Source organism: Taudactylus pleione, unplaced genomic scaffold (genome assembly GCF_031769625.1).
Source record: "Taudactylus pleione unplaced genomic scaffold, aTauple2 ptg000184l, whole genome shotgun sequence".
NCBI lineage: Eukaryota > Metazoa > Chordata > Amphibia > Anura > Myobatrachidae > Taudactylus > Taudactylus pleione.
The window spans coordinates 6149990-6222078 of record NW_028284586.1 but is presented as its reverse complement, the minus strand read 5'-3'; the positions used below and the strand labels follow the sequence as shown (position 1 = coordinate 6222078).

Sequence of the window (72089 nt, the reverse complement as noted above, 5' to 3'; positions counted from 1 at the left end):
TCACAGCATTTAAACTAACTGAACAAACTTAAATCTTATACCTTAAAGCTTATTAAACCTTTTATGTGAATATGTAATGTGTAAGTATGCGGGGTGTGATGTAAAGACGCTAGTTAACTTGGGGCAGATGCGTGCGCATGAAGCTAATAAACAGCGTTTTCATACAGGATCTTATTCATTCGCTAATATGTGATTAGTTACCAGCGCAATTGTGCGTATTAATGTGTGTATGAGAAATGGTGCACATAAATTTCACTTAAACTAAGTGAACACCTAGCAGTGTGGAATGCTGAGCCTTATAGTTCCACACGCCTCCCTCTCTCAGCAGTCCCCACCCTTCCCAGGCTCAAAAGTACAGTCCTTTGTTCTCCCAGGTTCTTGTGTAAATGCAAATTAGCACAGGTATTTTATTGTAGGAAGCCTGCTAATGTAAGGTGTGTATTCGAGCAGGGCCACCTGGAATGAGAGCAGACGTTATATCCAGGAAGCTTGTCTACACAGGCTAGTTGGCACGTGGCCATTTGCTCTGTTGTTGCTAATGCAATCCAATTTTGAAAATATATCCTTTAGGGGAATTATAATAATATACACTTTATCCAGAGCACCCAAACTACGTAAAGTCATGAAATGGGCTTTTGGTGAATCACCGTAACTTATGGCGATGGTCACAGATGCAATTGCATGATGCTAATAGTAATATCGCCACATGTACTAAAGTGTGAGTTTATCTAAAATGGCGCTTAGGCGGCCATTCGCAAAATGGCGTCTTGCGATCTCATTTCCAAGATGGCGGCTTGCGGCCAGTCGTAAGATGGTGTCGCTGCGATTCAATTTTAAACTGATCTTGTCTCAGCCAATAATCCAGCTTCGACAGTAGGTAAGTGTATCTGTGTCAGTAAGCGCTATCTGTGTCAGTAAGCAGTCTTTATTCAAACACAAAGAGAAAAGTAAGGCTCTTTGTTGGGGCACACTTAGAAGAATTGTTCAAAGGTATTACATTTTAAAAATTAACTTTTCTTCTAAGTGTGCCCCAACAAAGAGCCTTACTTTTCTCTTTGTGTTTGAATATATACTGTTTTAGGCTGTGGGAGCACCACCAACATTGAGTTATAATGATTTCTATCTATAAATGTAATATGGTTGGTTATAATATTTTCTAGTATTTTCTAAAAAAAATTTTTTGCTTCTGTGCGGAATCTCTCCCCTTTTCCTCAGTAAGCAGTCTGCCAGTAAGTGTGTTTGTGTCAGTAAGAGGTGTCTGTGTAGGTGTGTCTTAGAAAGTGGTGTCTTTGTCAGTAAGGTGTGTCAGTAAGTGTATCATTGTCAGTCAGGGGTCTGTGTCAGAAAGCGGTATCTGTCAGTAAGTGGTGTCCGTGTGTGTGTAAGGCAGTGTGTGTGCATGCGTGCAGCTACTGTATGGGGGCAGTGTGTGTGTCTATGAGGGCCGTGTGTGTGTTCGTTCATTGGGGCACTGTGTGTGCGTGTGTGTCTATGAGGGCCGTGTGTGTGTGTTCAGTCATTGGGGAACTGTGTGTGTGTGCAGCTATGGGGGCAGTGTGTATCTGTGTGTCTAAAATAGCATGCAGTTGAGGGGCCCATGAGGTCTAAATCCGGCTCTGCCTCTAGTACATGGCTGAGTCTAGGGTTTAGGCGTAGTTTACCATTTCCTGGGAGAAGCGGTCACAGGCACAGCCTTGGCAGATGTTGATTTACCAGAACTTTGTATCTTTTATAAGAAGTTATAAACATAGCTTAGATGGTTGATCAGAAAGTGACACCATTGATATTTTTTCTATATATTAGTATCAAATCCAAAAGTTACAAACCAGGGAATGGCAATAGTTTGTGGACTTTTACACATGAAAATAGCATAATTACTATACCGTATTGTACACTTACCAAACCTAAAAAAAAAGGATTATATTGGGTGGAGCTATACCGTAAACAAAAGGAACTAATACTGACAGAACACACAGATATTTGAGGTTGTGACAAGAATGTAATTCTCAGAATTGGGGAATATTTTGCTGATACACAAGTCTATACATCAATTGCTGCACTGATGTAATAACCTGTACATTACCAAGGGCTTGAGGTATTGTTTTCACAAAGTCTGCTGCTTCAGTTTTTATGATGGCAATTTGCATATACTCCAGAAGGTCATGAAGAGTGATCAGATGAATTGCAAAGTCCCTCTTTGCCATGACAATGAACAGAGGGTCTCATTCAGAGCCACTCGTAAGCGGCCGTTCGCTCGTTCTGAGCGATGTTCGCACATCTGCGCATGCGTACGGTTTGTAATACGCATGCGCGAACCAGTCAGTGCGGGCGAAAATCGTTTGTTCGCTATATAGCGAATGCCTGCTATTTTGAGTGACAGGAGGAGGCGGATGTGGGTGGTAACAGGGGAAGGTGCTTGAAAGCGGGGAGTGGAATTCAGAACGCAGGCGTGCTTAAAGGTCAAAACGGGCGTTTTATGGGTGTGCATAATTAATACAGCAGCGTCATTGACCACGTCACTTGGTTGTTTTATAGTCAGAACTGCTCACAATATAGCGGTAGGAAAAACCAACCACAAGATGTTCATACGCTGTTCGATGTACTCGATTAATCTATTAAATAGCGGACATGACGTATGATGCGAGCGGCCAGGGGGCATTTTTTTCAAAAAAACGACCGCATGTTTTGTTCGCTCATTCAGACATAGAGGCGGCAACAGACCGCAAAGAGCGAACGGTTCATTTGAATAGCCACCCCCTTTTTCTGAACGAGCGAGCGCTAATAGCGTCCGGCTCTGAATAAGGGCCTTAATCCCAAAAACAACATTTCCACTGCATTTCAGCCCTGCCACAAAAGGACCAGCTGACATCATGTCAGTGATTCTCTCATTAACACAGGTGAGAGTGTTGACAAAAACAAGGCTGGAGATCACTCTGTCATGCTGATTGAGTTAGAATGACACACTGGAAGCTTTAAAAGGAGGGTGGTGCTTGAAATCATTGTTCTTCCTCTGTTAACCATGGTTACCTGCAAGGAAACACGTGCAGTCATCATTGCTTTGCACAAAAAGGGCTTCACAGGCAAGGGTATTGCTGCTAGTAAGATTGCACCTAAATCAACCATTTATCGGATCATCAAGAACTTCAAGGAGAGAGGTTCAATAGTTGTGAAGAAGGCTTCAGGGTGCCCACGAACGTCCAGCAAGCACCAGGACCGTCTCCTAAAGTTGATTCAGCTGCTGGATCGGGGCACCACCAGTGCAGAGCTTGCTCAGGAATGGCAGCAGGCCGGTGTGAGTGCATCATCATGCACAGTGAGCCGCAGACTTTTGGAGGATGGCCTGGTGCCAAGAAGGGCATCAAAGAAGCCACTTCGCTCCAGGAAAAACATCAGGGACAGACTGATATTCCGCAAAAGATACAAGGATGGGACTTCTGAGGACTGGGGTAAAGTTATTTTCTCTGATGAATCCCCTTTCAGATTGTTTAGGGCATCTGGAAAAACGCTTGTCCAGAGAAGGAAAGGTGAGCGCTACCATCAGTCCTGTGTCATGTCAACAGTAAAGCATCCTGAGACCATTCATGTGTGGGGTTGCTTCTCATCCAAGGGAGTGGGCTCACTCACAATTTTGTCTAAGAACTCAGCCATGAATAAAGAATGGTACCAAAACATCCTCCAAGAGCAACTTCTCTCAACCATCCAAGAAAAGTATGGTGACGAACAATGCCTTTTCCAGCATGATGGAGCACCTTGCCATAAGGTAAAAGTGATAACTAAGTGGCTCGGGGAACAAAACATCAAAATTTTGGGTCCATGGCCAGGAAACTCCCCAGTCCTTAATCCTATTGAGAACTTGTGGTCAATCCTCAAGAGGCGGGTGGACAAACAAAAACCCACAAATTCTGACAAACTCCAAGCATTGATTAGGCAAGAATGGGCGGCCATCAGTCAGTATGTGGCCCAGAAGTTGATTGACAGCATGTCAGGGTGAATTGCAGAGGTCTTGAAAGAGAAGGGTCAACACTGCAAATATTGACTCTTTGCATAAACTTAAAGTAATTGTCAATAAAAGCCTTTGACACTGATGAAATGCTTGTAATTTTACTTCAGTATACCACAGTAACAGCTGACAAAAATGTCTATAAACACTGAAGCAGCAAACTTTGGGCCTGATTCAGTCGATGGTGGCCCACTGCGCGTGCGCGAGCCCCAGAGAGAGCGCAAAAAGCGCTTGCTCCGGGACTCACTACAAAAGGGGTGGCTGTCGATGTTGATCGACAGCTCGCCCGGTTTTGTAGGCGTGGCGGGGGGATGGCTTCACAAACGGAGGCATTCCCATGCGAACGCCTGCCGTTTGTGGGCGGCCCCACTGACATCACGAGTGATGTCAACGAGAGCTTCCGGCTCTCTGGGGCTTGCGGCCACGAGACCCTACCACAAGGGTCTCGTCGCAAGCCCGATGGTCGCGATGGTCACATCATGGCCACTCGCAATAGCTGTGGGTGGTAACCCACAGCTATGCGAGTGGCCAAGAGGCCGCAACTAAAAAAACCTGCGCCCGCCCTGATTTAGAGCGAGCGTTCGCTTTTTGCGAGCGCCTCTGAATCAGGCCCTCTGTGAAAACCAGTACTTGTGTAATACTCAAAACTTTTGGCCATGGCTGTAGTTTGTAATATAGAACACTGTGAATAGGAATTATGATGACCAGTATATACTGCAGCTCCCCAACTGATGAGTATTATATAATGATGCGTCTCATCTTAATGCTTGTATCCCATGTAGACTGTCATACTGATAGCCAGTATATAATACAAAGCCCTATCTGGAGACCATTGCTTATCTGTACTGAGCGCTGTACGAATGGTTCCCAAAATGACAGCCATTCTTCGCACCAATATGCTGAGTTTCATTGAGAAGTAAAGCCACTTACCCATTCTAACAGTGAAGCCATCATCTGCAAAAAGGCAGGGGAGCAGCACCAGAATTTGTGTGTTCCATTGCAGGGTTCAAAGCAAGAAGGAAGCCAGCTGTGATACATAAGTATGGAAGCAGCATAAATCCTAGTAATCAATTGATCTTTTTTTTTGTGTGAAAATCAGTGGCGGTTCTAGGGGTGGGCAAGCAGTGCTATTGCATGGGGTGGCTGCTGCCTGAGGTCGCGGGCGCAGTCTTCCCACAGGCGCAGTCTAGTTAGTCTGTCTGCTCTTGCCCGTTTGAGTGACTAATACGGCGGTCCCATGATGGCCACCTGTTCCCTCCCACTTTCTCATGGTTGCGCCTGGCATTCTGGGACTGTGAGCGGCCACAGGGGAGAGAAGACAGACACGGAGGAGCAGCCTGAGCCTGGAGAGTGACAGGAGGAGGTGAGTGACTGGGGTGGGAGAGGTGATGCATTACAGTGTGTCATAAAGTGTAAAGGGCATTACAGTGTGGCATGTGTAAGGGGCAGTACTCTGTGGCAAAATGTATAAGGGGCATTACTGTGTGTGGCATAATGTGTTATAAAGCCGGCATTACTGTTTGTGGCATAATGTGTAAGGGGCATTAATGTGTGTGGCATAATGGGTAAGAGACATTACTGCGTGGCATGTGTACTGTGTCACGAGTCTGACTAATTTTTCCCACATTCTCCTATGTTTTACCTCTGCTGTGTTTGTTCCAGCTAGCGCTGAGGTCTGCTCACGCTGTGACCGTACACCACTCCCGAATAACGCAGAGATCCGCCTGCATTGCACATCGCATCCAGCTGGCTATGAGGTCTGGGCCTGATTCAGACCCGGACGCAAGTGGCCGTTCGCTCGTTTGGCGTACGAGCGAAAAAATTTTAATTCAAGCGCTCGCTCGTATGTTCGTTTACAGCTAATCTTCCGCCCCATAGTCTCCCAACCCCTCCTCTAGCTAGCGAACGTTCTAAATAGCGACCGTCCGTCTCCTCTTTGGTTGCAGGGAACGCTCGCACAAGTCAATTCCGGAAGTGGCCCTGTCAATTTTCGATTGCCTGCTATTTCATTCAGCAAACATACTTGAATCGATTAACGGCAATCACTATATTAATTACCTTAATTGGTATTCACATGTTTGCAATCCTTTTTTTTTTTTTCAATGTCAATAAACTTTATTATTGTTAGTGTGTGTCATTGATTCCGCAGAATACGTACGGTTGGACCAAGGGGATGGTTGTTCAAAATTAAAAGTTTGTTTGAATGCTACTATTGTTTTGCCTTTTTTTATATGCAGATTTTTCATCTTTTTTATTATTATTTAAATTAGCTTACGCATGTCACTACATCAAGCCTATCATAACTCACATTATATTTGTGAGGGTGTAGGTCACATGACTCATACAATAACCAATAGAATGCTTTCTGTTAATTTACAAAGTACATTAGCCAATCAAATTTTTTCTAGGACCTTTATTAAAACTGCTTTGTGTATAAAAAATCATTGCCATCATGAGAGCCGCAGCTTTTTGTCGCCGTGAACTCCTGGTCCTCACTGATGTGATGGACCGGAGAATAACAAATTCCACGGGCCCCATCACTAACCTCCGCACGCGGCTTGCATATCGGACAACTGGAAAGAAGGTGGTCCGATCAGTGGCGCCGATCCCCATGCCTGTTGGCCAATTTGCGTCAGCAAATCCTGGAAAGTAAGTGTTTTTTTTTTTTTATTTAAAATGTAAGCATACCTGCGTGTGCATGTTTCCCATATAGCCCTGTTTCTTTATTTAGAACATACCTGCGTGTGCATGTTTACCGTATAGCCCTGTTTTTTTTTTTTTTGGTGTGTAAATTTTGGAATCAAAATATTAAATATGTAATAATATAAATTTTTCGACATCATTTAGGGGCTGAGCGCAGACTACGACGTCTCCAGCGTCACCGACGTCGGGCCCGTCCCCTATCCCCCACTCCCACCCAAACATCCTCTCCCCATTCTTCCCCAAATTCCCCCTCAACCCCAGACCTGGCAGACCGTGAGGTCCCTCCCTCTCCTCACATTCCCATCCCTCCAACTACACCCTCCACTCCACCCCCCCTCTCTTTTCCTCACCCTCCCCTCCATCCCCCTCTCTTCCTCACCCTCAACTTCTTCCCAAATCACCCCTCCTCCATCCGTGCAGCACTGGCCCACCTCTGAGGAGGATAATTTCGGGGCTCCTGGCCCAGTCAGCATTATGCCCGGTATGTTTCCCTTTTAATCTATGGTTGCTTTTGCATTTTTTTGTTTTTTGGTGATGTTGTCCTTTTGCCTGTGCAGTTCAAAATTGTAAAGTAGTTCTAATGTTTTGGATATATATCTTTGTGAAACAATGTCTAGGATGTTGTCCCCTTACACATATGACACATTTCCAAACACTCATACTTGTGTCTTTCTTGTTTACGGTACCAACAAATGTAGTATTTTTGCGTAGTTGTCCCTATTTTTTGTTGAATTTTGATGTACATTTTTTTTTTTTTTTTACAACAATCTTTGCGTTTGGCATTACTTTTGTTTTGTAGATGTTTTATTTCTCGTTTTTTTTTATAGTCTGATTTTTAAGTTTGGTAACATAAATTAAGGTGTCATTTTAGTAATCCCCACATTTTTTAAACCCACAGAGGACCAGAGGCGTAACGAACAAATGTATGCAGGCTTGCAGAGCTTGAGGGGCCATGTAGTTGGCATGCTAGTGGTCTTGGATCATCTGTTGGCGCTCCTGCGCCACTAATTTTTGTTTTTACACTCAAAAAATGTTTAAAAAAATAAAAGATATTTTGATTTATTTAAGTCTCATTCCTTGTCTGTAAATCTTAGATTGTTGAACCTTACATAAGTCTACTATTTTACCATGAGGTTTTAAGTAATGTAAATTGGATTGTAGAAAGCTCAAGTAAGTATGTAAGCTGGCACATTAAACACCTAACAATACCAATAGGTTTGTAGAATTAACGGCAACAATAGTTTGTTCTTTTTTGGGGGTAACGTAAAAATTAAACCAAACCTGCTTAGGCCTACATTGGCAAACAGACTGATTCACCATAATACCTTTGGTGTTTGTTTTTAGCCACAAAGCAGGGTCAAAAAGATTACAATTTAACACATTACAGGATTAGCCATTAAGCAAGTTTGCCTTTTTAGGACCAGGCTACACTTGCTTGTAATTTACCCAGGAAATGTTTGTTTAACGGTAAAAAAAACTTTAATCCACACAAATAATATACACCAAGTGATTTGTCACAATCAATTCACACAATGAAAAAAACACAAAAAGCCAAAACACACCCAAAACAACAAAAGTAAAACAACAATCAGGAACTGTTTGAAGAAGTAGCATGCCAACATGATTCCACAAATGAGGCGAAGAAATCATTGTTCCCGAAGTTATATCCAATGTGTCCACATGAAGTAATTTTTTGGGATCAGGTAGTAGGCATCGTTTTTTATTGTAATTTTATGGAATAAAAGAAAAAAAAAGAAATAAAATTGTACATTAAAATCTTACATGTCTACATTGTGTCAATTAACTTAATTTTGGAAAATAATTACCTAAAATATCTGGCCACAATGTCATCGCATATGGCCGCCCCACATACTGACCTCCGACCAACCTCGGGGGGGCCATCCTCAGGCAAGGCATCCTCTGGCTGCATTGGGACATCACTCCTTATGGCGATGTTGTGAAATATCCCACACAGGACCACAATTTTCGAAACCATAGCTGGCAAATACATGAGCTCGCCACCAGAGCGGTGGAGGCATCTGAATCGACCTTTTAAAAGGCTGATACAGCACTCCACCACCTGCCTGGTGGCTGTAAGTGCGGAATTATACTCACTTTGTGGCCCTGGTGTGAGAACCAAATAAGGAGTGAGCAGCCAGGGCGTGCAAGGGTAACCACTGTCTCCTGTGAAAATATAAAAACAAACATCAGAACCATTGTGTAACAAGCTTTGCATTGGTTTCAACAGAAGGTTTCAACTTACCCAGAAGCCACGCATCACTAGCTTGTAGGTTGTTTAATTTGTGCCAAATCCGTAATTGCCGGATGACGAAGGAATCATGTGCACTGCTGGGGAATTTGGCATTCAGGGACAGGATCTGCAGGGAGGCATCACATACCACCATTACATTCAGTGAATGAAAGTGCTTTCGGGTTCCTAAAAATTGCCTCCAGCCTTGCTGGAGGCTGAAGTGGTATGTGAGTGCCACCCACAACCCCTATGATGTGTGGGAAGCCAGCTATTTGGTAAAAAGACACCTTCACCACATTAAGGGTACCCATATCCAATGGCATTTTAATAAAATGATGGAGGTGTTTGAAAAGGGCCTCCATCACTGCCCTCAGGATCCTTGAAAAGGAGGATTGGGATATTCCCACAACTATTCCCACAGTGGTTTGAAAGGCTCCTGAGGCACAAAAATGTAACACTGACATTAATTGAGTAAGTGGTATTGCTGTAGGACTGTCAATTTGCCGTTCAAGATCACTCTCTATTAATGAGAGAGTGTCTATGATGATTTGTGGCGGCAGACGGTATCGCCTTAACACCTCATCTTCTGGCATTCCAAAAAGGGTGACACGTGTTCTATATATCTGGGGCCTTGCACGCCTACGAGGCCTACGCCTGGGACGAAGTTGAGGTTGGTCGGGTTCTGGAACCATGGCCAATATAATACGACCAACATCAACCTGAAATGGTAAGCCAGGTAGTTATTGCTTTAGACAAATGTGTAAAGAAAAATATACTTATCTTTTCTAAGAAATCCAAAGATGCTTACAGGCCTGGGACGTGTCAAGTGCAGAACAACCTACATTTCAAAAGTAGAAAATATGTTTCAGATTAATTAAATAAGATATGATTGGAATCAAATTTTTTTGGTAAAAAAATAGAGAAGGGAGCACACATTAGTTCAGAAAATAGTACGCTACATTTAGTGGTAAGACATGATTTTACACTGACAAATTCTAAAAACATTAGTTCGCAAAATAGTACGCTACTTTTACAGTTAAATCAAGACACATTAGTTCACAAAATAGTACACTACTATTACAGTTAAATATGGGCACATTAGTTCGCAAAATAGTAAGCTACTTTTACAGTTAAATAAGGACACATTAGTTCGCAAAATAGTACGCTACTTTTACAGTTAAATAAGGACACATTAGTTCGCAAAATAGTACGCTACTTTTACAGTTAAATAAGGACACATTAGTTCGCAAAATAGTACGCTACTTTTACAGTTAAATAAGGACACATTAGTTTGCAAAATAGTACGCTACATTTAGTGGTAAGACATGATTGTTCCCAGAAAAAAAACAACATTACTTAGCGAAACATATGCTAAGACCAACATATCGAATTTGTAAATTCATGAAACCAAAAACAGACAAATATCCCAAAGTTCAAAAACGTCACTGGGGCAATGCCAAAAAAACTGTAAAAAAAAAAAAAAAAATATTACAAACATTTGTAAACTATTTACTATTACTTTTTACGGTGGTTATTTAAAATACTCCAAAATTCAAATAAAAATAGCCAAACAATTGAAAAAAAAACGAACGGAAAAGAAAGAAGTTAGAAAAAAAACAAAATATTGCACAAAAAAAGTCCTCCTTCTACTCAATAAGCCAACAATCCACTCCAACGCAAAACCTCCAACAATCAACATGCCACATCGACTCGAGTCACACCAAGCCATAAATAGTCTTTATTTTCCCGCTCAAATTAAGGACGGACAATAGGAGCGCACAGTCAATGATGCGGCCAAATAATGCTGACGCATGTATAAAAACGTCACTGAAAACCCATATCGGTCTGCTGTAGTGAGACCTGAAAGTCCAAAATGACGACAGAGCAGCAAAGCACTGGCCAAGAGGCGCCAGGTAAGTATTTCTCTTTTTTGGGCTAAAGGATTATGTTTAACAATAATTTGGGGAACATTTTACATTATAAATTTTAATCCCATTTAAAAAAAGGTGTTGAGGATGCCATGGAAGAGGCTGCTGGGCCTAGTAGGCCAACTAAACAAAAAAAAAAAAGGCAGCCACAATTCACAAGAAAGGAGATGGAGGTTTTGGTGCAAATGTGCAATGACAACCTGCCACAGGCAGCAAGGAATATGGGTGCAAGCCAGAAATGGAAAATGTGGGATGACATAGCCAGTGGTGTCAATAGGGTGGGTGATTTTGAACGTTCAACCCGGGAGGTCAAACGCCGGTACGTAAAAACTACATTTTAGTAAAAAGTCCAAATACTGCAGGAATAATGCCAACTTTTTACCCCACAGATGGAGCGACTTCAAATATCGTCTTAAGCAAAAACTGGCTGATAGGGCTAGGCATGCAGGGGGGACAGGTGGGGGTCCCACCCCTGTGTCACTGGAGCTCACAGATTTGGAGGAGATGGCCTCTTTACCGAGGCGAAGTAGGAAGCACTACCGATGAGATGTATAAACATCTCATCGGCCGGAGAGGGGGAGCGTTAACTCCCCCCTCCGGCGCTACCCGCTAGAGACAGCAGCGCATCAGCCTAGTGCTGATGCGCTGTGTCTCTCTCCCGGCCGGCTCCACTGAGCATGCGCGGGATCTCACAAGTATCGCAAGATCCCCGCGTGGAGCCGGCAGCCGCCGCAGCAGGGACAGCGCTGCTTTGAGGATAGGCTAACGCCAGGCTGTAGCTGTCGATAACGACAGCTACAGCCGGACAAACGGTCATGCGTTATGACCGTTCGTACATGGCCCTGCTGTCGGCGCTGCTATCTTATAGATAGCAGCGCCGATAATGACAGACCCCCGATCATACATCGGGGAGAAGCGTGCGCTGATGCCGTTTCTGGGCTTCGTACATCTCCCCCATGGTATTCTGGGCCTGATTCAGAGTTGGGAATAGAGAGAGAGATAGCACTTAACTGCGTACCTGGACAAACCATGTTGCAATGCAAGGGGTGTAAATACATATTTTATTTTTTTGCATGTAGGGTAAATACTAGCTGCTTTTACAGGTAGCCCACAAATACTGCACAGCTTTACTACTCTACAATTTAGATGTCAGTTTGGACACCTCCCTCCCAAATCTAAATATCTCTGCACATTTTAAATCTGCCCACCTGCAGTGCAACATGGTTTCACCAAGATGATCAATTGAGAGATACCTCTCTCTGGCCCCGATTCAGACCCGCTCGCGAGCGCTCGCAAGCGGGTCGATGTTGCCCAAGTGCGCATGACGGATGCGGCTGCGTCATGCGCGAGACCCGAATAACGACGGCCAAGCCGTCATTATGGGTCTCGGCCCCACTGACATCACTAGTGATGTCAGTGGGAGTGCTTTTGGCTCTGATAGAGCCAAAAGCACTCCAGGGCTTGCGACAGACGAGACCCTACCACAAGGGTCTCGTCGCAAGCAGGATGGTCGCGATGGTCTTGACCATCGCGACCATCATTTTGGCCGCTCGCTATAGCTGGAGGCCGCTCTTAAAAAAGGATAAGGACGGCCCTGATTCAGAGCGAGCGCTCTGTCAGAGCGTCCGGCTCTGAATCAGGGCCTCTATTCCCAACTCTGAATCAGGGCCTCTGAGCGTTGCAGGAGAGGATGATGCAGCAGCGCATCCATTTTCTGCAGGGCATGCCTTCTAGAGTGATAAACAGGGGGCGTGTCACGAGGTCACACACCCTTTTTTGGTGCAGATAAACGCCCTCATTTATTTATGCATATTTTTTAGGGGGGGGAAAGGGAACTTTCGCCCTTAGTTCCACATGGTCTAAAACCGGCCCTGGTGAAAATAGATTTGTTTAAAAGTTACTAGCAATAAATACTAACATTTTAATATTAATACTCAATCCCCCTGCGCTATTAGTTCCCATGATCGCACTGCAGTATGCGATCGTAGTGCCAGAATGTATTCAAGAGCATCCGCAGGGGACAGGGGCTCCTGTGATGTGCTCGTAGTGAAGAGACCGTCTTTTTCGCTCCTGTGCCGGACTTCTGTGCATGCGCAGTCTACAGACCACGCATGCGCAGGGTCTATTGCCGGGATGGGTTCCGGAGGAACCCTCTCTCCTCTCTGGGTAAATTTTGCGATGTGTAGCCCATAATCTACAGCAGCACAACGCCATTTTAAGATGGTGTAAGCTGCGGGGGACCAAGCTCCGGAATGCGAAGTTAAATCTGACAGCATTGCATCCCCCCGTAGAAACCTATGGGGCTGCTGCTTTAAGGAATGGAGGGGCCACAGCAGCGATCACTCCATATACGTTTAGGGGATACTAAATAGTTGAAGGTATCTTCCAAAAACGGTTGTTTTAGGGGGAATATGTTGCAAATATTTAATGATAAATAGGCCCCTTTAGCCAATCAGTAAATGTATGAGGTGACAACCCCAGGCTTGTGTTGTGTCCCAGAAAGGCTGCTGAGCTGCAGGTTGTCATGTCATCCCCTGCAGCATTACTCAGTGTGGCTGTGGCATGTGCTTATTAGCAGCTCTGTTGCTGCATACGGGTACACAGCTGCAGTGCCGCCTAGCTCCTCCCACATCCGGAAGCGGCTTTATGCCTCCTGTCTCCTGTGCCAGGCAATGGGCGGTCCTTATTGCTGACCCTCAGCCTATTGTTACACCTCCCAATGGGGCGGGTCCCGCAACGGCCGTTGCCAGGCGAAGCCAGTGTGCCGCCAGGGAGCTCATATATGGCGGGGAGGAGGAGAACAGAGAGGGACTGAGCTGTCCCCTATCCCCGGCCTAATAACGGACGGAAGCTCCCGGCGGGGAGATGTCTGTGTGAGAGCTGCCGCTGGCTGTGGGTGAGGTATGTGCCCGTGCTGGTGCCCTTCCCTGTGCCAGCTGTGATGCTCTATGAGAAGGGACCAGGTGTCTTCTGTTTCTCCATCTGAAATGTTTTTGCCAGATTTAGCAGCTAGCGGTGATGTACCTGGCACCGTCACACAGTGATGTACCTGGCATCGTCACACAGTGATGTACCTGGCACCGTCACACTGCTCTCAGGCTGCTTTGTCTGCAATGTGCTGTCACTCCTCATCTCTCCACAATTTCTCTTTGTGTAATTCGTTGGTTTTAAGACCATCTCTGTTTTTTGGATTAAGATGTCTCTCTTTATTGTGTTAGATTGTAAGCTCTTTGTAGCAAACCCTTTCCTGATGATGGGTTTTTAATAATTTGCATCTATTGCCACCTGTCACTGTTGTTGTTCCCTTCTGTACTGTCCTGGTATGTGATGTGCTGGCTAGTGCTTTGTATAGGACATTACATGCTGTATAGATCATTATCTTTGGGATTTCAAATAAAAATAACCTAACGCACAGGGACTGTTGTCTCACATCTGCGTATAGTTCTTCCTAGCTTTCAGATACAGGGCTCACACTGATCACAATTTAATTATTTTCATTATTCACTTTAAGCATTTTGGTTGGACTGAATGAGTGTCATAGGCTCATGTTTTATATTGTTCACTGCATGGTATGTAATCTTTAAGGTTTCTGTGCTGCTCTCTGTATGGTAAAGATGGCCATACTCAGTGAGATTCAAAAGTTGGTCAGATCAGTTGTACGATTTCCCTTGAAAATTCTTCCCTTCAGATACAGGACGATTTGTATTTAAAATGCAACTATTTCACATAAAACCATATGATTTGATCAATCACATCACATAATGTGTGTCAATTCCTACACGATCAGTTGAGATCTCTCTGCAAAACCATCTGATCTGCGATCCAACTAGACGACGGCGGGGACGCGCATCAGGGTCGCAGAAGACTCAAAATACAACTATTTTCAAATGATCGGTCTGTCCAACCTATCGTAACTGGCCATATCGTGTGATCATTCGTCCCGTGTATGGCCAGCATAACTCCCCACAACCCAGCCATAACTGTATTGTGTCAAATTGGTGGTCTGGAGTATTATGTTATTTTATGTGTTAATCTCTTGGCACTTGTGGTGTGTGTGGTGGTGGGTTTTTTTTTTTTTTTTTTTAATTTTGCATAGATATTGGCAACCGATTTACATTTTGTGTTAAAAAAAAAAAATATATATATATATATATATATATATATATATATATATAATATTTTAGTCTAATCCTCTTGTGCTTTGCTCTTTTCTTCTTTTCTTATCATTCCCAGCTGGTGATCTTGTAAAATTAAAAATGTGATCTATAGTCCATGTTATTGGATTTACTGCAGAGATCTATTAGTTGTTTTAAACACTATTTTTAGAGCATATCTTGTTTTTAGTGTGTAATCCATTAGTCCAGTACTATAGACTCACCTGTTTATTATCTTGTCATTGTGATGGATGGTTTTGTATCTGTATCTTCTAAGCGTTCGGCTCTAGGGTATTTGTATTCTGTTGTCAATAGGGACACTTAGGTTGTAAACTACAAGCAGATACACACATTTGTAACCAAATACAGTATAAATGAAACCATATATTAAGCCTAAATTAGGAACCAACAATACTAGGCAGTAAACCATTCTCAACTTGATGATTTAGTCTATTTGATTCCTGAGTTTGTAGCGCACGTAACTGAAGTTGTCATAAAATTATGCGGATTTTCATTACCATTAAATGGTAACGCATTTACTCTTTTAGTCTTGTTTCAGAACAATGGAACCATATGAAGATTTTTGCAAAACACAATTTGCCAGGTTACGAGGCCAGGCGATTCACAGCGACCCAGCCCCGGCAGATCAGCAGAGAGTATCTGTCATTCAGTTTCATGGTGTTGCAGTCCTATCTCCATTGGTAAGTGTCTTCGTTTTATATACTCCTTTGTTGTTAATTAGATTTGTAGTTTTATGTTCTGAAATGGCACCTAGTTCCTTCAGGGATTTTATACACTGGTGTGCAGAACTCCACGGCATCTTTATGAAATGTCCTTTGTAACTATATGAAATCACTTCATGGGTATTCGGACTATGGGATGGGTACGGGATGCCGGCGCTCGGATTCCGGGGGTTAAGCTGCCGACACCTGTCGCTAGATATCCTAACCCTATCCGTCTTTCCCCGGTGCCTGAACCCAACATCCCCCTCCCCGCACTCTAAACCTATCCCTCCCACTAGTGCCTAACCCGAACATTAACCCTTCCCCCAACCCTGCTACTTACCTTCGTGATTCTGGCAGTCAGGATACCGGTACTGGGATTTTGACAAGTGTCGGCATTCTAGCGCTGGCATTCTTAGTGCTGGAATACCCACGGTTGGGATATTGACCACATCCCCCGGACTATGGATAGACAATTAAAAGGTCGACAATGTCTAGATAGACACCAGATGTTAGGCAATAGGTCGACAGGGACAAAAGGTCGACACACAAATGGTCAACACTTTTTTTTTTTTTTTTTTTTTTTTTTTGGGTGTAGGCCCTTACCAGAGGGTTAGGGACTAGAAGGTATGGTTAGGATCAGGCACTAGGAGGGAGAGTTAGGGTGAAGATTAGGGTTAGAAAGAAAAAAAAAGGTGTCTACCTTTTGACCCTGGCGCCCGTTTGTACCCTATCTTCTTCCATGTGGACCTTTAGTGTGTGTTGACCCTTTGTCCCTGTCGACCTATTGCCTGTCTAACATCTGGTGTTAATCTAGACATTGTTGACCTTTTAACTGCCTATCTTTTATAGCACACCCCACTTCACGTAACAGTGTTTTCTGTTTTGTAAATATGGGGAGGTACTATCGCATTCAATTTACTCGTCCTGAATTTTTCTGAAAACGTATGTAATCTATACACTGCGTAGCATTCCTAGCGCTCTAAAGACGACCCTGCTACCAATGCCAAATGTGAGTTTCACCCATTCCTCAAAAAAACAGTATTAAAATAAAAAGTATATGGAATAGCTGGCGCTTGAGTAGTTTAAAATCAGGAAGAGAGTTCTTCTGTATTATAATATAATGAAACTTTCTTCATATGGAGCCTATTGTCATGAACAGTTTTACTATTTCATAGAGAAGCTGCTCTTCTAAAAATCACAGGTACTTGCAGTGTCTTTCCTTTCACCAAGATCTTTCTCTTCCTTCCAAGTGTGATTGTGGATATTTCTTTCCAAGGATATGAATGTATTTTCCTCCTGTTATGTGACAATAATTATCAAGGCTGTGCTCGGATTTGAATCCACGCTGTTCTTGAATGCCTTAGAAGATCAGGGGTTGGTTATGGTAAGGAGATCAAGTCTTTGTTATTGCTCCCTCCATGTAGAGCTCTAGCACAATGTTGTCGTAGCCGGTGATCCGGACTGCATAGGGGAGGCCACCGGGCTGCTGTGTCAGTGAGTGCAGCTGCCACAGGGATCACTGGGCCTGATTCAGAGCCGGACGCTCTGAACGAGCGCCCGCTCTGAATCAGGGCGTTTTTTTTTTTTTTTTAATAGTGCGGCCTCTTGGACGCTCGCATAGCTGTGGGTTACCACCCACAGCTTATGCGAGCGTCCATGATGATGGTCGTGATGGTCAAGACCATTGGGCTTGCGACGAGACCCTTGTGGTAGGGTCTCGTTGCCGCAAGCCCTGCAGTGCTTTTGGCTCTGATAGAGTGATGTCAGTGGGGCCGGCCCCAGACGGTAGGCGTTCCCATGGGAACGCCTCCGTCTGGGCAGCCGCGCCCCAGCACGCCCACTAAAGGGGGCGTTGCTGTCACTCACCATCGACAGCACGCCCCCTTTGTAGCGAGACCCGGAGCGACGGATTGCCCGTCGCTCTCCGGGTCTCGCGCATGCGCACTTGCCCATCATCGACCCGCTTGCGAGCGCTCAGCGCTCGCGAGCGGGTCTGAATCAGGCCCACTGTGCGCTGCTGCGGTAACCTCCCTCTCTGCTGCCTGGCAGTCACGTGAAGGAGTCTGATCATCGCTACGCGGTTTGTCGCCACAAGAACAATGTGGATTCAAACCGGAGCGCAGACTTGTTCATTATCATCACATAACAGGTGGCGAATATATTCATATCCTTGGAAAGAAATCTCCACAAGTACACTTGGAAGGAAGAGAAAAATCTTATTGAAATGAAAGACACTGCAAGTATCTTTTTTTTTTTTTTTTTTTTTTTATAAGAGCAGATTCTCTATGAAATAATAAAACTCCATATAAAGAATGTTTCATTATATTATAATAAAGTAAAACACTACCTAAGCGCCAGATATTCCATACAATTTTTGTTATAAAGGTATATATTCTTTACGTAACTTTTTTTTTATCCCAGAAATTGATTTACAAAGTCTCATGAAGGGCTGTGTTTATTTCTTGTCAGGTTTCAGGTGAAAACTTCAAGCGACACTAACATTAAGTATAAAGCACGCCAGTCTTTACGCTTAATGTTAGTGCCTGTTGAAATTTGCACCAATAAAGCCACAGCTTCATAAATATAGCCTGAAGTTTATCTTTAAGAGCCTTCAGTGTTAATCTAATCTTTTGCAGTGATTTCAGAAATTATTCAATTCACTACTGGGATTACGGTATAGGGGGCAATTTATTTCCACGTGATGACACTTCAGGAGATGTTATGAGGAAGAAACGTCCCTTATTTTTGTGGTGGGAATAAAATAAGAGATGCTTTACTCCTGGTAGTACTTATCAGTGCACAAGGCTCCAGTGGGACCTCTCAGTGGACTGAGGGCCTGAATCAGAGCGCTCGCTCTGAATCAGGGCCGGCCTACCTAAAATTGGAGCGGCCTCTTAGCCGCTCGCATAGCTGTGGGTGACCACCCACAGCTTATGCGAGCGGCCAAAAAGATGGTCGCGATGGTCAAGACCATCGGGCTTGCGACGAGACCCTTGTGGCAGGGTCTCGTCTGCCGCAAGCCCGGAGTGCTTTTGGCTCTATCAGAGCCAAAAAACACTCCCACTGACATCACTAGTGATGTCAGTGGGGCCGGACCCAGACGGTAGGCGTTCCCATGGGAATGCCTCCGTCTGGGCAGGCACGCCCACCAAAGGGGGCGTGCTGTCAATCACCATCGACAGCACGCCCCCTTTGGAGCGAGACCCCGAGTGACGGCTTCCCCGTCGCTCGCTGGGTCTCACGCATACGCACGACGGAGCAGCCTCCGTCATGCGCATTTGGGTAACATCGACCAGCTTGCGAGCGGGTCTGAATGAGACCCTGAGTCTGCTCTATGTGAATGGAACCACTAAGAGAAATGCTGATTATCACAGAGGAAAATCAAATAAGCGCATACTCTATGTGGGCAAATAGAAAATTGAGTAACCATGATAAGCAAAGGCAAATGTTGCTCTGCCTGCCAATCATTGATGAAAATAAAACTCTTTGATATCTCCTTCTGTAATCAATTTCTTTTAGTTTATTCAAAATCTCTCTCGATTATCTTTGAACAGAAGATGAGCTTCTAGTCCACGTCTCTAAATTGTAATTATTGAAAAAAAACGGCTAAAGTGGTGACAATTTAGCACCCTCTGCTTCTGATCGTTGTCCTTGAACCTATCTCCTGAGCAGTCCAGTCAGTTTTACAGCCATTTATCTATAGTGCAAGGGAATATTACACTCCACACCATAATTGCTGGGATTAAGTATTTTATTCTTCAGTACTCCGATTCCTGATAATAAACCATATACAAATGGTTTTTGAAGAGTCTGCAATGTTTCACAAAACTAATGGAGTTGATTATGTTTTTAAATGTACAACATATTACATATAATGGGTGTGAAGTAGCCTATAATGCCAGGCATAGATGTTAGATATTTCTAGCTATGTTTGTGCAGCTGCAAGCTACCATGTATGTTTTAAAATGTATGTATGTATTTATTTTTAATGTTGTTTTTATTGAGTACCAACAATAAACCTACAGCAGATATACATTGGATGAAACAATAACTTTGGTACAGTTTTACTACTCAGGAAAGTTATACGAAACACACAGATGCAACTAAAACATAATGGGCGATTCAATTCAGCGCAATGTGAATAGTGCCGGGAAGGAGTTCCTGGAGACATTCAATTGACCGCGCTGTTAAGTCTGACTAAAACCACTTAAGTCAGAAAATGCAGGTTACTGTACCTAAAGCTGGGTGTTTAGTCGCGCTAACCAGCTTTCTCCGACTATAAAGTGCTGGTCGCGAGGCTGTTAGCGCCGTGCTAACCCGGACAGCAATGAAGTCTGACTTCTGCTTGCACCTCAGGAGGGTGTGAAAAGAAATCCTGTAGTCTGACCCAATTGTTGAGCTCCAGGAACTCCTTCCCAGGGCTATTCAACATTGCGCTGAATTGAAACTCCTCCTTAGAGGCTAAAGCAGCGTAAGTTGCAATAAGAGACCAAGTAAAGTAAGGAAAGGGAAAGGTTAATTGGAACTTGCATAGCTTAGATATTTGTGAGAGTCCTTAAACTCTAGCCAGTAATACATATTTAGAATACCTATGCATTACCGCCAGTGCAATGTAATCATTCCCAGACTGGAGTTTGCATAATTACTTGTAAAGCAATTATGCCAGCGTAATTGCTTTACAAGTATTATACAGGTGCTTTATCAGTGGCTTCTTATGTTTCATTATGTGCATATTAATAAAGCTGAAAAGCCAATGTTTTAAGTAGGAAGGAACATTGCCACCCACAATTCTTCCTTTTTTTTTTTTTTTTTTTTAACAAGTTTATTTGTAGATTTTACAGAAGTCAAATAATACAACAATACATAATCCAATAAAGAGGTATATGAAATATTCAGATCGACAAAACAATATGATATCATGTTAGCACATATATCAACAAACCAATCTAATTAGAATACATCATATAGAGCAATACAAAATATTGGAAAAATATACATGACCCACAATTCTTTTTGATAGCTTAATTAAGTAGTGGTCTTGGAACACTTCCACCATATGTGAGCGGGTGTACCTGGGGAGACATCTGGGGGTTTATTTACGAAGTGTCGGATTGTAAAACCTGATACTTCTGTTCGTGTTTATGCCCGATACTTAAAAGGGCAGTGCTTTCACTAGCAAGACACAGCTAGTAAAAGCACTGCCCTTTTAAATATCGTGCATAAACGTGAACAGAAGTGTCGGGGTTTACAACCTGACTCTTCGCAAATAAACTCCCACATCTCCAACGTGTGTTTAAATAACCAGGAAACATTTTATGAAGTACATCTGACTATCTACACCACAGAGTCAAAAACTTATGATTCATTTCAAGGATGTAAAAACTTACGTAACTCGAATGTGTAAATCTGAGATCTCCTCTGACTGTATTCTTCATCGTTCCTCATGTTGGTTGCAGAACATCCAGGGGGGGATTTCAGGTTAAATACAATGGAAGTCAAGAGGGGAACTGGTATTTAAGCTTTGGCCATTTCTATTAAGATAGATGTAGAACAGTGCATGCGTTCTTAATTAAAATGAATATGTTCATGACCAGTATTAATAATTGAGTAGCTCTGTGCATTAGACATGGATCCTTGTAAGTGCGGTAAATACTGTGGCTAATTGAATCTGGCCCTATAGCTCATCTCTGAATATTTTTCATGTGATTTGAATGAGAACTCAATCTGAGTGCATATGCTATACATGTTTTTTTTTCTCTAAACCTAATGAAGATAAATATATATCTCATTCTTTATATTTGCTAATCATTCCTGCAACACAGAGTCTGTGGTAGTATTTAACTGCATATTGTTAGGAGGTGGTAACGGGCCTATCAATGGAAAAAGTAAAAAAAAAATCCCATCTGTTTTTATTCTTGTACAACCTGGATTATATTCTCACATGCAACCTGTGTGTGTGTGTGTGTGTTGTGAAAGCACAGCATTCTTTCTTGAAAAGCTGACCCAAGTTCTGAACTCTATTTTGCTATATGAATAATTGCTGGTTAGTAGACTGTAGGCTTCTGTACTTTGTTTACAAAGTGATAAAGTATTTTTATGTAGTTGAACCTAACAGTTACCCACATTAACTGTAACGGGATAACCCGCAACTTTTCACATTGAAAGTATAATACAACCCTATCATTAACCTGTAGAGTGTGTATTTGCTCTTAGGAAGGGGCTCTCGAGCCACCTGCTAACCAGGGAATTTATTGCATCTCCTAAGAAAAACTATTTTTTTTTTTCTCTGGGCACACTGGCAGGTGCATAATACCTCTTTTCCACCAAAAACCCAGGTCCGACCTGGATTTTGAGACTTGGTTTCAACCCAGGTCAGACACCGTTTACACAGCACCATTGATCTGGGTTATTTTCAGGTCAGCCCCGTTCACACTAAACCCGGGTCTGCTCTGTTAAACTTGTGAGGTCATAAAAAGTGGGAGGTGACTGCTCCACAACCACCAATCCGCTCAGTTTAGGCATGACTCAGGTCGTATAACCCGTTTACACTGCACCATTACCCAGGTCCATCCTCGGTCTGACCCTGGTAGCTACATGGGTTGGATTGCCCGGTCACTTGACACAGGTTATTTTTCAGGGACCCTTTTACACTGAGCTGCGACCCGTGTAGACCCAGCAAAAACCCAGGTTTTTGCTCTGGTGTAAAAGGTGTATGAGTGTGCTTAGCCCTCATTTACCCAGTACTGGCCCAATCCACCCTGCTTCTCTCATCAAGGGTATCGCATGTCGGTTTTTATAAATGAGCAGTTACTTAGCCAGATGACTAGAGATTTGTTTGTTTGATTCCATGTGAATTAGGTGATACCGAGTAAATATCCTAATTTGCAGGGACTGTTTTAAAGTTTATTGAATGTAGTCATTCCCAGCAGACTAAACATGAGTGAAGCTTTTTATACTGCCTGGCAGTCCTAAGTGCGCTATATTGTGATTGAGTAAGGTGAAGCCTATGGATCAACAATCCCTAGGTCACCATCTGTTTACAAGGGGAAAAAATGAATCACTAGACGGATTGGTGTGAGGCACCACTGCAACTAATTAAAATATATAATACATTGGGGAATGAAAAGCTCATTTAGAGCTAATTGGTGTAAACAAGCCACATGGGCTGTACGTCCCATCTTGACTTTGTTTACCACTTGGTGAATGCAGCTCCGCCTGCTCTTCCAATAGGTTTCATTAAAACTATTTGGATACAAGAGAGGCAATGCGCCTATGTGTACTTACTTACCCTTGTGCATGCATTGCATAAATCGGCACATGCCCACTGTATGAGATTAGATTCCTACATGCAAATTGCACTTAAACCATATATTTCCCAATGATTGGTACATGAGGCTGAGAAAAACTTCTCTTATGACAAGGTCTAGTGTATTAGTTTCCTTCGTTGTCTGGAGCAGAGAGCCGTCCTCAATGAGCTGCTGGTACAGTCCAACAAGCGGCCGGATTGTCAACAACTTGTTTTTCTTGATCAGGTGAAGTGTCCATACATGTACAGTGTTTTCTACCTATACAAACCAAACCGTGCTAGAATTCTGGGTCATTTGACCTTTTTGGCATCAGTCATATAATTTAGTGTAGTATGTCATTATGCAAAAGGTGTTTTAACAAACTAATTGTAATTTCGCTTTCATGTGTTCCCTGAAGCACTGTTTTACTAACACCCTTTAGGCTCACACTCCAATGTATTGCTTACTATGTACCGTACTGAACTGTTCAGGGGATCTTTGGAATGTAGTGTAGCTAAAATTATTTTTTTTATTTATTATAACAGAACAAAAGTGTCAAATTTGGATGTAAGCCAGACCTCATGTAGAAATGGTAGCTCTCCTGCTTAGCAAGCATATAATTGGTTTGGAAATATTTGAAAGAATTCCACTTTGTAAAATGCTCCTACACACTACTCTATTGATGGGCAGTTTGCCCAATACAGACATAACGGGCCACTTATTGCAAAGGTGTATGGGCTTAAAAACTGCAGCCAATGTTTATCGACGCACATTAGATGTCCTTCGGGAGGGATGGTAATATACATGAAATATGGTTTTGGTAATTCATTCTGGTTGACTAGATTTGGTCAAAGAATTTCACATTTAGCAGATCAGCTACTTGCCACTTTTCTTTTCAGATATGCCATATAGCTGTCATATGAGACTGGTGTAAGTCGCACAAGATGGGATAATTATGCCTTTTGCTTTTTAAACAAGCATGTTTTTAGCTACCTGATACCTTCCAGCATTGTAATCCCTGGCAATTGCAAACAAACTGTCAAACATTGTTGTGTAAGAACCAGTAAGGTAGCCTCGTCACCCTGTTGTCTCGTACTACTGGAGTACGCTGCTGGCTGGAGTTGATACCGAGTACTTTTGAGATTTTGGGTTTTGTTTTTGTGGATTTTTTTTTTCGTCTCTTTGCTGAGAATTCCCTGCTTATGTTCCAATTATAATGCAAATAATTCAGATCTCCCTGAGGAATCTCTCCTTTGGTCTTTTAATAGGCAAGTGATTGGAGCAGACTGAGGGGGAATACATAATACACTGCTTTACATACTTCTGTGTTTTACTCCTCTCTGCTTTGTTATCCTGTCATATAGATTTGTGTTTTCTTTGTGTAGGTTTAAAAAAAAAAAAAAAATTAGTTGGTCTCCTTCCATTATTTTTCTACAGTAATCTATACTGTTTGTGTCATTATGAGCTGTTGATAATGAACATATAGCGATGTTCCTAATGAACTGAACGATGTTCCTAATGAACTGAATGTTTATAATATGGTTAAGTCTCTAGCTTTTTGCCATCTTATTCAGTCTATTGCTTAAAATTATAAATAACTATGTAATGTGTAGAAATTGACAATTTATGATTTCTACTATTCTGTGTAAAAAGATGTTAATTTACATGGGTCCGGTTTGACTTGTCGTCACCATAATGTCTACCGGGTCTGAATGTCAACAATCGCTATGTCGACCAACATTTAGGTCGACGTGGTTAAAATCTTGACACGTTCAAAATGTTGACATATGGTTTACTGCTTATTTTAGCCTAACACCTAATCCTTAAAAAAAAAAAAAAAAAAATGAACAGAAAACCAACAAACATATGGTGACATTCTGAGTGACGGCATCTTAGCCATGTCGACATATGAGCACGCCGACATTGGCTGCCAACCTAATGACTGTCAAGTTTCAGAAACTGTCCACATTGTGGTGTCAAGATTCTGACTGTCAACCTTTTGAATGTCGACCATATACCGTTTACACATACTTGTTCCATTTCATGCTCTATCCTTTTATAGAGTCAGTGTGACACTACAAATGTCAATTATGTGCATTGTAGGATTTAGCTTCTCTGCCATATATTTGTGTGGCCATTAAAGCCCATATTTGTGAAGCACTGTTTCTGGTCATAAACCCAAATCATTTGGTTCAAATCTTTTTAATCTCTTTGTAGCTCACCGTAGAAAAAAGACAAGAAATGCAGCAATATCGACAGAAAGCAATTGAATTTAATGACCAGCGACAGAGCAGCAAGAAGAGATCCTTACTGAATCGTGTACAGGAGATTCTGGATACTGTTCAGGTACCTATTCAGGTAACACGGGAGTCTGATTATCCATTATGTTCAATTGAGGAAATTAAATGGTGAAATAATTGACCATTTTACCCTGAGAACAGCTGAGGGAAGCGCACAAGTAACTATCAGGACTGCGATCGCAGTGACTACGCAGACCCATCGCAGAGTGATTGGCAGGAAGTACCATTTGGGGGTGATGAATGGGGGTCTGTGAAACGCGGGCGTGTCAGGGAGTTTGAACGCCGTTACAGGGACGTGCATAAATTGGCCACTGCGATGTCATACGCAGCTTGGGCATTCACTGCGTGCGACGAGGTTGGCAATTTCTGAGTAAGGTCAGACCTTGTGCAAATGTGCGTGAGGCTGCGATGGTACTCTGTTATCGATGGATTCTCATTCTTGCTAAGTATTGTGGATGTGTGTAAGGTAAAGTGGGCGTCCTTATGTTTGGCTGCGATGGCATTGCAATCATTAGCATATTTTTCGCAGAGGGACTGCGTGCGATTACTGAGCTGCGATCAGAATAGCGATCCATACTGAATCATGCCCCTGGCTATCTATTCCGAGTGGATGACTACACAGGAACAGAGGAAAGAGAGCATGTTCTACATCTCCCCCCATCCTACTGCAGCTCTGTTTTCTACCTTGCCAAGGCGACCACGTCCACTGCACCAACATCTCCATAGAGAATAATGATCACTAAGTGTGCTTCCCTGACTTCAGCTGTTGAAAATGCAACTAATGGGAGACGGAATTACCGAAGGTCCTTCACCTTTAATCTGTTTTGCTGTAGTCTCTGATAGGACAACAGGGAAATATAGCCCTGAGACTCACTAAGTCTGTAAACACTGTGTGCTTACAAATAATAGTATATTACATTTGTTTAAAGTGCAGGTCTGTATATGTCGGGGTTAAGTATCCCTTAGCCGAAATGATTGGGAGCAGAAGTGTTTAGGTTTTTGGAATATTTGCATAGCATAATAGATCTCTTTGGGATGGGACCCAAATCTAAAAAACTAAATTCATTTATGTTACATATACGCTGTATACATATAGCCTGAAGATAATTTTAAACAAAATTTTTAATAATTTTGTGCATGAAACAAAGTTTGTTTACATTGAGCCATCAAAGCGAAGGTGTCACTTGAACAAAAAGTTTGTGATTTTGGAACATTTCAGATTTTTGGATAAAGGATACTCAACGTGTGTGTGTGTGTGTGTGTGTGTTTGTTGTGCAGTCGGGAAGCTGGCGGACCTAATCCCGACAGCCGGCTTCCCGGCTGCTTAATACTGGTGAGGGTTAAATGACAGGCGTCTAAATCTAGACTCCTGTCATTTTACCGACGCCGGGAGACCAGCACCCGGCATCCCGATCGAAGTGATGCCAAGTGTGGACAGCCGCAGGGGGGGGTTAGGGGCTCCCGGGGAAGATTAGGGTTAGGAACTGGGGGGGAAGGTTAGGGTTAGGGGGTAGAATAGGTTAGTGAATACTTACCTGGGGACAATCAGGATTTTCATCCTTGTCGGGATTTAAACCGCCGGGCATGGGTCCGGCAGTAAATCATACCGATTCCGTGTGTGTATAGAGCAGGAATTATTTTTTTTTGTGTAGGTGATAACATTGCTTAGTTAGCATCATAATAGATAAATATTGTACGTGGTGGGCGGCCTCCCTAAAGATGTATCTGTATATAGGTGGTGCCAACAAAAAATATTATTTAAACAATATAAAATCTTGCATGCCACAAGTCTAAGAAGTGTCCAGCAAGGAGATAACGCCAGATGGGGTATAGATAGGGTCCAGTGTTCTCAGGGGGCGTGCTATTTCACAGCCTTGTTTCTTTGCCATAATTGCGGCTAGCCATTCTTCTGGTTAGGTCACAATTCAATTATTTCACTTTCACATGGGCGTGTAAAACAGCTGGGCGTCGATTTAGCTTTTCTGTGTGCCCAGACCTGTCCCTCTGGCTGCCTTAAGATGCACTTAACCCAGGTAAGATCTTGTTACTGAGGGGGGGGGGGGGGGGGACTAGGCTTAATTAGGCGGGGGATAGGGTAGTGGGGGGAGGTAACTAGGCTTAATCAGGGGGGGAATATGGCAGCTGGGGGAGGGTAGCTAGGCTTAATTGGGGGGGGGGGAATAGGGCGGGGCTGTGTGTTTGTCTTAGTAGCCAAGTACCCACGGCTGGAGCTGACTCCCAAGTTCAGCTTTCTGGCTCCCGCCATGGGAGGGCAGGTGTGGACAGTGGCGGGTGCAGGAGTGGGGATTAAGGCAAGTATGTATTTGTTTTTGTCTGTGTATTTGTAAGGGGCAGGGGGGACCACTTCTGGGGGCACTCTCTATAAGGGGTATTGAATAGGGTGGAACACTACTTCGAGCACTCTATGGGGCACTAATAGGGGCACTGCATAGGGAGGACCTCTAATGGGGGCATTGCATGTGGGGACCACTACTGGGGGAACTGTATAAGGGAACACTGCATAGGGGGGTAACAACACTGGGGACGCTCTATAAGGGGCACTGTATAATGTGGCATTGCATAGGGGGGGACAACTACTGGGGAACACTTTAAGGGGGACTACATAGGGGGACCACTACTGGGCACACTGTATAAGGTGGCATCGCATGAGGGGCACTGCATAGGGGTGAACACTACTAGGGGCACTGCATAGGGGTGAACACTAGTAGGGGCACTTTATAAGGGGCGCTGCATAAGGGACACTACTGAGGGCACTCCATATATTTTATAAGTGACTGAAAGCATTCATAATATTTAATTTACCACTTGCCCCAGTTTATTACCTAGTTGTTTACATCTGCTGCTGCAGCAGTCGGGCACCAGATGGAGCAATTCAATTGTTGCTTTGTACGGGCACATACACCCGCGGGAGCACACATTGTAGTAGAAATGCGTGATAAGGTAGCAATTTGGGCGTCCAAACGTGTGTGTTTTTTATCACGCCTAATTTACAACAATTGAATAGCCCTGGCCATGATATAGATGGGCTGGAATAGGCGTGATAATTCACAATTATCACGACCAAAAAATGTACAATTGAATAGCGACTAATTAATTTTATCACACCTAAACACATGTTTATCACGGGAAAAACCACTGATAAAACAATTGAATTCCCTCCTTTAGTGCCAGAAGATATATTTTTATAGACAGCTCAACATAGATCTTTATTTTTCTCCCATTATTCAGAGGCATGCAGCTTTAGAGGACCATTATCAGATATTGCCTCAGATAGAAGGAAAGAAAAAACACAATAGTGTTGTATGTCCAAGTTGGTGAGGAAGATATTATAATTAAGGGTTAATCTAATACCTTTTAGAAAAGGAAAAACCTCTTATCTGTATATTTGTGCAGCTTAAAGTAATCCATCTGGAGGGTCACTACTGTAAATCGCTCACTGTAACCAGTGCAGTGGAGGCTTCATACAAAGAGAAATGGAAGAAAATCGTGTAATACTATTTAAAAAACTTTTTTTATTGCCGAAGGCTCTAGCTAAAATGCCTGTAGATAATAAGATAAAACACCGCTTATCTGCAGCAGCAATAGAATTGGTCGCTCTGGTGTGGTATAAAGTATAGACAATGAATAAGTCGACACCAAATGGGTGACATGCAATAGGTTGACTGGGACAAAAGGTCGACAGGTTAAAATGGTCCACACTTTTGTTTTTAACCCTAACCCTACCCCGAGTGCCTAAACCTCCTCCTAGTGCCTAACTCTCACTGTCCCCTCCAGCAGCCTAACCCAAACCTCCAAAAATGTAAAAAAAAAAAAAGTGTAGAGAATTTGAACCTGTCAACCCTGCCAAGCAGCATGTGTATTTAATATGTGTATGGTAACACTGAATAGGCATCAGATCTGTATAAAGGTACGAGTATTATGCAGACTGCCTCATGGGATTAATTATATATTTCTCCTCCTCAAATATTTTCACATCTTAGTGAGGTTATTAATGTTTTATTCCACAGTGATTACAGTGTTTGTTTATAGAGCAATCTGTATACTGATATCCTTACATCTTTAAATACACAATATAAAACTATTCTTTAAGGAATTGATGTGTTTTTTAATAGAGCTCCACTGTTCCTTTAGTGCTTCACCATAAAACAAATTTTAGATCTTTATGATTTGTAATAATACATTCATTATTTGGTTTATAAATCCTACACACATCTGTTAAACATTTCATTATATGCGTATGAAAAGTCCCAACACTACCGACATTTGCACCAGTCTTCCTCCATACACTAGATAAAACTGATTTGCTTTATCAAACCTATTGTATAGAGGGAGGTAGCAGTATTAGCCTTGGAGCACAACACACACAACTGTCAGCTGTGTGTAAAGAAATGCATTGTCTTCTACAGAAATGTGTCTACTTAAAGATACAACATAATAACAGTGTATTTTCCAATTTCTTGCACACCGCGCAAACAATAATGCTGAGGTTCGTGTCCCTTCATAACTGAATAGCTGATCAATGGACCGTAGCACATTGAATAGATTGTAAGAGCTGAACTCTCTGCTATATGCGTCTGAATTGATTGAGTGAGCTCATGATCACATGGACCTCATACTGAAGAATCCAGTGTTTAACTCTTGTTTACTATGAATTACCTAGTAACCATCACATGGCTTGGGAATACATTGAACATAAAGACAACAAACACTTGGCTCTATTTGTGCCCCCTGCAGCCAAATGATTGTTCACTTGCTTATTCATATTTGTCTGCCTCAAACCAGCTTACAACGGCTGACAGACTGCACAACTTTGGTATGACTATATATAATGTGGTGGTTTTTTTGTGTTTTTTGTTTTGTCCTTTAATTGTTATCTGTTTAATTTTGATATGTTTAATTGTACAGGTACTACATTGTTTTAAGGGTAAATGGCATTAATTGGCTGTCTCATAAAAGAATATGTGGTCTGCAGTGGAGCTTTTCTCTCTTGGATATCTTATTTTATGACCTTTTTTTTAGAACATAGAAGCCATAGCTGTTGGTACAGATCTGTCTCTAAATACCATATATGTACAGTACATCTTCACATATTAAGCTTTTCCTATGCAGCAATGTAATATTTATTCTTTTCATTCTTTTTGGATACAGGTAAAAAACGTTCCCAGTGTTGTGTCTGCTACAGACAGTACAACTAATGACCAGAACTCGAGTTTTAAGAACATGAATGGCTTTGTAATTCTACCAAATGCAATGACTATTCCAGTGTGTTCTTCTCAAAACGGATCGGCAAGGTTTGAAAAGTCAGTGGAAGAGCTGATCTTTAACTCCAAGAAGGAACCAAAACTCATAGACTCTAGTTCTACAAAGGAATGTAATGATTTTGTGCCTTTAACACAAAGCAAGAGCCCAGTCTCGAACAATGCAAAACTTGTATCCATGGAGAGCACAGACAGTTCTGCTCAGGACTGCTTACAGTGCGATTTACCACCTACAAGCAGGGATGCCCCAGATCCGTATGTAATGAGTCTTCAGAACCTCTTAAGGAAGTCTCGTGAGTACATTGAAAGGGAGCAAAGCAGGCGTAGCATGAAAGTCCACTCAAAGGGAATCTCTACTGAAAGCCACTCAGACAAGGAAAATGATACCATTAAAATAAGTGACTCTTTAAAAGAAAAAGCCAGGCTGGCAAACAGGAGCAGAAGCTGTAGCCCTCTCATGGCTGACAAGCCAGCACTCAATAAAACAAATGCATTGCTACAAACTTCCTCAAGTCCAGGGCAGAGCCTGACAACAAGTGCTCAGTCAACCTTCCCAAAAGTGGATATACCATGGAGGCCAGTAACCTCTTCAGGTGTTGATACGGAGTCAGATGAAGAACTGAAAAATGCATGCATGCTGGAGTATGAAAACAGCATTATAAAAAGCCTTACTGGTTCTTATGCCAAATTACCCAGCCCAGAGCAGAGTTTAAGTCCAAAAATGCACAGAAGACGCCCCAGAACTTTCTCAGCCGGAAACATTGTAATAAACCATCCAGTTAATGCTTATGATTTAAGCCCCAAAGATAAAGGTAAAGTGATGGACTTGACACATCCTGAAACACATGATAAAAGGTCACTGTCTGAATTAGTGGATGGACGTACGACGGGCATTTCTTCCAATAAAGGAACGCCATTCAGTGAAAATACTGGTTTGATCCCCAACTTAAACAAACTATTAGGAAGTAACCTTGTGGGCTCCGTGATGGACCCTGACAATACAGCAGTCAGTGCAGGAATTGTAACTGGTGGGCCACACACTCGACACTGCAGGGGAACATATGTCGCCAATCCTGAATCTGCAAACCTAGCTGACACAGAGCTGGCAAGCAAATATGGCCAGTCTGCAGTCACTGTAGAAAATGAACAGACGACATGTATTCCTTCGGAGGTGGCAAAGCGTAACTCGCCAGCAGAACTCAATAAATCCTATGATGTAGAAACCCCATCTCCCATTTTAATGCAAAGCCAAAGTGCAAATCAGGCCACAGACACACCTAGTATGTCCTTAAAGGACCAGTTTTTAGAGAACAACCTTGACCTTCAGGTTAAACGCCGACTTGAACTGGATTTAGACAGTACACAAAGAGAAACCTCCCTAACTGCAGCTGAGGAGGACAAGAGGTGGCTTTATGAAAGAAACTGTCGCAGAGGGTCCCTTCACATGCAAAAAAGTGAGGCGTTACCGAATAGTATGATAGGTAGGAAATCCTAATTGTCTGTCACATGGCCTTTACAATGTCTCTAACTTCTGCATATATTCTTGCTTTATATGATGCTAAATGTAAACATTAGCTTTCATTTTGTAACTTTTTGGGTTTGTTTGTTCTTTGGGTTTTCTCTTATATGCATGTTGTCTCTGGGCAATGTAATAAATGTCCCTTACTGCACTAGCTACCAGGGCTGGACAAATAATAGTCACTGTAGTGTTAAAGCATCCTATCCTCTGTCCTCCTAAATAACGGGCTACTGGTTGTATGGAAAAATAGTGATATATACGATAGGTCAACAGTGACATAGTCGACAATGTCACTGTTGGCAGCACGACGCCGACAAGGTAAAAATGCTACCTTAACAAGTTACACTGCCAGCACCAGCTCCCTCCGTCGTGCGCATGCTCAGTGCACACCATCGACCCACTTGCGAGCGGGTCTGAATCAGGCCCCTTGTCCGCATCGTGATGCCTTGATAGTGCTCCCTTCAATGTCACTGTCTGCCTAATGACTGCATAATGAAAGTGTATCTGTGCGAGTAGTGTGCAGCAGGGTATGGTTGTACACCGGCTGCCATACTGCAGGAGGGTAGGTTACCCTGGCTGCTATACTGAGGGGCAAGGAAGAAGGGAGACCGTAGTTGCTGTAGTTTGCAGGATCACTGGCTCTCAATGCTCTGGAGGCCATAGTACTGGTTTAATGTGTATACAGTAGCTGGGTATGTTTTGTAGGTCCTTGGAAATATATCACATATTTTTTGTAATCTCTTTATTCTTTGCTGTTAGTATTCTCTGCACATGAAATGACTTTTCTGTCACCTGGTGTTTGGTGGAATGTGTGCAGGCCTCCTCTACTTGTTTGTTGACTCTTTATAGCACCTCACGTACTGACTGGTATACCCTCTCCTGCACTGAGGAGCTCTAACAAGGGCAATAAATAGGCTTTCAGTAGATGGATACTGTGCACATAACCCATTTGGAAAATAGCGAAGTGAAAGTGTTGCCATGATGATTCAGCTAAATGGGAGTTACTAATTTGTAAGGTTGGCATTAAAAATATTATGATGTTGGTTATAACATATTTGTACATGTCATTTTAATAAGAGCCCATGTCCTGAATTAGTGTGGTGCATGTATTAAAATGATTCTTCTTTCTCTAATATGCTGAAGGGAGAAAACCCATAACTATTCCTATTACGGCCACTGTGATAACATGATCTATGTGATCACAGTGGCCATCTCAGAGTGGTGACACTTCTGTGTATGCTGCCTCCCCTGTAACTGGATTGTTACACACTGCTCCGGTTGATCTGATGATTATACTGCTAAATGGCACGTTTGAAAACAAGTGTTTTCTACATGTCTGGTAAAGCACCACTAAACACAGACATTATTATACATGAACCATGAAGGTTTAACGGTTCATTGTTTTATGCTAGGTACTCACTGATATGTGAAAAATGCATTTCTTCTTCAGGGTCCATAGAGGATCCACAGGGATACCATGGGAGTGTGTGTGGTCGGTGAGGTCTGGGCACCAAACAGTTAAAAATTTAGCTTCCAGGCTGCACTGGTCCTCCTCCACATATACCCCGCCCCCAGCCACAGACAGGCAGTTTTTCGTTAGGTGCCAGCAGGACCGGTTGCTTTGTTTTTAGGAATTTTTTTTTCAATTATTTTATTTACCTGAGCAAGCAGCAAGGCGTCCTAATGGGCGCCAGTGCGGCTGCTCCAGCTACTTCAGCTGGCACGACACCGGTGAGTGGTCCGGGGATCATGGCGGGTGCCATCGGCGGCTTGGCTAGCCACTCCCTGGGGACCCAGGACTGCGGCCGGATACACTGAGAAGTACAGGACTGCATGTTGTGCAGTCCTTACCTCCGGCGGTAGAGACCTGCCAGAGGACGCTGCAGTTGGGCGACTGGTTCATCCACTCCCCCACTAGACCACCGGGCAGTTAAAAACTGCTGTCGGGGACCATGTAGAGGCCAGCAGCACTCGCGGTTGATACAGAATTGGGGAGGTTGGCTTGCCCCTCCACCAGCCCAGAGCGCGATCCCTCACAAGAGGTTTCCCGCCTCTGAGCTGCTCATCCCCTCACCCTCCTCCCTATATGAGACGCTCAGCAGCCATTAATCAGGGCTTTTCTGAAGCTACAAGTCTCAGGAGTTTTTGGGTCCAGTCTCCCTGTATATATCTCCCTGGGGCCAAGCTGTACAGCGCACAAATCCTACCAGCCCTAGGAGGCTTTAGTTGATTTAGTGCCCATTATAAGTTATATTTATATGCATTGTGTTTGACTTGTGCTAGCTATGCTGTGGTGATATACTGTCTTAACTTTCTGACTGTCCGTTACAGCTATCCCTGCTGCTCTTGTTTAACCCTCAACTACCAGGTGTGTATGGGTTCAATATTACTTCACATTTACTTGTATTTTTGAAAGGTGTCTCACTGCATTGAGCCATACACTGTTTGTGTGCTGCTGGCTGGTTATTACTATGTCTTCAAAGGGAAAACAGGAGCCTGAGGCCCCTGTGCTGGTTACTTGCAGATCCTGTTCAGCGCGCTTGTCCCCTCAGAATTTCGTGCAGGATGGTCTGTGTGTTATTTATGTATCACCTCCCCAGTCCCCAACGTACCAGCCCCTGTCCAGGAGCCACCTTAGGTGTCCTCCTTATCCGAGGTTATGATGTAGCTAGAGGTCCGCTTATCAACCCCCATGCTGCCTCTCACCATGGGATACCCACAGCTATTACAGCCTACTATGTCGGTACCCCCTATGCATCCTCCTTGGATGAATGTTTATGCCCACTCCGTTCAGAATATGGCTCAAATGTCTGCCACCTATCGGCAAAGGTTGCAGGCAGACAAACTGTTAGCCACATGGGCACATAGGCAGACTGTGTCATCCTCTCAGTCCACCCAGCTTTTGGATTCTGACTCATCATCTGAGGAGGCAGATGGCGCACAAGGTTCTCTCTCTGAGCCGCACTCTGGCGAGGCGCACGTCATTCAACAGTGGCTTTTAGTGACGTTAAATCAATCCTGAATATAGAGGATGATGAACCGGCCCCTAAGTCTAATACCCTGTTTAAACGTCAAAAGATGGTTAAGGCTGAATCCCTCAATCAGAACAGCTCACTGAGCTCATTGGAGAAGCCTGGGGTACTCCTGGCAAACTGTTCCAGGTCCCAAGTCTAGGGTCTTTTTACCCTCTCCCTACTAAGGAGTGTACTATGTGGGAAGTCCCTCCCACAGTTGATTCACTTGTGGCACGCTTAGTCAGAAGCTCTACACTGCCTTTACCATCTACATCCTCCCTTAAGGATATCTCAGATAGAAAACTAGAAACTTGCCTCAAGTCAGTCTACTCTCTTTCTGGTGCTATCACTAGTCCGACTATGGCTGCGGCCTGGGTGGCTAAGGCTATCGAAGGATAGACAGAGGCACTAGAAGAGAGCCTACCATCAGATGCTACCAGGGAACAACTGGCATACATTTCCCATATTCAGGAAGCGGCCTCTTATTTGGGAGAAGCTGCATTGGATACTGGACTGCTTGCCTCTAAGGCATCTGCGACCTCTGTAGTCGCCCGCTGGGTCCTTTTGGCTACGCCTGGAAGGCGGACACCGGGATCCAAGAAGGCACTCTAATCCTGACAGGCTGTTCAGTGCAGAGTTGGACAAGATTTTGGCTATTGTGGCAGCCTCAAAATCTGCCTTTCTGTCATCAGCAGCTGCCCCTAAGCCTAGGCTGTCCTCTTCTCTGTCCTTTCGCCCCCAGGCTAAGGTAAGAGGACCGTCCTTTCCCAGACAGTCTAGTTCTCGCAAGACCACCAAGCCATGATTTAAGCAGTCTTGGTCGGCCAGACGTCCAGCTTCCAAGTCTGAAGACAAACCCCCCGCCTGATGGGACGGGCCTCCTCCTGGGGGATCCCAGGGTGGGAGGCCGACTTCATCCATTTTCCGACTCTTGGTGTCAAACAGACGTCTGAGAAGTGGTCTCTCAGGGGTACGCCCTCACCTTCCTGGGGCGTCCTCCCCAGCAATTGTTTTGTACAGGTCCCCCATCAGACCCTATCAAAGCCCTGGCCCTCCAGGAGGCCATTCACTCCCTGCTGCGTTCAGGTGTGATAATGCCGGTGCCTTCGGGCTCAGAGAGGAACTGCTTTTTTATTCCACTCTTTTTGATTCAGAAGCCAAATGTGTCTCATCGGCCTCTTCGGAATCTGAAACTCCTCAACAAATTTATCCGAGTACCCACGTTCCGCATGGAAACTCTACGATCAATTGTCCTGGCATGGAAGCCTGGGGATTTCATGGTTTCTTGGGACAATCAGTATGCATACCTGCATGTACCTATTACTCCAACCCACCAATTGTTCCTACGGTTTGCTGTTCTGCAGCAACACTACCAGTTTCAGGCACTGCCCTTTGAGCTGTCAACAGCCTCTTGGGTCTTTACCAAAATAACGGCAGTTATTGCAGCCCACCTCTGACGCCAGGGAGTCAGAATTCTGTCATACCTAGATGAACTCTTAATCTTGGCACACTCACTGGTTGCATGCAGACACACGGCCGACTCATCAATTTGAAAAAGTCCTCCCTCTCTCCCGACACATCGGATGGTACATCTGGGGGCACTCCTGGATTCTCGAATACAGAGGATCTTTCTGCCAGCAGACAAGGTTTTGACACTACACTTGCGTGTGCGCAACTTGCTCCACAATCGGAGGGGCTCCATTCACTCAGCAATGCAGGTCCTGATGGTCCATGGTAGCCACCTCCAATATGGTGGAATACGCCCAGTTCCACTCCAGTCCCCTTCAGCAACTGATTGTCTCCCAGTTGAATGGGCAGTATCATCTGATTCACTCCCAGACGTCCCATCTGGACAAGGTCACCCCTTTTGGATTCCATATTGGAAGCTTCTCACTACAGATGCCAATCTTCACGGATGGGGCGCGGTAACCGGTCATCATACCTTTTCAAGGTCGTTGGACAATCCAGGAAAGTCGCCTGCCCATAAACATTCTGGAGCTTCGAGCAGTGTACAGAGCACTCGCTCGGGGGCAGGATCTCCTCCAGGGCAGGCTGGTCCAAATCCAGTCCAACAACACGACTGCGGTAGCCTACCTCAACCATCAGTGGTAAACATTCTGGTCTGGGCCGAAGATCATCTCCCAGCAATCTCGGCAGTGTTCATTCCCGGAGTCCTCAACTGGGAAGCGGACTTCCTAAGCCGTCAGAATATACATGCCGGAGAATGGGCTCTCCACCCAGATGTATTTCAACTCCTGGTGGACAAATGGGGCCTTCCAGATGTAGACCTCATGGCTTCATGTCACAGCCACAAGGTCCCTAAGTACGGGTCCAGGACCAGAGACCCCCTCAGCCACCTTCATGGACGCTCTGGCAGTGAGGTGGAACTTCAATTTCTCATACCTCTTTCCTCCGATCTCCCTTCTCCCGAGGGTTCTCCGAAAGTTCAAGCAAGAAGGCGGCATGGTGATACTAATAGCCCCAGCCTAGCCCAGGTTACATTGGTTCCCCGACCTACGGAGTCTCTCCATAGACACTCCTTTGCTACTTCCTCTAAGGCAGGATCTGTTAGTGCATGACCCTTGCCTGCAGCCAGACCTACCTCGTCTGTCTTTGACGGCGCGGCTCTTTAGTCATCTCTCTTAAGAGCCAAAGGTTCTCGCTCTGTGGTGCAGCGATGCTCCGGGCATGTAAGCCTGCCTCAGCCCGTATCTATTACAGAGTTTGGCATTTACTCTTACTTCAAATGGTGCTGCTGAACAGTTATGCAAGGCAGCCACGTGGTCTTCCGTCAACACCTTTCTCAGGTTTGACGCCTTTGATACCTTTTGCCTCTCAGGATGCTTCCTTTGGACATCGATTCTCCTTTCTGCTCAGGAGCGTCCCCACCCTTAGGGGAAATTGATATGGGACATCCCCATGGTATCCCTGTGGATCGCCTAAGGACCCTTTAGAAGAAATTTAAGAGTTATGGTACACTTAACTTTGTTAACTCTATTTCTTCAAAGTCCATAGGATCCACAGGGTGCCCACCCTGATGCACTTGGCTTCATTGGGTATTTTTTTCTCTTGTTCATTGATTCCTTCATCTTCTGTAAGTGTTTCTTGAGCGTACTGTTGTTCCTTCTCCTGTTTCCAGCTACTGCCTTGTGTTTGTTTACAAAACTGCCTGCCTGTGGCTGGGGGCGTGGGGTATATGTGGAGGAGGACCAGTGCATCCTGGGAGCTAAAGCTTTAACTGTTTGGTGCCTGGACTTCTCCGACCACACACAGCCCCATGGTATCCCTGTGGATCCTATGGACTTCAAAGAAATTGAGTTAGCAAAGGTAAGTCTACCATAACTCTTAATTTTAAATGTAATTGACACCGCATGTCACATATAAACATTTCATTGTGGTAGTTTAACGACTGCCTGCACTTAGATTAGAGGAGGTCAAACTATGACTTCCATTGAATGTAAAAAAACAAAATAAACATGCAGCATATTAAAAATTGCAGTGCTTCTAAATACAAGTGCAAACACAAATGACTTTGTGTACTAGGGTCGCCCTCATTTACAAGCTTTATACTAGCATTACAAATGCTTTTGACACTAGTTGGGATGAGGCTTGAAGCTGTTTTTGTTACTGCAGCTGTTAAGTAGTAAATGTCATCACCCTACTGTCCTATAGACAGCTAATGCTTCTTGCACATCTTGGGGATGGTGTCCTAATGAAAAATTTTCTACAGGTCAAACAGCTGAGACTAAAATTGTGTTCCTCTTCCTGTGGGTCTAACCACCAATGCACTCATTTTATCTCTGCACACAAGTCTCCCGAGCTGTCAGTCACACTGTTTCCTCTTCTCTAGGGGCTCCACCCTTCTAACATAGTAGCTTGCGGCAGAGAGATTAGACACTAAATTTAGTTCACTGGAGATTATCCTGCATTGGGATGTTTCTTAATACTATTTTTCCACCAATTAATGTCCCAGAGAGCTTCTGATGTATCACACTACAAGCTATGTGTAAGCTGACACACATTGCACTGTACGGAGCTTGTTGCTTTAATGCAGAGCATAGACACCTAATTGGTGCCCAAGAATGCTACACAAAGTTATATTCTGGTAAGTGGGCATTGTGGTGGCACAGGAGCACTCACCAATGGAGTTGATGTGTAACTGGTAAGAGGCAGCACTGTGGGGGGTAGGTTAATGACCGAATGGCAGGTTACTAAGGGAGGGTTAATGATTGATGCAGGGTTTAATCCTGGATAATTGTGGCTAAAGATGAAGCACGGATAGGTCATTTATGACTGAGGATTGGTGGCTTATGATGATGATGATAGGGCAATAATGATGTTGATTGAGGGATTCTATGGAGATAAGGAGGGGCACAATGGGATGGAGAAAGGGATTGAGTAGCCAATGAGAATTTGGTAAAACATGTCTTAACATTTGATTATGATAATTATTATGAGTGTGTATTAGATTGTGGGTTGCTGTACAGAGAAATAAATGGTGTGTTTACGTTGTGCAGAAGATAACCTGAGACAGAAAATGCTGGATTTTGAAGAAATGCGGAAGAAACTGGAGGAGCAGCATGCTTACCAGCTGTCCTTACTGATCGCCGAGCAGGAGCGGGAACAGGAGAGACTGCAAAGGGTAATGTCACACACAGGACTGGCGCCCGTATCGTGTATACATCTAACACTGTTTGCTTCTTGCCCCTAGTTATAGCAATTCCGGTAGTTGTCATGAAAGTGCACATCTGTGTAATTATTGTATTTATAGCTTTTAAGGACACTTAATGTCGGATACCCAGCTCCTGGCTTTTCTGACATCATAGCAAGAATATTCTACCGTTTCCTGTCATTGAGGAATATTCCCGTCTGCCATCTTCTACAATAATTTGGGGCATTAAAGTGGCGATGATCATAGCAACCAATTATATTGTCGTGGTGGTTTTGTTTTTTTGTTCCTCTACTTTATAAAAATGTTTTGTCGTCTTCTATAGTACTAGTCAAGCTGTTTTTTTTTTCTTCTGTCCACCAGGAGTTTGAGGAGGAAGGGAGGAGATTACGGTATAGGGAAGTAGACCAGTCTACTGGGACGGGAGCTCCAGACAGCTGCAGGATGAGGCCCGACTGGAACAATAGACGGGAAATCAGTATATCTGAGGGGCATTTGGATAACATGCACTCAGTTAGCACTGGTAAGGACTATTGGAGATTTCTGTAATTCCCGTTGGGCGCGTATAAGGAGGAGGCATGGGGAGGAAAAGCACTGCAGCCAAAACAAGCGTCTGGCTTTTTGAAATGTATATGATCCACTTTTGCTGCTTTTGAAATTGGTGTGAATTTGGTTTATTTGACCTCCGCTGCGTTAAAGAAGTGTAAGATTACAGTAACTACTACTCCTAAATATTAAAAAACATTTTCAAACCTTCTTTTGATTTGTATAGAACTTAAACCATGCTTCCCTGGGAACCTGCAATATCTGAAGCCAAGAGCAGACCGTCTTTACTTGGCTCACGCTAACTGCTTAGTATTCCGTACTTTCTAATGCTGTAAATAGAGCTCTGTAAAGCTCTTCTATATAGGACTGGGAGCCCTTCTGCAAATGGCATCTTGGCTTAAAATAAGAGGGGCAGGATATGTTAAGGCAGTGTTTGCCAAATCCACACCCAAACCTCATGTTTTCAAGATTCAATCATGTTGAGGTGACTTACAGATGTGTCCTCGCACATCTTTGCTTCAGTCGCGCCAAACAGCCCCTCTTGGTGCAGCAGATCCCGTGAGACCCTGCTATCGCTGGGTACCTTTTTCTCCTTTTTTGTTTTTGCAGAGTCTGTCACAATGTGATGCAACTAGGACGCACCAGGAGACTGGGCTGACTCATTTGATATGTGACACTTGTATATCTGTTTGTGACTTAGTCTCTGAATCAGCATGTGGAGTGCTATGATACAATGGCTGCAGCTCTTTTCCACGCCAAGTTCCATTTACAGACTTTTTGCACACAGTGGGCCTGATTCAGAGCCGCTCGTAAGCGGCCGTTCGTTCGCTCCGAGCGATGTTCGCACAACTGCGTATGGGTCGTAATGCACATGCGCCAACCAGTCAGTGCGATCGGAAATCGAGCGCTCGCAAAATAGCGAGTGCCTGCTAATTTGAGTGACAGGATGAGGCGTTTGTGGGTGGTAACAGGGGAAGGTGCTTGAAAACGGGGAGACGAGATCCGAACGCAGGCGTGCCAAACGGTCAAAACGGGCGCTTTAAGGGTGTGCATAATTAACAAAGCAGCGTCATCGACCACGTCACTTGGTTGTTTCTTAGCCTGAACTGTTCGCATGATTGCGTTAGGATAAACCTACCACAAGCACTGCGAGCAGTTCAGACGCCTTTCGATGTACCCGATTAATCTAATAGTGGAGATGACGTATGATGCGAGCGGCCAGGGGGCGTCTTTACAAAATAGCGAGCGCATGTTTCGTTCGCTCGCTCAGACATAGAGGCGTCTACAGACCGCAAAGAGCGAGCGCTCAATTTAAATAGCCGGCCCCTTTTTCTGACCGAGCGAGCGCAAATAGCGTGCGGCTCTGAATCAGGCCCTGTGCTGCATATTAAATTAATGAGTGCAGTCTTCTGGTGCATACCTCATTGCCACTTACTCATTTTCGTCAAAAAAAGATGCCCAAAGCTAGCAGAGTTGCACGGGCCCTGGCAGCTTAGTCACACCAGGCATCTTGCTCTGCGTGGAGTATTGAGGCTAGATGTATGAGGGCACATCTGTAGTCTACATGGCTGTGTCAGTTATTATCATTCCTATTTTCACAGAAATCCTGAAAACATGAGAGGTTTGGGAGTGTGTAAGGATCTGTTTTGGGAATCCATTTTAAGGGGTGACTGCTTTAAGCTAAGCAGGTGGAAACATAACTGTAGGGAGTCCTTTTTAGTTGTAATATAATTGAATTAATTAAAAGTCTGTGAATTGGCTAAGACTAGGAAAATAAACACTTAGGACTTTCTGCCTTATGCTATCAACTGCATACACTTGGTATTCTATTGTTGGCCTGAACCTAAAGTAATTTTTTTGTTTTCCCCTACAGTTGGGTCACTTGTTGTTCCTTCCCAGCATAGTCATGGCTCTACAAACGAAACGTCATTTACTCATTGGGGTCCAGCAGACACCAGAACACCAAAAATCTCAGCCTCAAGGCCCCTTACCAGAGCAAAAACCAGATGGTCTCAGGTGACTTGTTTACAAAAATTGTCTGTGCAATTATCTCTTGTGTTGTCAAACGCCCAATCAAGCCACAGGGAACTGGTTTAGTGCTGCTGACTATGCCAGTGATTTGTTTTTATATCGTAGACAAATTCATTCACTTACAACAGCATTTGTATCTAGTACATTGTTATCGCATGTTACCTGTTTTTATGTGTTCATCAACTTAAGCGGCACTTTACAGTAATAATATTATAGGAGAATGATTAGGGAACAATAAGCACTGTACTTGTTCAGACTGCTTTTATTTACTATCTTATACATGCTGTCCTTTAACTTTTACTAAGTGGATTTCCCATTCTTTAGAAGTTCTTTTTCTGCTTTTCAGCCTTGTCTTTTATACCGTAAAGCAGAAAGCAGAGACCTTTTTATCTTCATTGTGCTGCAGGCAATGCAGTGCTGCTGATTCCAATATGGTGTGCATAGCAGAGCTGTATTTTACCCAATGCTAGCAATCGTACACAACTGTCAGATGCTATAAAGGCATGGCTAAAAAGCACAGGATGACACCAGAAAGATAAATTTACATATTTTGTAAAACTTGTAGGAATGTATTTACAAGGCAATACATAATGACATCTGTCTGACCCACACTATAACGAACATGTAATTGTCTCTGGACAACACAGGGCCTGATTCAGAGCCGAACGCTCTGACCAGAGCGCTCGCTCTTAATCAGTGCCCTCCTCCATGAAAATGGAGCGGCCTCCTGGCTGCTCGCATAGCTGTGGGTGACCACCCACAGCATATGCGAGCGTCCATGATGATGGTCGCGATGGTCTTGACCATCGCGACCATCGGGCTTGCGACGGAGACCCTGCGGTAGGATCTCGCTGCCGCAAGCCCTGGAGTGATTTTGGCTCTCTCAGAGCCAAAATCACTCCCACTGACATCACTAGTGATGTCAGTGGGGCCGGCTTCAGACGGTAGGCGTTCCCATGGGAACGCCTCCGTCTGGCAGGCACGCCCACCAAAGGGGGCGTGCTGTCAGTCAACATCGACAGCACGCCCCCTTTGGTGCGAGACCCGGAGCGATGGAGAGCCCGTCGCTCGCTGGGTCTCGCGCATGGGCACGACGGAGCTCCCTCCGTCGTGCGCATGCGCAGTGGGGGAACATCGACTCTCTTGCGAGCGTCCTGCGCTCGCGAGCGGGTCTGAATGACCCCCACAGTCCATGAAATAACCAGTGACCTCACTCCATGAGAATATACCAGAAGTGACGCTAGAAAGGGGGGCTGGTGGGGCATGTTCCCCAGGCGCCGTGTTGGTGGGGGGCGACAGGGTCTATGAAAGGGGAAAGCCGGGAAACATTATATGGTATGTTATCCGTGTCCCTGACATACAAATCATTAAGAAAACAAATTCAAATTGCATGAAAGCATTCCTGTTGGAGTGGTGAGACATTCATGATCTAAGTGCTGCCAGTCAAGCATATATATATAAAATTTCTTTTTTTCTAATATAAATAACCTTTTTTTATTATTGCTCTGATGCCTAAACCTGTTTTATTCAAATACATTAGTTAGTCAGCTTGCAGGGCATAGTTGTGATTTTCTTCACTTCCCAGATTCTCCTGTTAGTCATATGTAATTGAGATAATCTTCCCCTTAAAACAATAGGTTGCAGACCACTGGCTCATTGTTCTGTCCCAAGAAGACAGGAAATAATAGATAACTGGAAAAGAGCTGACACTCGACCAACTTAGTTTATTTATTCCTCTGTGAAGAGTAAAGTATATTATGTTTAGCAAATACATTCTCCTATGCCACAAACAATATAAGAAATAATTTATAATAATCTTTAATGCAAATATCCTTAAATTATGGGTCATTTTAAAGAAATTCCCAGGTGCTGTGTTGCATTTCTCTTTATATTTGATTAGGTCATTGTGAAATCTGGATTAATACTCATTGTGACTGATCACAGCATTTTAATGCTTTCTATTTTATTTCCAGGTTTACAGTCCACAAATGCAAAGAAAGTTTAATAAAGTTACTGCATTGGCCAAAGGTTTTCTTACGCGGAGATTGATGCAGACTGAGAAGCTGAAGAATCTAAGGCAAACTGTGAAAGTATGTCTGACTCTGTTGATTAACACTTTCCTATTGCTCCCCTGCTGGTTGCCTGATTTCACTACAGTTAGTGGTTTAGAGTTCCACAATGATAAAAATGTGTGTACTTGTAGAATGTCTGATAAACTTAGACCCCTGTCTAGTAACGTGTAGGTCTTCTTTTCGACCAGATTACAGCAGCAACATGATGCAGCATGGACACCACAAACTCTTTAAAGTACTGTGTAGATAATGTATACTATGCCTCCTGAATAACTGTCCTCCAGCCAAAACCTGGTGGCTGTGGACCTGTTTGGTGGCGTATTGTAGTGCCGAAAGATCCCACTCCCGTTTGAGTGATCTGCAAGTATGGTTACATAGCAACCGCTGGTCAGTGATGTCTGCAGATGTATTAATGACACTTATGCGTGCCAGCTGAAAAAAACCCACACCATAACAGAGTCCCTTGTTGGCATTCCAGCTCCATTGCCTTGTGGTGTTTTCTTCATACACATAGGGCCTGATTCAGAGCCGAACGCTATTTGCGCTCGCTCGTCAAGAAAATAGGGGTGGCTATTCAAATGAACCGTTCGCTGTTTGCGGTCTGTTCACGCCTCTAGGTCTGAACGAGCGTACAAAACTTGCGGTCGTTTTTTGGGAAACTACGCCCCCTGGCCGCTCGCATCCTACGTCATGTCCGCTATTTATTAGATTAATCGAGTACATCGACCAGGGTATGAACTGCTCGCTATTCTTGGGGTTGGTTTTTGCTACCACAATTTTGCGAGCAGTTCTGGCTATAAAATAACCCAGTGACGTGTTCAATGACGCTGCTGTTTTAATTATGCACACCCATAAAACGCCCGTTTTGACCTTTAAGCACGCCTGCGTTCGGATCTCCACTCCCCATTTTCAAGCACCTTCCCCTGTTACCACCCACAAACGCCTCATTCTGTCACTCAAAATAGCAGGCACTCGCAATTTAGCGAACAAACGATTTTCGGCCGCACTGACTGGTTCGCGCATGCGTATTATGATCCGTACGCATGCGCAGTTGGGCAAACATCGTTCGGAGCGAACGAGCAGCCACTTGCGTCCGGCTCTGAATCAGGCCCATAATCTTCTATCTTCCCGAAATAATTGAAACCTCGACTCGTTAGATCAGGTTACACATTTCCAGTCATCTTTCATCCAGTGGCGGCGCTCAGCCCAGGCGATGTGCAGATCCTTGTGCCGTGGGGCCAGCAATGAGACCTGAGTGAGCCATTGGCCCCTGTACTGCATAGAAGGGAATGTTTCACTGACTGAGCGCTAGTGTTACTTGTGTGACCCCATCAGTAATTTTGCCGTTATTTGCATCAATGTTGCAGCCAGCGAATGTTACAATACATACAAGAGGAAGCTGTCTACTATCGTCCAGAGTTTTACCATGGCCACAGCGGTATTGCAGGCTAGATGTCACCCTTGAAATTATTGCACATGAAAATCCAAATTGTGTTTATTTTGGAGGTGGAGTGACCTATCTCCCTGGCACCTAATACCAAGCCTTGTTAGAAGTCGCTTAACTGTTGATACGCCGCCATCTTCAAATCAAAGTAAACGACAACTGATTGCAGAGATATATATGTGTGTATGTATGTATGTGTGTATATATATATATATGTATATATATATATATATATATATATATATATATATATATATATATATATAATTAGTGCTTCAAATCCAAAAGATACCATTTAATACGGGGATGTGGTGGCATGCACTGGGAATGAAAGCGTGTGTGTATTCTATATAATTTCACACGCACAATTATTGTGTTTTGTATAATGCATGGACTGAATGTTCTGCCTAGTGCAGCTGCTTACAGGTGTTTACTTGGTTTGATTTTTTTTGTTAGGATACAGCCGAATTCATTAGGACATTCCATACTGAAGTTCCTTTGAGTAGAGGTACAGTGTCGGCTCAAGATATTTCCTTACAGGAAAGAGTCCTTGCACAGGTAAGTTCTTCCATTGCTTGGGTCCAACTCTCATGTGTATATGTGTTATGTCTGTTGCCATATACTTATAAGGTAGCACAGTTTTCCGCAGGACAAACATAAAAGGAACATACAAATTAGATAAAATAATTGTGGACATGAAATGTATGAGAGTATACAATATTATTAGAAGAGGACACAGCTAAAAGAAAATGATGTTTATAACATGGCCATTACACCTCCAAATTATGTAAAATATGTGTTCATATTCACAATGAACATAAAGCATTTATTGTATTATAAAACATAATATATAATGGATATAAACTCACATAAAATAATTTGAATTGGTAAAAATCTGTGGGCTTCATAAATAGCTGAGCATACCCAGGTGTAAATCCTTATCTGCAGAGCCGATTTTTAGGACTGTCCAATATCAGTAATTATTTATACAGTACCCAGACAAATTTTATATCTTTATTTTTTTTCATTTGTTTTACTTTTTAAAAAAAATATCATTGGAATCTACCCAAAATGGGCAAAAAAGTTCTTTTCAAGAGTTGAACTAAAACAAATTTGAGTATTTCTAATCACTGCTAAGATATAGTGTTTGGTTATTGCTTTGGCATTAATCCACCCTTCCAATACCACAAAAAGCCAGATTCTAGATACAGGTTTTCATAATAGAATCTGCACTGGAAACTGCTAATGCAGTTTTTCTTTTGTATGTATAAAATGTGTGAATAATTTGGTAACCCAACAAGGCATGCCATTCTGAACAGTAGGCCGCCTACTACATCACATGAGAGCCTTTTATTGATGGGGTGCGTCTTGGAGTCAGATCCCCCATCTTTGGACGACTTAACACTTTCTGTAGTATATGGCAGTGGTTCCCAAACTTTCTTAAATTCCTACGCCCTAGAACAGGGGAGTCAAACATGCAGCCCTTCGGCTGCAGTTGAACTACACATCCCATCATGCACTGCCACAGTTTTGTTATTAGGGCATGCTAAAACTGTGGCAGGGCATGCTGGGATATGTAGTTCCACAGTAGCCAGAGGGCCGCATGTTTTGGGATATGTAGTTCCACAGCAGCCGGAAGCCTGCTTTGCCACAGTTTCCTTATTTGGCCATGCTGGCAAGGTATGCTGGGATATGTAGTTCATCAGCAGCTGGAGGGCCGCTTATTGCCCACCTCTAATCTAGGTGGTGGTAGACAGGGTTGAACTTCTGTTTGTCCACATGTATTATGACTGCTAGCCACATGCACTTGTTGTTTTCCTATTACATTGACCATAAATAAATTGATTTGGTCCTGGATGTTCATCCCATGGCACCACTGCAAGTGCCCCGCGGCACCCAGTTTGGGAACCACTGGTATGCAGTATTGTCGGATGAACAGACAATAACTACTATGAGGGCATATTGTTTGAAAGAGGGGACTCTCCTCTTTCAAACGAGGGCATCCCCAAGTGTGTAATTGCCAGCTTGGGGAAAGATGTACACGTTACGTGGCCTCCTCCACCTGCCTTCTGACTAATATTTCTACAATGCAAATTGGGCCACATTGTTTGAAAGAGGGGGCTTTTTTTTTTTTAAATAAGGGTGCCCTGGGTCTTTGAAGTCATTGTGCAAAATATATTCAATAAACACTGGACTTCATAAACATTTGTACAGGAGTAACTTCTAAGCATCACATTGGAGCATGTTTATGCCAGGACAGGGGAGAGAGCCCTTTTAATGTTTTCTCCCCTATTTTCTGTCTTGTAAAACATTTCTGCAATGTTTATGCTTGAAGGGGCGAATTTTAATGACCTAATTTCTGGCCTCACCCATTTGAACAACTGTCCTCAGCAGTGAAGGGGTTATAATGACAACTTTCTGTTGATTTGCAAAATTATTCCTTAAAAAGCTGTTCCTGACCTAATTCAATCATAAAAAAACCGACAATTTCGGAGCGGTTTTTGGAGAGAGAATTCGTCAGTTAAGTGGTTAAGGAAACTTCTGTTACACTAATGGATTTGCACTAAATAATAAAATATGTAAATTATTCACCAAATGTGTATTGGATAGTTTTACCTCAGAGGTTTAAAGCTTTCTGTACTGTTTCTAGCTGAGGGCCACATTGTATGAAATCCACGATATCTTCTTCACAATGGATGCTGCAGAAAGGATGAATATTCTGATTTTGGACCGTGAATTACGGCACGAGAAGTTAATCAGACAGATGGTAATTTTACAAAACTGTAATTTTTTTTTTTTGTTTAATCATCATTTCAATGTACTGTAGTTTAGAAGTAGTCACTTTAAATAGATAATATACGTTTGAAAAGCAGAATAATGCTGTATCCTAAAATCGTTTCTGGGGTTAAGAACTAAATACTGAAGGAATTTGGCCATGACCTCTTATATATAAAATTCATTGGCCTGTTTGTTTGTCCGGTTATGCATTCAGACACCCCTGCACCAATTGGGATGAAACCAAAGCGAGGTGGTCCAGTTGGATCCTGGCCAGGTTTTAGGGGGGTTAGGGTCCTGGTCAGACCTCCCATTGGTATACGCTAGGCAGAAATTTGACCCAGGGAGCCTGTTGTGAGCTTTTCATTGGATGGATTTGGATGAAAACTTCAGAGTGGTAACATTGGATCCCACAATACATACTAGGGGGGTTGAGGTCTAGGTTGGACCTCCTGTTGGTGTACGCTGGGCAGAACTTTGACCCGGGGAGCCTGTTCTCGGCCTTCCCACTGAATGGATTTGGATGTAAACTTCAGAGTGGTGGCAATTGGTCTGGGAAGCCTAACTTAATTACTTGAATATTTAAACCCGGGCAACACCAGGTACTGCAGCTAGTACTGTATAAAGTCTGGTCTTTTACTAATGGAATGTAGAATGAGAAATAACATCTGAGGTCACCACCTTTCTGTCCCCGGATGTGTTACACTGTGCATCCAGAAAAACTATCGTTTTTTATTTTTAGACTAGTTCAGTGACTCATGTCTTCTTCATGTTTTAATCACCACAGCTGATCCTGTATTTCTACATATTTTGAATATAAGCTACACGTTGCTTGCTATGCGAGTGTAAATGTAATATAATCAATTGACTTGTACAATAGCGCCCTTACCTTTCTGTAACCTCATCCCAGGAATGCTTAAATGAGCGCTACAGACATAATAAATTATATATATATATATGTTTTATTTTTCATTAATTGGCAACTTATCCAGTAGGACACCCTTACGTATGACGAGCAGACTTTCTGTGTATAACTATTTTTCCTAGAGAATGGCGCTGCTAAGGGTGGAGATTAGGGACAAGCACAGGTCCTCTTACCAATTGGTGGATGAGGGGGAATATACTTGCTTGGGTGACTTATTTTCAAAGTGTTTTGAACGCAAATTTGTTTTTCTAGAACTAAAATGTAGTAGTTTTCGGATAATTGACTTTTTAAAAAAAAAAAGCTGCAAAACTTACACCGGGTACACATTGTACCGACTGATCAGCCTGCAGACAGATTTGGTGTGTATGCAGGTGTGCATTCACACTTTCTTACCAGCCAATTGATATGTTTGGCCACAGGAACTGGTAGTGACGTCATTATCAGCGGTTCCTGCGGCCGGCATATGGGTCGTTCGGTTGTCTGTGCCCACAGTCAGATGTGGTAATAGATAGATAAGAGTAGTGCCCTTAGCAACTTCACATAAAGAGGTATTCCAACCTCCATAAAAGTACAGTAATGTGAGTGATGCGCTCTGGGGCACTAATCAGTGGTCTGCTGTGTACAGAGCGATGTTCATCCTCTGTACTAGTATAGATTATGGTGTATCACTTTTAAATGTCCACTGTGGTTGTAATGATAACTGATATATTGTCCTCACTATTAGTGAACGGCTAGGTCCCGAATTGTAATCTGTAGGAAGGGGGTTCTGGTAAGTTCCCAATGTCTAAACAATAGTCCTAATTCACTGTAGTGTATGGATGTCCTTATAAAGTGCTTATTAAATTTCTGTAGGGTGTTGTTTTTTTTTTGGGGTGTAGTTCTTAGGTAACGTAGATGTTCAGATAAATTGTGCACGATGTATTGCATTTGCTGTGCTGCACAACCAACACAATGTATCTGTAAACCACATAATTCACATATATATCGGGTCTACACACAGGCCAATGCCTGGGACAATATATCATTCATTATCTGTACGAACGCTATATCAGCCATTGTGTACCCAGAGTTTTAGTGTTTTTCTTTGATTCTTCTTTGCTTGCCTGTTTGATTGTTTACTTGACAAACAACTTATTTGAAGAAAAAAATAAATATGTATATTTTCCTTCATTATAGGAAAAGATGAAGAGCCCCCGGGACAGGTTGATCCTTTCATCGGCAACACAAAAATCTCTGGATCGGAAAAAGCTCACCAGGTAGCTCATATAATTTCCATACATACACAGTGGTGCTTGAAAGTTTGTGAACCCTTCAGAATTTATTTCTGCTGAAATTTGCCCTAAAACTACCTCAGATTTTCACACAAGTCCTAAAAGTAGATAAAGAGAAAGAAATCAAACAAATGAGGCAAAAAATTAGACATGCTCATTTTCCTAAAAAAAAAAATATTACATCTGATTGGCAAAAGTATGTGAACCTTTAGGCTTAGCAGATATTTTGAAGGTGAAATTAGAGTCAGGTATTCTCAATCTATGGGATGACAATCAGGTGTGAGAGATAGATCCCTGTTCTTTTAAAAAAAGACAGGTTGTCCAAAGTCTAATGTTCACAACACATGTTTGTGGAAGTGTATCATGCCACGAAGAAAGGAGATCTGAGGACCTCAGAAGAAGAGTTGTTGATGCTCATCAAGCTAGAAAAGGTTACAAAACCATCTCTAAAAAGTTTGGACTCCACCAATCAACAGTCAGACAGATTATGTACAAATGGAAGAAATTCCAGACCATTATTACCCTCCCCAGGAGTGGTCACCCAACAAAGATCACACCAACAGCAAGGCTCTTGTCTTTATAGTCTTGTCTAATGGTTTTCAAGGTCACAAAGGAACACAATGTACCCTCTAAGCAACTGAAGGCCTTTCTCACATTAGCTAATGTTCATGAGTCCACCATCGGGAGGATACTGAGTAATAATGGTGTGCATGGCAGGATTGTATGGAGAAAGACGCTGCTTTCCAAAAAGAACATTGCTGCCCGTCTGCACTTTACTAAAGATCAGCTGAACAAGCCACAAGACAATTTTTTGTGGACAGATGAGTCCAAAATATAGCGCTTTGGTTTAAATGAGGAGAAACGTTATGTTTGGAGAAATATGTTGTGTTTGATATAATGGGCACTAGTAATATGTACAGTATAAACATATTTGCGCCCATTCACACATGCATATACTCATTCAGTGTTGTTAACTTTGCGTTTGCCACTTTGTTTAGCTTACTGTCTGTGTTGCAATGAAACCTAAACTCTATACATTTGTCGATCAGTCATTTTTAATAATCAACATTATTGGCTATCTAAAGATGAGAAGAGCGCTACGATGAATAAATGTATGTGGATACGAATCCTACTATTAGCGGTGGCATATGGCTACACTTCATCTTTTTTTATTTTTTTTTATTTTAAGCTAAAGTGTAGCCATATGCCGACGCTTATAGTAGGATTCGTATCCACATACATTTATTCATAGTAGCAATCTTTTCATCTTTAATTGCCTATAACACGCACTCAGGTGTGTGCATCAAGAGCTGCTCACTTTTTCAGGGAGCGCTGGGGTTTTATTACTTTGTATACGTTATTATTGGGTATCTCTCTAATGAGACCTTACAAAGAATTATTTTTATTATTTTTTTGTGACCTCCCTTTTAAAATCAAAATTCAATAGATATTCTATCTTCCAACAAAGGTAGTCCAAAAATAAAAAATTACATTTATTTCAAAAAACTTTGAGATTAAAAAAATTAGAATAAATATTTTAGTAAAAGTGATTTTAAAGACAATGGGGCAGATGTATGAAGCTCTGTAAAGTGATAAACTTCCAACCAATCAGCTCCTAACTGTTATTTTTCAAACAAAGCCTGTAACATGACCGTTAGGAGCTGATTACTTGGATGTTTCATTTTTGGACTACCTTTGTTGGAAGATAGAATATCTATTGAATTCTGATTTTTTAAAGGGAGGTCACGAAAATAAAATATGTACTTTACAGTTAGAAGCTGATTGGTTGGTTGTTTATCACTCTCCAATTTGGGGCATATGTACTAAGCTCTGTAAAGTGATTCCATTCATAGCGATGTTTGGTGGTATTGTGCGACTGTGCACATTACCGATATTTACAGCATATCCCTAAGTGTCAGATGAGCAATGATGATGCTGTTACAGGCGTTCCAACGGCACATACTCAGTTTCTCCCTCTGAATTACCCCCAATAAACAGGATTAACATTAAATACTTCTGAATAGAGCAATCAGCATTCATATTATCATAAGCAAAGTGAACGGTTTAGGTTTCTGAATGCAGGGATTTCACATAATTGTCTGATCCATAAATGTAAGTTTCAGTATTGGATCTCTACATAGAAGAACGTAGTTAAATAGGGTCATTTATGACCGTGGAAAGGCAGTTTCTGTGCATTCTTCTTGTGTAATTGCAGAGCTTTTTATGGGTGCTAATGGCTTTGCAGGCCAAGATGGGGGCGGTGTAAGTGTTCCTAGGGGAGGAGATGGGCAGTGTGATACTTTTTAGGGTGCGGGGAAGGGAGGTTAGGGTTAGGCACCATAAAAGGAGGGTTAAGATTAGGGGGAGGTAGAAGGGAGGGATAGTATACTTACCAGTCAGTCGATATTCTGTCCTAGCCAGGCTTCCAGGGTCCGTCATAATACAGGTGGTGTTCCAGAAATAGGAGTGTAATAAAGATGTTACATACTCGTTATATCTGTATGCTTCCTGGAATACCTCTTTGCTTACATCCACACTTTTCATACTTTCCCTTGTTGTTGTCCAAAAGAGATGCAAATAACCTGACTAAAGTCAATGAATCAAGGCTGTTTTTAGTATAGTTAACCCATAATTAGTGTAGATCTATCCAAGAGAATATATGTTACTCAAATAAACCTAAACATATAGACCATAAATATAAAATATGTAATACAGTTTACCATGGATAATACAAGATATATTCCAGTTTACTGCTGTCTTGTGTACCAGTTCCATTCATGCATGTATAGATACATATTAGTGCATGTGAATGTCTTCTTACCTGTGTGTAATGTGTTTATGTGGATGCTTTTCATTTCTCGTCCTCGTGTGTCCCTTGTTTGCCTGGTGCTATATGTCCCTGGTGATGGTTGGGGGAGGGGAGGGAAGCTCTTAACCCCTTGCAACTGTAAGCCAATCTCTCCCAGTATGAATCCTATTGGTGACAAGCAGGTGCAGTCTATATACTCTATCACAAAGCGATAAAATACATTTCTTTTCATTTTTGTGTTGTGTGATTATAGGGCCGTAGAAATTGGAATGTCAAATAGTAAACCTATGCCAAAGCTTAAGGCCATGGAGACCAGGTGAGTGACAGTAGTGCTGCCGGTAAGCCCAGATTAGTGGAAAGAGCCACTTGGGCCGGCGCCTAGGATGACTGGGTCAGAACGCTGCTCAATTTCATGGCTTTACTTATTTTTTTTATAATATAGTTTAACCATTGCTTGAATTACTTATTTTTATTTTCTCCTCCATCAAGGCTGGGGGACACTGGACGATGGGGTTGTACAGTAGATGGGACTGCAAGGAGCTGGCCCTTAACAAAACTCTTTAACTTTAACCTAAGCTCCTCCCCTCTGCAACCCCATGACTGCAGTGGAGTAAGGCACGTTTTTAGAAGGGCTGCTCTGTAGCCCTTGGTTAGCGTAGGGCTGTTTTTATTTTATTTGTAATTTTTTTCTCTACTTTTTATTTAGGTACTGTGCGCTTCTTACAGCAGCGTACAGTGGGAGTGCAGTAGCTGCGGGAGCCGCATCTTGCCGGGAGCCACGGCGGGTTAGGGGGTGTGCTACCCAGCGACACACCCTAGAGCACTCCGGTCTCATAAGAGACCGTCTGGGCCCGAGGACAGTGCGCGCCCGCACCCTGTTAGAGGCCGCAGGGGGTCAGGAGGTGTCCTGGATGGCGACGCCATCTTACCAGGCTGTAAGTGACGGCGGCTCCTAAGGGAAAGAGCGCCAGATACAGGCCGTCTGCTTCTAGGGCAGACCAAGTGTTTTTTCCACACAAAGGGGAGTCACACTTGATGCGAGAAGGCAGTAGCTATCCCTGCTCAGCGGGGTGCGGAGCCTACTGACTCTAGCTCCCCTCCGCTCCATGGCTGCAGTGGAAAGGCTCCTAACCAGCATTTTCTTACTGCGTAGGCAGCTGCTGGTCTCTGAAGTAAGCCATCCCGGATGCCACTGAGGGAGGACAGGGACTAAGCCACAAGCTCTTCTCCTCTGCTGGGTTTTAGCCACAAGGAAAGCTAAGTACTACTATTATTGTCTGTCTGGGAGTTTTGGCTGTGCTCAGTGAACGCAATTTATTTTTTGTTGGACTACCTGCCTCCGCAGGATAGCGTAAGCACAGCTGATATAGTCAAAGCCCGCTAAGATACAAACCCCTACTATGGCGATATTTTTTACGTGTGTCCAGAGTCCTGCCAAATTGCCTTGTGGACATTTGGACTCCTAGACGCTGTGGGGCCCAATTGTGTGCAGGCATCAGGTGGTGGGCTCCGACTATGGGTCGGTCGCTCTCCAACTTGGTGAGCCTCATGGCTCATCAGAGGGAAGAACAGGCTCAGGCTACCGCGTCGGTCCCTATCATGCAGGCGCCACCCGCAGCAGAAGCGGTCACCCACCCGGGGCCTGACCCACCTTGGCTTTGTACCATGGAGCGCACAGCTGCGGAATTCGAGAGTTTCCGCTTATATGGAAAGGTTCTTTGAGGACCCTAAGCTCCGCACGGCGCATAAGCATCTTTCTTGGTATGGGGAACCGTTAGACATTGCGGATTCCGTGGAGGGGGAACTTCCAGAGGAGGAGGTTCTTCCTGAAGAGGAATGTCCAGAGCCCCCTTTGGGTCAAGGAGTGGAGGATCTCATTACGGCGGTGACAGTCTCTGGACTGCCTGGACCTGGATACCCAAGCAGCAGTGGTAGGACCATTCAAGCGTAGGCGTAAGAGGATCGTTTGTTTCCCAGCTTCCTCGGACCTCTCGGATCTCGTTGAGGGTGTGTGGAAGACACCGGATAAGAAGTTCTCCGTTCCTCGTAAGTTTGCAGCCCTTTACCCACTTCCGCCGGACCAGGTCGCCAAGTGGGAACAGCCTATCAAGGTTGATGCGGCTGTGGCACGTTTGGCCAAACACACTGCGCTTCCAGTTCAGGATTCTGCATCCTTCAAGGTTCCGCTGGATAAATTGGAAGGCTGCCTTCGGTCCATTTTCATTGGCTCGGGGGTCTTTATTCGCCCTTCCCTTTGCTGGCCTCCGCCTGGGTCACTCGGGCCATGGAGACATGGGCCAACAGATTGGTCGCTGGACTTCAGAGTGACTTGTCCAGAGATGCGTTACTGGATTTGGCAGAGCAGCTTTGTGGGGCAGCGGAATATGTGTGTGAAGCCATTCAGGACGGTGCTCAGGTGCCCTCCAGGGTTTCGGATACAGCCGTCTCAGCTCGCAGAGCACTCTGGCTCCACGCCTGGGAGGCTGGCGCTGAATCCAGGAGTTCTTTACAATCTCTCTTTTTCCGAGGGGATCCTGTTTGGCTCTGATTTGGATACCATCATTGCCCAAGCAACTGGATGGAAAAGCACCTTCCTCCCCGTGGTGGCCCAAAAACAAAGGGGCCCACAGTTCCGTGCTTTTCGCTCTTCCTTTTCGAGAGAGAGCATTGGATAGAGGTCAGGCCGTCCGTGGACTGTTCTTCCCCAGGAGGGGTTCGACTCCATGACAGGTTTTCTGTTGCATTCAGACGCTCGTGAGAAAAGGCTCCTGAGGACCCTAACGACTGACGGCGTCTCTGCCCATCCAGTCCCGTCGGGGGTAGGGGGCCGCCTCCTCCGATTTAAGGGGTCGGTGGGTGGCGTTGATGGCCGATGGCTAGATGAGGGGCATTGTCTCCCAAGGAGTAATCAACCTCTGGTCCGCTGCCGCAACGTTTTTTTTTGCGACGGCCCTTCCCAGGGACTTGGACCCCAGGCCATCAGTTCTCTACTTTCAGAAGGAGTTATTGTTCCGGTTCCGGCATCACAATGGAAATGGGGCTTTTACTCCAACCACTTCCTGGTTCGAAAGCCCAACGGCGCCTATTGCCCGATTTTTGATCTACGGGCTTTGAACACCAGACTGTGGGTGGACCGGTTCCGCATGGCATCTCTCCGATCAGTGATCCAGGGAATGTCGGCAAATTAATTTTTGGCTGCGCTCGACATCAGAGATGCGTACCTCCAACGTGCCTTTTTGGCCAGGGCACCACTCTCTCCACAGGTTCACAGTCGGACAGGCACACTACCAGTTCCAGGCCTTGCCATTTGGCTTGGCAACAGCTCCACACGTCTTCACGAAGATCATTTCAGCTATGGTGATCCTGCTGCACGCGGACAGGTTAACTGCTATTTGGATGATCTACTGGTGAAAGCAGATTCGGCTTCCCAGTTGCAGTTCCACCTGGACCGCACAGTGCAGGTGCTTCAGTATCACGGCTGGATCCTAAGCTTGGAGAAATCTCACCTCACTCCTTGCCAGCGCCTGATGTTTCTGGGGGTGATCTTCGATACGTCTCTCCAAAGAGTCTTCCAGCCCGGGCCCTCTAGGATCTGGTCACGAAGGTACGGTCTGTGCCTCGCCTCTCCATCTGGCTGTGCATGAAGTTACTGGGTACGATGGTCTCTACCTTTTTGAGACCATCCAGTACGCCCGCTTCCACTTGCAAAACTTCTAGTGTTAGATTCACCGAAATTGGATGGATCGCACGGAGGATCACTCCTCTCAACTTCTGGTTCTGTCGGACAGCACACGTCAATCTATTTGTTGGTGGCTGTTTTCCGATCACCTGCTCCAAAGTTGCTCCTTGGCCATTGTGCCTACAGACACAAGTCTCAGCGGTTGGGGAGTGGTGACGTCGAACCTTTTGTCTTCAGGGTCATCATCGGAGACTGTTCTACCAATCAATGTACTGGAGCTTCGGGCCATCTATCTGGCTCTGTTGGGGGCCCAGTGCTGCCTGGCCGACCGTCCAGTGAGGATTCAGTCAGACAACGCCACGGCAGTGGCGTATGTAAACCATCAGGGCGGCACAAAGAGCGCAGCTGCCATGGCAGAGGCAAGTCGCATTCTAACTTGGGCAGTGATTTTTGTTCTGGCACTCTCTGCAGTGTTCATTCCGTGCGTGGAAAATTGGGAAGCCGACTTCCTCAGCCGGACCACCTTCCTGCCGGAGGAATGGTCTCTCCAACCAGAGGTCTTCCAGCAGTTGGTCCTGAAGTGGGGACTTCCGGAAGTGGACCTAATGGCGTCTCGGCACAATTGCAAGCTTTCCCGATTTTGTGCGAGATCCCGGGACCCAATGGCCTTTGCAGTGGATGCCAAGACCGTTCCCTGTAACTTCCTTCTACATTTTTCCTTCGATTCCCATGTTACCTTGGGTACTCCAGCGTGTCAGGGAGCAACAGGTTCCAGTGATCCTCGTGGCTCCGAACGGGCCATGCAGGTCGTGATTCGCCACGGTCTTCAAGCTGCCCTTTAGGCTTCTGCAGCAACCAGATCTACTCCTGCAGGGTCCATTCCGGCACCAGGACCTTCCGCGGTTGGCTTTAATGGCCTGGTTGTTGAGATCGAGCTCTTAAAAACTAAGGGGTTTTCCCCTTCCGTGGTCCGTACCATGTTGCGTGCTTGGAAACCGGCTTGGGGCGCAACTAACAGAGTCTGGAAGACCTACATCTTGTTATGTGAATGGCGCGGAGTTCATACATCCCAGTTCCACCTTCCGAGGCTGTTGGCTATCCTTCAGGGAGGTTTGGAAGCGGGCTTGCGGCTTCAATCACTGAAAGTACAGATTTCGGCTCTGTCTATTTTTAGCGGCATCTGACTCTTCTGCCAGAGGTTCTGACTTTTTTACAGGGAGTGTTGCGTGTTCAACCTCCGTTTCAGCCGCCAGTGGCTCCGTGGGATTTGGCCTTGGTCCTATCTGCTCTCAAGCAGGCTCCCTTGGAGCCTTTGGACTCCGTGGACCTTAGATTTGTCACGTGGAAATTGGTTTTCCTTATGGCCATTGCCTCTGCTCGGCAGGTCTCTGGCTCCACTGTTCCTCATCTTTCATGACGATTGGGCTGTTCTCCGAACAGTTCCTTCCATCTAACCAAAGGTGGTTTCAGCTTTCCACCTAAACCAGGAGATTCTTTCTTGTGTTTTTCCCCATCGGAAACTTACCAGGACGATCTGTCGCTGTTGGACGTCGTCCAGGCCGTGCGCAACTACTTGGACAGAAGGTCTGCCGTACGTCATACGGACTCCCTTCTGGTTCTCTACGACGCCCAGAAACGTGGCTGGCAGACCATTGCAAGATGACTGCTCTGTCATCTCTCGGGCCTATTCCGATGCAGGGCAACCGGCACCTGCCAAGTTGTTGGCTCATTCTACTCGAGCGGTGGGGACCTCCTGGGGGGGCGCACCACGGGGCCCCGGCTGAACAGGTCTGTCGCACAGCTACCTGGTCCTCTGTCCACACATTTGTGCATATTACAGGTTTCATGTTTTTGTGTTTGCCACTTTGGGCGCACAGTTCTCAGGTCAGGCAACCTGAGCGTTCCCTCCCCTTGGGGCGGCTTTTGAACGTCCCATGGTCCAGTGTCCCCCAGCCTTTGATGAAGGAGAAAAGGGGATTTTGGGTTATTTGCCGTTAATTCATTTTCTCTGAATTAGGCTGGGGGACACTACGTTCCCTCCCTCATGCTCAGTCGTATTGTGTGGTAATTTTGACCACGTCGGTCCCGGCGGTACTCTTAGTTTGGTTATTGTTATGAAAGTGTCACTGAGTTACTTCTTCTTCTTACCAGGCACTTTTGAAGTTGTACTGCAGTCATGGGGTTGCAGAGGGGAGGAGCTTGGGTTAAAGTTAGAGTTTTTGTTAAGTGCCAGCTCCTTGCAGTCCCATCTACAACCCCATGGTCCAGTGTCCCCCAGCCTGATTCAGAGAAAAGGATTCAACGGTAAGTAACCAAAAATCCCCTTTTATATAACTATGATGCACTGGGGGATTATGTACATTTATCATGGTATGGGTTGGCAAAGAACGGGGGATGGGGCATTGTTAATTTGGCCCTAGCGCTTCATGGCCAAATCTATAAATAAAAAAAATTCTGGCCTTACCAAACACTAAGTATCTGGAGGAGAAAACATCCTCTACACATTTATAGACATGAATGTACCATTTTTATTTTATTTTTTTTTTTTTTTTAAGTGTTTTGTTTTTTTAATGTAGTACAATAAAGTATGTTCAAGGTGAGATTTTTTTTTTAACCATTTGATTGCTTCTAACAGAATCCTTCGGCCAAGCCAAGGACAAAACGCACCTATCAATAAGCTACTTTGCAGGCAAGGGTAAGTACACCACTAACTGTGTAAATTTATTAGGATGCTGTACAACCTTGAATAGTCCTTTGGGACTAAGCAGCATCGAATTATAAACCACATTTAATAATGAAGTTAAAAAAATAAAAAAATAAAAATATATCTCTTGAAAAGACAGCAAATGGACTTCACAATGATGATGTTCCCTCACCCTGACAAGTGGTAGTGTATTTGGCTGTTAGTCCTGAGCACCACTAAGTTCAGTTATGAAGGGGGAAAAGGTGGACGCAGACTGATGAGCAGAGAACACCCAGTCTGGACCTTGAGTTTCTCTCCAGCACCCATCTATTAGATACCCTTATAGTATGGTTAGGATTGCAATGAAGATCTCGAAGTGGAATTCTGGAACTATAAAAAGATATCTAGTACAATAACAGAAACTCTAGCTTTTGGGCAAATCTATTATGGTAATATATGTATTGCATATCAATTCTGCTTTTTGTAATACTTGTAATCCCTCTGTGTGAATTTATAATAATCTTCTCCTACTACTTTATTATTCCAGGAGTGTCTGTAAAAAGAACCTGAAGAAAGAAGCCAAATGTTGTGACAATTTAAGAAGACAGCACTCGCTGGGATAAGATAGAACATGAAGCACTTCTTCTTCCCCCTGCTCCATTACATTGTACTGCGCTTTGGCTATAGATGATGGCATGCTCCTTTCTGCATGCCGATGTTACATTCTTGCATCTCCAGACATTACCTTTTTCTTTTTTGCATGTCCTAAAACACGAGCTCTAGAATCCCTTCAATCCCTTGTGCACTATTAGACCATGAAAAACCTGCAACGGCCCAAATGTCATATTTCATTCTTTACACTGTTGGCAGAAAGTAGATTTACAGAACAAATTCTCTTTTTCAGATTTAAAGAAATATTATTTATAAAGTGCTTTGAGCTGTTGCTGAGCAACATTTTCCAGTCATCATAGATGTGTTTGAGGACAATGAGGAACATTAATAAACAGGAAAAACATCGGCGATGTTTTAGCTTCCGATCAGTTTGCTTTACAGAAAAATGCTTAAACTTCACTACAACATAATAAAATCTCATAGGTTTGCATCACCAAGGTATTTCTATACACCAGTTATCATAAATGTCCTCTGTCTTCCTGTAAGATACAGAACGAGCCCACCTACATATATACATACACACACTCTCTCTGCCCATAGCAACCAATCAGATTCTACTTATTTATCTAGCACCTTCTAGAAGATAATAGCTAGAATTTGTTTGGTTGCTATGGGCAACATCTCTAATTCTAAAAACTTGCATCTTAGGATTGTATGAGGTATATTTTCTAACACCGTACAGCCTAGAAGTTTAAGGAGTCTTGGACTTGTCCAATCTGCGCACCCACAACCTCTGTCAGTGGCAGTTTTACACTGATGCTGAAGGATGTGCACCCTGGAGTGCTGTCATATGGCATGAGCTAGTCTTCAGTTTGGGGTTGAGGATACGTTACAGTTTTATTAATATGGTTTATTACTAAATGTCTAAGGAAAAATAAAACTATGGAGACTCATCTTAAAACTTGTATTGTACAACTGGCCTGAATAACTGACTCAGACCAAATGAATAACCTACAACTGTGCTTTTAGCCTCGATAGTCTGCTCTAGCTGTATTACAGTAGTAGTAGAATACAAAAATCCTTTGTTTGTTAAACCAATATACTTCTAGAACATGTACATTTCAACACGCTGGCTATCAATGACTTAGGACAATATCCTGCAGTTATTTATTAGATCTCCTGTTTATGCTGTAATATCTTTATAAACTTTACACCCTGTTCATATTTGTACTTGCTACTTAATGTTAGATTAGTTTACACATACTTATGCTGGGCATTCACTGCCATATAAAATGCCAGTCAGACTGACAAACATTTTATCTGGCAGGCTGTCACCTTGCAGATATCGCGGGCATACACTGTGAGATATCTGTGTATTGGCACCGATATATCTGTGCTCCTCCACTGGGGAGGAACGGGAAATGTCCATCCCTCGTCGCCGCGGCTGGGCAAACACTGCCCGATGCAGCCGACATTTAATTTACACTATATCGCATCGGACGGGAATGCTTGAAAATCCTGCATGCCTGACCGAACGATTTAGCTGGTCGGCAGCACACACAGTACAATTATCGGGGCGATCCGCCAATATCGGGTGGATCGGCCCGATAATTGTATTGTGTATGCCCAGTATTACTGATAAATTGCAGTGACTTCAGTCTCACTTTGGGTAATCTTTATCACTCAGATGTGCAGGGGACAGCAAAATATTTGCTGGGTTTGTATATTTCTACGTGTTTAATGTTATACTACCTTTATAAATTGTTACAAACTTAATATGACGAAGTACTGTTGAAATGTTAAATATCACTTTTCCAGAACTGTAGGTCCTTATATGTCACAAACCATAATTCTGTAGTGTGCAAATTTCAGCCGATTAATAAAGTTCTTGGGGTATAAATTTGTATGCGGAGGCTTGGGAGCTGAAATGAAAAGGGCAATAATAATATTAAATGCAAAACACTGCTTTTGTATTGAAATATTATTGCCCTTTTAAATCCTGCAGCCAGAACCGAATCAATGTCCCATTGGTAAATCTGTTTCCTGATACTTGACCTGAGACCTTTATTGTCTTGCAGTGCTGTCTACTGTGAATGTGGCTATAGCTGAGACTATGTCCGACTTAAATATTCAACTTTTGTATAAACTTTTTCCAATATCTTTATTTGCATTTACAGATATTTTCAAAGGGTCTTTTATTCCTGAATGGACAGACTCACACTCAGCAATCTATGGCCTTTTTCCTCTTAAGTGCCAGAGCATTTTTCTATACATTGTATTTATTTATACATATTTAATTGTCAGCTGCATGAAAATTGGTTTCTTTATAAAGTGTATTTATTTTTGTACTTTGTTTTGTTCTTGCTTTGCTTGTTTTCTTAGTATTAATAACATTTTTGTCTACACTTTAAGGAAAAATAAAATTTGTTTCATTTTAAAAGGTCTCCAATAATTTCTTCTGGTATATGATGATTACCTGCATTTAGTACATGGTTACACACATTTCACTAACATCGTCATGCTTATGTATAGCTATGCAACAAGAACATACTCTGTAACCCAGAGTTTTCCAAACTCCACCATTACAGTCCAGGTTTTAAGGCTATCCATGCTTGAGTCCAGATGGTTAAATCAAATTGAGTGAGGAACTAATAGTTACCTGTGCTCAAGCATGATTATCCTTAAAACCTGGACTGTCATGACTGAGTTTAGGAACCTCTGCTGTAACCCACTGTAACAAATCTTGATTTCTGCAAACTTCCTGCAGTTTAAAAAGTGGATACAAACATGATGGTTACTATTGGTTTCAGCACTGAATTATATGTTATGGGACTTTTATTTAAAAACCTTTTTTGTCTACTTCAGGTTCCATAGGGGGTCCACAGGGTTGACCTTGGGGTATAGCTGTATCTGGATCCACGGGTACCATGCAGTTAAAGCTTTTGCTGCTACCAGGATGCACTGGGTTCATCCTGCTCTATACCCCGCCCCAGCCACAGGCACCTCAGTTTTAGTTGGTGCCCGGCTGGAGTCGGGTCACCTTAGCACAGGGGGGCTGCTCAAGCCCCTAAGCTTCTTTTTAGAGGTTAATTACTTTTTTTTATTATTATTATTATTGACTCTTCAGAGCGGCAGCATCAGACTGTCCATTGGACGTCCAAGCTGCTGCTCCTACACCCCGCTGGCGCCGCGATGCCAGTACAGATCTAGGGATCGTGGCGGGACCCCAGAATCTATACTAGCACGGGCTCTGGACTCTCCCACGACTGCTGCCGGGGATAAGGTAAACCGCGGGTCACTGCTTGCGGTGACACGTGTGTGTAAATGCAGTCGCATGCCTCCAGTCTCTGGGGATGGACCGGAGCCGCTAGCAGTGGCGGCGGGCTCCCCCCTCTCGGGAGGCATACCCCACGGGACCACTAGACCACCAGGGTATTATGCGGGAGCTGGCGTCCCTGAGGTTAATTGCTAGCCAGGGGAGGCAGCCTTCCCTGTTTAGCGGCTCCTCAGCTCAGCGCGCCCTTCCCTTTTCTGGTGACGCTGAGCTGCTTCCTCCTGCGGCCACTCCTCCTCTGAGGTCTCCAGCGGCCATCTTCTCTACGGTGGCAGCACAGGTGTCGCAGGCAGTGTGCGGTCAGTCCCCCTGAATCTGGGCGGTTTATTGTAGTGACAAGGTGCAGTGAGTATTAACTTTCTGCCTTGTATGTGACTTTTGCTAGTGCTGACTGTCTGTGCTTTATTTCTACTTACTGTTAGTCTATGACTATCCCTTTCCTTCTCCTACAGCCCTGACAGGTGTGTGTTGGAAGGGCTTTTCTTGGATCTCACTTATATAAATTCATGTATTTGTGAGGTCGGTCACATACTGTGGTGTTCTACACGGTGCCATATTTGTGGGCTTGTGTGCTGCATACTTGAGGGTGCGCCAAGAGTACATTCTGGGCTTCCCTGTTGTGTTGCTATATATATCTAGGTATATATCTTTATCATGTCTGCTCTCCTGCAGGGGTGAATGTGGAGGATTTATCACAGGATGGGCTGTGTGTGAGGTGCCGTCAGCTACCTGGTCCCTCTAACCCCCCAACTTCAGGACAGGATCCTCCTTGGGCGGTGTTTTCTCAGGTGCTGGCTTCCATCGAGGACCGTTTGGTGATCTTGACTGCTCTCCTCCATAGGGGGTTACCCCAAACGGCCATCCCCCCTTCACCGGGGTGTACTGCAATTATTGCAGTCTCCCCCTGGGCCTTAGACTGTTCATCCATATGCGGGTTCCCTAGGTATGTTCAGTCTCCAATGACGCAGCAGTCCGTCATTCCCAACTATGGGTGGATGTGTTCTCCAATTCAGTCCAGAGTTTGGCGGCTTCGTCTTCAGCCTTTCAAACTGTTACCTAGTGACAAGCCTCACAAGGCGTCAAAACGCACTGTTATGTCGTCCCAGTCTGCGCAGTTGTCAGACTCAGATGTGTCCTCGGATGAGGGGAAATTGCCTGAGGACTCTGATTCGGATTCCCCTGCCCGGGAAGTGGAGAATCTTCCATTAATGTGCGGGTGGTGCGGTCCATTCTTGATGTAGAGGATGACGTCCCGGCCCCTATGTCCAAGTATCCAAATTTTAAGCAGGCAAAGGTGACTTTGGCTGTTTTTCCTATCTCTGACCAGCTGACTGATCATATGACGGAGGCCTGGCGATCACCTAGTAAGAGGTTCCAGCCGCAGAAACGTTTAGCATCTAGTTACCAGTTTCCTGCAAGTCATTGCAAAAAGTGGGAATCCCCGCCTGCGGTGGATTCTCATGTTACTCACCTAATCAAGAGTGCTACCTTGTCTATGCCATCCATTTTATCCCTAAAGGATCCCACTGACAGGAAAGTAGAGACTTGTTTAAAATCCATTTATTCTCTCTGTGGGGCGGTGGCCCGTCCCTCCATGGCCATCTCTTGGGTGGCTAAAGCCATTGAGAGCTGGGCCAATGTATTGGAAGATACTTTTTCCTGAGGAAGCTCCGGTGGTTCAGAGAGCTTTAGTTGGACAGATGAGGGATGCCGTTTCCTATATTGGAGAAGCGTCTTTGGATGCCAGTCTTCTGACTTCCAGAGTTTCGGCGGCAGCGGTCTCTGCTCGCCGGTCTTTGTGGCCTCGTTCTTGGAGAGCGGATGCAGACTCCAAGAAGGGCCTGGGAGCCTTACCCTTTAATGGGGAGATTTTGTTCGGTCCTGACCTGGACAAAATTGTTGATACTTTGGCAAACGTCTAAGTCGACGTTTTTGCCATCAGCAGCTGCGCCTTCTAAAGCTAGGACCTCAGCCTTTCGTACTCTGGGAAAGTCCAAGAGTCAGTCCTTACCGAGGCAATCGTCAACCAAAGCTGCCCCTAAACCAAAGAAGCAGGCTTGGAGCACTAGACGCCCTGCTTCCAAGTCAGAGGATAAGCCTTCAGCCTGATGGGACGGGCCTCTCTCTGGTGGATCCCAGAATTTGCCCAGTGCTGGTGCAATACCACCACGGATGCTTGGGTACAAGAAGTGGTCTCGCGGGTATGCCCTGTCCTGTCACAGACCCCCCCCCCCCCAACAGTTCTTCTGCACAAGTCTTTCTCAGGACAACACCAAGGCCTTGCAGATTCAGGAAGCCATAGAGTCCTTGCTGACAGCAGGGGTTGTTGTTCCCGTTCCACTTTCTCAACGTGGGATGGGTTACTACTCTTCTCTATTTCTGGTTCCCAAACCCAATGGCTCTTTGGCCTATCCCTGAAATTGTTAAACAAGTTCCTTAGAGTGCCCACTTTCAGGATGGAAACTTTTGCGTTCCATCATTCTGGCTATGTAACCGGGTGATTATATGGTCTCCCTGGACATCCAGGACACCTACTTCCATGTTCCTTTATACCGTCACACCAGCGTTATCTGAGGTTTGCTATACGTCAGCTTCACTTCCAGTTTCAGGCTCTGCCCTTTGGCCTTTCCACAGCTCCAAGGGTGTTCACCAAACTTATGGCTGCCCATCTGCGCAGCCAGGGTATACGGCTTCTGCCGTATCTGGACAACCTCCTATTGCTGGCAGGCTCTCCTGATGTACTTTTGCAACATTGCACCTGACTATCGCTTTCTGCAGGCACACGGGTGGCTGATAAACCGGAAGAAGTCCTCTCTCATTTCGTCACAGAGAATGGTTCATTTGGGTGCACTTCTGGACTCTCATCAGCAAAGGATCTTTCTGACTCCAGACAGGATGTCCTCCCTACAACTGCGAGTGAGCTGTTGTCTGATGAGTTCCCAGGTGTCTGTTCACTCGGCAATGAGAGTTCTGGGGACCATGGTCTTGATATTCGACATGGTGGAGTATGCCCACTTTCATTCCCGGCCCCTTCAGGGACTGATTCTATCCAAATAGAATGGGTTACTACACCGGATCAGGACTCAAATGCTGGTGTTGTCTCCGGAGGTGTGCCTGTCGCTGGCTTGGTGGCTTCAGACATCTCATCTCACCAAGGGTCACCCCTTTTGGATCCCGGACTGGGTTCTGCTTACGACAGATGCCAGTCTTCTTGGTTGGGGGGCAGTGTCGGGTCCACTTTCACTTCAGGGCCATTGGACGGCGGAAGAAGCGTTTTTTTCCCATCAATATTCTGGAACTTTGGGCCGTGTACAGGGCCTTCCAATTGTCCGGTCACGCTCTTCAAGGAAGGGCATTGCAAGTTCAGTCCGACAACGCCACCACGGTGGTGTACATCAACCGTCAAGGGGGTACTTGCAGTCTAACAGCAATGTCGGTGGTGTCACGCATCCTCTCTTGGGCGGAGTGCCACCTTCCGGCCATCTCGGCAGTCTTCATTCCAGGAGTTCTCAATTGGGAAGTGGACTTCCTCCAGCCGTCACGACGTGCATCCCGGGGAATGGTCCCTTCACCAAGAGGTATTTCAACTACTCGTGGACAGGTGGGCACTGCCGGAGGTGGACCTCATAGCCTCCCATCACAATCGCAAGCTGCCTGTGTACGGGTCCAGGACAAGAGATACCGGCGCAAGTCTGGTGGATGCGCTGTCAGTGAAATGGACATTTCAGCTGGGGTATCTATTCCCTCTGATATCCCTGCTGCCTCGGGTCTTTTGGCTTGGCCCAAACGTCCTTGGTACTCCGATCTTCGGGGCCTATCCATCGGCGTTCCGTTTCTTCTGCCTCGACGTCGGGACCTGTTGTCTCAGGGGCCCTGCCTTTACCTGGATCTGGGTCGTCTGTCTTTGACGGCGTGGCTCTTGAGACATCCGTCTTAAGGTCCCAGGGTTTTTCCAGCTCAGTCATCAGCACAATGCTACAGGCGTGCAAGCCTGCTTCCGCCAGGATTTACCACAGAGTGTGGCATACTTATTTTCAATGGTGTGAGTCCAGAAACTACGATCCTCAAGCGTTTCGTGTTTCTAGGATTTTGGCGTTCCTTCAGTCTGGGTTGGACCTAGGCTTGTGCCTCGCTTCTTTGAAAGTTCATGTGTCTGAACTTTCTGTGGTTCCAGCGTAGGATTGCTACTCTGCCTGATGTCCGCACCTTTTTCCAGGGTGTTCTCAGGATTCAGCCCCCCTTTGTTCCCCCAGTGGCTCCTTGGGATTTGGCAGTGGTGCTTCGGGCCCCACAGGCCTCTTGAGTCGGCGAAACTCAAGTGGCTGACAGTTAAGAATTAGGCACGCTTTCTTGCCATTCTTTTTCTGATTCTTCACCAGGACAGGGCAGTGCTTCGTACCCATCCGGGTTTTCTCACTAAAGTGGTCTCTAAGTTCCACATTAATCAGGAAATAGTTGTTACGGCATTTCAGTCACCTGATCTCTCGGCTGGTGAGGCTTCCTTAGATGTTGTAGGTGATCTCAAAGATTATATGGACCGGACTAGTTCCATTCGGAAGTCTGATTCTTTGTTCGTCAAATTTGCTGGCAGGCCAACCCCTCCTGTGAAAACCAAACAAATTTTGGCCCGTTGGCTTTGTTTAATTATTTGTGACGCTTATTCACAGGAGGGTTTATATGTCCCGGCCTCTGTTAAGGCTCATTCCACTCGGTCTGTGGGTCCTTCGTGGGCTGCTGGCTGTGGCGCCTCGGCTGTTCAGCTGTGTAAGGCGGCCACCTGGTCTTCCATACAGACTTTTCTAAGGTTCTATGCGTTTGACGCCTTCGCCTCACAGAATGCATCCTTCGGGTGCCGAATTCTCCTATCAGTGCAGGAGCGTCCCCGCCCTTAGTTGTACTGCTTTGGGACATCCCAAAGTCAACCCTGTGGACCCCCTATGGAACCTGAAGTAGAAAACAAGAGATATGGTAAGAACTTACCTTTATCTGTTTCTACGAGGTCTATAGGGTCCACAGGGCGCCCGCCCTGACGCACCTGGCTTCATATGGGCTCTGTGGCTGGTCACCGGTTTTCCGTCTCCCTCTCTGTGAGTATGGTTCTTGTGTGTTCCAGTCTTCATTCTCTGTTTTTCCCTCCTCCGGCCTTGGCTACTTACCAACTGAGGTGCCTGTGGCTGGGGCGGGGTATAGAGGAGGATGGACCCAGTGCATCCTGGGAGCAGCAAAAGCTTTAACTGCGTGGTGCCCGTGGATCCAGATCCAGCTATACCCCAAGGTCAGCCCTGTGGACCCTATGGACCTCGTAGAAACAGATGGTAGAACTTACCTTTGTTATATCTCTTGTTTTTATCTTATTTCCCTGCTTTTGACACAGTACTAAGCCCTAGGGGTATATTTACTATCTATCAACTTCACAAAGCTACAGATAGTCGGTGGCTTTGACCAATGGATTTCAAAGTGCAATAAGTTATCAATGCTAACTTTGATGTGTTTCAGCACTATTACTATTGCCGCTTGAAAAAACATTGGTCAAAGCTGCCGATCATTGGCTACTTTGTAAATGCGACGGATAGTAAATGTGCCCCCCTTAGAGTATGATGCCAGGATTGGGATTGGGATTTTTCCTTGTAGAAATAAAGCTACAAGCACAATCAGCACTTAATGTAAAATCCAGGTGGCAACACATTGGATAATGCCACCACTTCCCCAGGACTTGATCTACTGACATAAAGCCTGATTCTTAGTCATACGTAATAAACGGGAAAAACAGTGGCGATGGGCGTATAGCTTCCAATCATTTTGCTTTAAATAAAAATTCTTAAACTTCACTAGGACATAATAGAATCTCATAGGTTTGCATCATAAATGTCCTCTGTCTTCCTCTACGATACAGAATGAGCAAACCTACAGTGTCAAACATTTTACACTCCTGCATCTTATGCACATGCATTTATGCTACAGACATTCTCACAAGTATATTTGAGAGTTATACTATACATCTAGTATTTTCAGCCTAATGACTTGCAATAGGGATAGGGCTGGTGCAAATTTGCCATGATGATGATGGCTATTTAACCCAGCACATGGCTAAGGGATGGTGTGGTCACATAGGTGCATACCCAGCATGCAGGTGAAATATATGCATTTCTTTCTGTGCACGCAATGCAAGTGTAATTACAGCTGACTTGCATTGAACTCTGAATATCAAGAACCATACCATATGAACTGAATACCATATAATGAAGAGAACATGTGCGCAGCCTCCATGTAATACAGAGATCATGTGAACAATATTATCTACTCATCCTAAAACAAATCCCTCTTAAAATATCTTAACTATTTTAGGATGATTATAGCAGCCCCATTCATCACAACTCACTCATTACTGTGCCGCCCTCTGTCTAATTAATTAATACAAAATAAAAAAAATCATGTTAATTAATTTTCAAAAAAGTATTAACCCCTTTATCTTAACTCACCTTCATGATAAAACCCACACATAACTTACTCCTTTATACTGTACTATAAATTTTCCCAATGCCAATTACCCTCACACACTTTCTCCTCCCCTGTTCCACTTATCGGTCGCAGTTTAACTTCTTTTCTCACTGTGAATCTCCCATGAGGCTGCACTGCTGCTGATCGGATCAGGGGAGCATGTCCTCTGCATGAAGCTGCCGGGCCCCATTAGTAAGGATGGATATCGAAAGCCCTGCATCGAATGGTTACCGGGCTTCCATCAAATCCAGCGATGCAATGGCAACTAGCCATTGCATCTCAACCATTAAATAGTATAACCATCACGATGGTTATACTCGCGGGTCGAAAATGTCTCTAAAGTTAATTAAATGAAAGTATAAATATTAAATCCACATACAGCTGCTGATTGTCTGATCAAGCCACGCAGGCGAAATGCGTGATGGTCCCCAGGGTGCCTTGCATCCAGGTTGTACGTGGATTTAATATTTATACTTTCATTTCATTCACTTTAGAGTCATGTCTCCAGTGAACCTTATGTACACATCTATGAGAAATTATATTTCTCATTCATCCACTAGGGAATGCTGGAGCTAATGACAGTGGAGTATAGACGGTGGTAGAGTAGAGCCTGGCACTTTAAATAATTTAGAAGTGTGACTGCCTCCTCCCCCCTCTATGCCCCATTAGCCCCAGGTTAAGCTGGCCATACATGCTACAATTATCGGGGCGATCTGCCCGATATCCGCGGATCGCCCCGATAATTGTAGCGTGTGTGCGGGTGGCCGAGGGTTAAATATTGCTCGGTCGGCCATGCGGGATTGTCCAGCATGCACGTCCGATGCGATATTTAACAGGTAAACTGTCGGCCGCATCGGGCTGCGTATGCCCAGCCGCGGCTGACAGACATTTCCTGTGTTCCTTCCCATGGAAGGAACAGGGAAATGTCTCCCCCCCCCCTCCCTGGGGCGGAGCGCAGATGTCAGGCGAATACATCTCACAGTGTATGCCGCGGACATCTGCGGCTGGCATGCTGAAAAATAAAATGTCTGACAGGCTTTTTTATCTGGATGTGCATGCCCAGCTTTAGAAATTGTGCACGAGAGAGCCGGTGCACAGTGGGCTTGCTCCAAGCCTGTTAGTATTGTATTTTACATTTTTAATCCTTTTTTCCTGTGAGGACAGGCAGACTGCGGCAGCCTGCCTGCTCCGTGGGAGACGCCGGGAAAGGGCCGCCAGTATCTGGTACCCTGAGGGGATGGCCCCTGCATTGAGACATCTGTCTCTGTGAGGCCCGCCACAGCTGGAAACTGTTTGTGTCAGGTTTCCTAACCTGCCCCCCGGGCCCAGCATCCCGGCCGCAGCAGCATGTAAGTATAACCACTGCTGAGTAGCAAGAGCGGTGGACAAAGACTGGGCTCTGTGACAGCGGCGTGTTGCAGCTATCACACAGGGAACAACCTCCATCCTTCCACCTGATAGTGGCTTGTTACAGTCAGTAAATGGCTGCAGGGGTGTATCTAGGGATCCGAGCGCCCCTGGCAAGGTAATGGACTGGCGCCCCCCATAGTTTCAGGAAGTGCCCCCAGTAGAGGCCCCCCCT

The 72089-nt window shown here is 44.4% G+C and overlaps 1 protein-coding gene across 2 annotated transcripts; it reads left to right on the top strand.

Annotated features, from left to right (window-relative positions):
• The first annotated feature begins 13587 nt into the window (after window positions 1–13587).
• On the top strand, window positions 13588–63071 carry CCP110 (centriolar coiled-coil protein 110). Of its 2 annotated transcripts, none has more exons than XM_088476168.1 (14): window positions 13588–13783; window positions 15585–15737; window positions 25265–25393; window positions 30517–32107; window positions 39677–39801; window positions 40192–40351; window positions 42248–42390; window positions 44379–44495; window positions 46378–46479; window positions 48572–48688; window positions 50798–50877; window positions 53955–54017; window positions 60016–60075; window positions 60611–63071. In XM_088476168.1, exons 2-14 carry the CDS (start codon window positions 15600–15602, stop codon window positions 60684–60686), a joined length of 2901 nt encoding a protein of 966 aa, XP_088332294.1. In that variant the 5' UTR covers window positions 13588–13783; window positions 15585–15599; the 3' UTR covers window positions 60687–63071. The 2 variants fall into 2 exon arrangements, with proteins under 2 accessions (XP_088332294.1, XP_088332292.1); XM_088476166.1 differs by having other exon boundaries at window positions 25265–25405.
• Window positions 63072–72089: the final 9018 nt, after the last annotated feature.

Coding starts and splice junctions, on each gene's coding strand:
- CCP110 (XM_088476166.1), top strand. CDS start 15,600: ATGGAACCATATGAAGATTTTTGCAAAACACAATTTGCCAGGTTACGA. Junction 39,802..40,191: donor AACAGGAGAGACTGCAAAGG/GTAATGTCACAC, acceptor TCTGTCCACCAG/GAGTTTGAGGAGGAAGGGAG. Junction 54,018..60,015: donor CTTAAGGCCATGGAGACCAG/GTGAGTGACAGT, acceptor TGCTTCTAACAG/AATCCTTCGGCCAAGCCAAG.